Below are 64,363 nucleotides of genomic sequence, written 5' to 3' on the forward strand. Positions count from 1 at the left end.
CTATTGGGGGGGGGGGAGATCATAGACAAAAATTATTATGCGGCTTGGTACTCGACACCCTGTGGGGATGAACAGGAGACAGGATGTTATTTTGCACTATTAGATGCATGTATATATATATATATATATATATAGATATATATATATCTCGTAGAATGATCTAGTTTCCAGCTCTCCCCTACATGTATCCCCTTTTTGGTATATACATACGACTAAATAACTGCGCTACAGTGGAAAGCGAGAACTATCAGTAATTTTTCATTTTTAATAATTGGAAATATTTAATAACATATAATAATTTGAGGAATAGTTTCTGTTGTGTTGTAGCAAGATTTTCCCCTTCTGTATACATCTGTGCCGCTGTATATGTTAGTAAGCTACATATATGTTTATCAATTGCTTCTACTTATGCCGCAAAACATTTGTTTCCAGTTATTTTCCTTTAACATGGTTGCTTTATGGTACATGTCAGAAACAATATTTTTATAGCGTTATGATGGTTTTTTGAATTAATTGGTTTCAACATATCTGGATGTACCATTGTTGCAACATATGTGTAATGCATCTGTTGATAGACATTTGTTTTTATTTTTAAAACTATTTCATATGTATGGTTTTATACTAGCATTGTTGTTTATTTGTTAGTCTTGGACTCTGTGGATGGAGATTCAATCTATCTGGGACAGGTGCTTTCACCTGCCGTGGGTGGAGTTTCTCCCCTATATAGTTCGGATGGATCATTTGTAAATATAGTATGACTAAGGCGGACACGTCCGCTTAAATGCGTCACTCCATTGTCTGTTCCGGTTGTTACTGATGTCCATATGAAGCCTGAATAAAAAAATATGTTTTTATGTGCATACCGCTGTGCTGGACTTTACCTTCTTTCTTCAGTTTTCAAAATGTTTGGTCCACACGTGTCCCTGACACAGCTGACGAGGTGGTGAGCTGGACTTATTTGCATTATTGTTTTAGCTCTCAGGATGATACAGACCTAGAACCGTCCACTCATGATAATCAAGAAGATTTCACAGAAGCATAAATGTATATGTCTCTTCATATTAAGGAAGAATCTGTTTCATAGGAGGAAGAGAATCACATTGACAATGACTTGCATACACCTATTGAACCTGTAGATTATACAGGGTGGGCCATTTATATGGATACACCTTAATAAAATGGGAATGGTTGGTGATATTAATTTTTCCTGTTTGTAGCACATTAGTATATGTGAGGGGGGAAACTTTTCAAGATGGGTGGTGACCATGGCGGCCATTTTGAAGTCAGCCATTTTGAATCCAATTTTTGTTTTTTCAATAGGAAGAGGGTCATGTGACACATCAAACTTATTGGGAATTTCACAAGACAAACACTGGTGTGCTTGGTTTGCACGTAACTTTATTCTTTCATGAGTTATTTACAAGTTTCTCTTTGTTTACAGCCATTGACATGTTGTCGAGGTTAACACGTGAGGAGCGGATAGAAATTGTGTTGATGTCTGGTGAACGCAGTAACCGGGTCATTGCAGCAGATTTCAATGCAAGACACCCTACGGGACCACCCATCTCCCATGCTACAGTTAGCAAACTGCTTGCTAAGTTTCGTGAAACTGGTTCAGTGTTGGATTTGCCAAAATGTGGACACATGAAATCTGTCACTAATGAAGAAACATCAGTGGCTGTCCTAGCTTCATTCAGCAAGAGCCCACAGCGTAGCACTCGCCGCATATCGCTGGAGAGTGGCATTAGGCGAACATCCCTTCGGCGGATATGAGCTACTCACAAATGGCACCCTTACAAATTCCAGCTACTGCAGCATCTCAACGAGGATGACCCAGATCGGAGCACTGAATTTGCAGAATGGGCAAAACAAAAATTGGAACAGGACCCTCAGTTTACGCAGAAGATTTTGTTCAGTGATGAGGCAAACTTTTATGTGAATGGTGAAGTTAACAAACAAAACCAGCGCTATTGGTCAGATACTAACCCACATTGGATAGATCCCTCCAAGACTGTTGAAACACAAAAATTGATGGTATGGTGTGGTATATGGGGTACAAAGATAGTGGGGCCATTCTTCATCAATGGAAACCTCAAGGCCACTGGATATGCGAAATTGCTACATGATGATGTGTTTCCCTCTTTATGCACTGAAGCTGGCATGTTCCCTGAGTTTTTCCAGCAAGATGGTGACCACCTCATTATGGGTGTCAGGTCCGAGCATTCCTAGATGAACAGTTTACTGGAAAGTGGATTGGTCATCGTGGGCCAGTTGAATGGCCCCTAAGGTCTCCCAATCTGACCCCCTTAGACTTTTACCTTTGGGTCATCTGAAGGCAATTGTCTATGCTGTGAAGATACGAGATGTGCAGCACCTGAAACTACAGATACTGGAAGCCTGTGCTAGCATTTCTCCTGCGGTGTTGCTATCAGTGTGTGAAGAGTGGGAGAAGAGGGTTGCATTGACAATCCAACACAATGGGCAGCACATTGAACACATTTTATAAGTGGTCAGAAACTTGTAAATAACTCATGAAAGAATAAAGTTACGTTAAAACCAAGCACATCATTGTTTTTCTTGTGAATTTCCCAATAAGTTTGATGTGTCACATGACCCTCTTCCTATTGAAAAAACAAAAGTTCGATTCAAAATGTCTGACTTCAAAATGGCCGCCATGGTCACCACGCATCTTGAAAAGTTTCCCCCCTCACATATACTAATGTGCCACAACAGGAAGTTAATATCACCAACCATTCCCATTTTATTAAGGTGTATCCATATAAATGGCCCACCCTGTATGTCTCTTCATATTAAGGAGGAATCCATTTCTGGTGAAGAGGATAATCTCACAGAATATTCACAAGATCCATGTCTTCTTATCAAGGAGGAGTAAATCTTTGGTGATAAAGGTAATGAGATTGATGATTTTTCATCCACAAGTCATTCTGAACAAGACCCACCTGATCAAAAGAAAAAGGAATCCGCTCCTTCTGAAAAAGGAGTTCCTACTAAACAGCAAAAATGTGACCTGACTAAAGAAAAAGCTTTTACATGTTCAGGGTGTGGTAAATGTTTTCTGAGAAACTTTTTTCTTTCTGTACACCTGTGAATTCACACAGGAGAGAAACGATTTCAGTGTTCCGAGTGTGGAAAGCTTTTTTTGGATAGTTCTCATCTTGTGGTCCATTGAAGAATTTGCACGGGAGAAAAACCTTATCCTTGTTCTCAGTGTGGCAAACATTTTCATAGTAAGGGAAATCTTATATCCCATAAAAGAGCTCATGCAGGTGACAATCCATATGCATGTTCTGAATGTGAGGTGGCCCAGTACGGGAGATGTTACGCCGTACCCTTGCTGCCCTGTCAGGCAGCCTCCTTCAGTGTCCCCAGGGCCCCTTGCACCTGTTTCACCCTGTTCATATGTTCTGCAGTGTACAGTGGTCCCTCAACATACGATCGTAATTCATTCCAAACGAGCCATCGTTTGTCGAATTCATCGTATGTTTAGGGATTCGTGCAATGTAAAGTATAGGAAGCTGTACTCACCTGTCCCCGCCACTCGTGATGGTGTCCCTGCCGCTCCCGATGGTGACCCCGACCTCCGCTGGGCTCTCCGCTGTCTTCTCCAGTCCTCCGCTGTCTTCTCCGGTCCTCTGCTGTCTTCTCCGGTCCTCTTCTGTCTTCCGCAAGGCCTTACTGGGCCTGCGTAGCGACGTCATTATGCCGCTGCGTACGCCATTCCTATTGGATGACGTGCGCAGCAGCGTATTGACGTAATCGGAGAGGGCCGAGAAGACACCGGAAGACCAGCGCTGGACCCGGAGGGCACCCCGGAGCATCGTGGAGGGGTAAGTAATACTTACTGCACCACACGGGGAACATTAAGCTGCTATCCGGCAGCCGCTTAAGCATTTGGCGCTGCCAGATAGCCCTTAATGCGATCGCCCCGCTATAAAAAAGCATCGTATGTCGATGCTGACATTGACATGCGTTGGCCTCTGAGAGGCCATCGTATGTCGATTTGATCATATGTCGGGGCCATCGTAGGTTGGGGGGTCACTGTATTGTATTATAAAATGTGTTGTAAGAGTTACGTCATGTGATTCTTACCCAGGAGGTACCAGTGACCAGGTGATCCCAAGAGTGACCTATGGGCTCCCTGCTAGTCTCCCCCATATAAGCCCTGGGTGGAGCTTCTCTCTCTTAGGCTGGATTCACATCACGATTTGAGTGTCCGCTGCACAGATACAATTTCAGAAGCTCAAATAGCCTGAAATTGTATCTGTGCAGGGACAGGTACTGACAGATACGGAGCCATTAACTATTATGGGGCTGCGGACTCTGCTAGTGACTACGATCTGGTCCTTTTCTTAGCATGTCAGATTTTTGACATAGACTGAAAATCGTGGTCTGCATTCAATTGTCCAGTCCTACTACAAGTCCCAGCAAGCCCTTCAGGTCTCTGTGTCACCTCCTTGGGCCCTGGCTGAACTGTATAGACTTTTTACCAACTGTCTTCCCTCAGTAAAGCTATTGCTATCCGTAACTTGGCGTCGGAGTCTTTATTGCCCCCGTGCCTAGCCCAGGATCCAGCAGTATACCTTTGGGTGGTTTTAGGCTAAACGAATACAAGGGGTTAATGCTATCTGTCCCGAGGGTAACAACATCTGCCCTCATCACACCAGGGTTTTCCAAACTAGTGTGCCTCCAGCTGTTGCAAAACTACAACTCCCAGCATGCCTGGACAGCCAAAGGCTGTTGATATATAGAGAGAACTCTGTTATTACAGCATCATCCACATTACTCCTGCAGGGGGTTAAACACACCCAGCGTTTATAATGCAGAGTTCTCTGTACAGTCCCCATTCTGCTGCATGACAGCACACACAGCACACATGATAACTGCTCCGGTGACGCCCCCCCCCCTGATCACATGACCGTGACATCATCGCAGGTCCTTTAGCCTCAAGAGTCCAGTATCTTCTGTTCTTGTTTCTTCCTGTAACAGGAGACCTGAGTGTCAATGTAATGTCTCCTGTATAAAGGGAACTATAGTCCCAGCTGCAGTGTGGGCTTTGGTGCAGTATTAGGTATGTATCTCATGTATTATCCATAGCTTTGTCTGGGTTTATGTTCAGCTGTATCTCTATTACAGCACCTAAAGGAAAACGGTCCAGGGTGCTGAATCTTATTTGGGCCATATAAGGGTGGTCACTCTGCTCGTCCTGGTTTAGGAACGGAATGCAAGCATCACAGTTAATAAGTACCTGTCACCATAGTGCATAAGTACATCTCCCATAGTGCAATTTCCCAACAGGAGAAAGTGGGCCGTTTCCCAGCAGGCATGACATCACTGAAGCCTTCTGGGGTACAACTTCCGCCCCCCTCACATTGCTGCAGCGTTGTGATGAGTAGAAGACCTCAGGCTCTGTGCATGTTTCTGTTTTGCTATCAGTGAGGCTTTCCCGCAGCTTTCAGTCTGCGCAGCTTTCTGTGAGAATCTGTGGAGCTTTCACTTTCTGTGCAGCTGTCAATCAAGCGCCATGCAGAGAAGCACTTCCTGAGTTCGAACTTCTGCCAGGTCGGGAGAAGACCAAACTCACCGTATTAATTTTGGCAGGGAACAGAACAGAGCCACCTAGTGGTCGTTTTTTCTATTACATTTTCACCCCTTAAGGACTCAGCCCATTTGGACCTTAACCCCTTAAGGACCAGGCCCATTTTTGCCTTAAAGGAGTAGTCCAGTGGTGATTCAGTGGTGAGCAACTTATCCCCTATCCTAAGGATAGGGGATAAGTTGCAGATCGCGGGGGGTCCGACCGTTGGGGCCCCCCGAGATCTCCTGTATGGAGCCCCGACAGCCGGCGGGAAGGGGGCGTGTCGACCTCCGCACGAGGCGGCGGCCGACACGCCCCCCTCAATACAACTCTATGGCAGAGCCGAAGCGCTGCCTTCGGCAATCTCCGGCTCTGCCATAGAGATGTATTGAGGGGGCGTGTCGGCCGCCGCTTCGTGCGGGGGTCGACACCCGCTATCTCGGCGGAGAGCCGGGGCCCCGTACAGAGAGATCGCAGGGGGCCCCAGCGGTCGGACCCCCCGCGATCTCAAACTTATCTCCTATCCTTAGGATAGTGGATAAGTTTTTCACCACTGGACTACCCCTTTAAGGACCAGACCAATTTTATTTTTGCATTTTCGTTTTTTCCTCCTCGCCTTCTAAAAATCATAAGTCTCTTATATTTCCATCCACAGACCCATATGAGGGCTTGTATTTTGCGTCACCAATTGTACTTTATAATGACATCACTTATTTTACCATAAAATGTACGGCGCAACCAAACAAATATTATTTATGTGGGAAAATTGAAAAGAAATCCGCAATTTAGCAAATTTTGGAAGGTTTTGTTTTCACGCTGTACACTTTCCGGTAAAAATGACATGTTTTCTTTATTCTGTGAGTCAATACGATTAAAATGATACCCATGATTATATTCTTTTCTATAATTGTACCGCTTAAAAAAAATCTCAAACCATTTTAACAAAATTAGTATGTTTGAAATTTCCCTATTTTGACCACCTATAACTCTCATTTTTCCGTATATGGGGCGATATGAGGGCTCATTTTTTGTGCCATGATCTGTAGTTTTTATCAGTATCACTTTTGCTTAGGTTTTACTTTTAATTGAAAAAAATTTTGAATAAAATGTGACAAAAAAGCAGCAATGTTGGACTTTTATTATTTTTTTACCAGGGGTGTGGAAATTTTATAAAAAACTACTTGTCCACGGGACTAAAATGGAGCAAAATCTACTTGTCCCTCATGACGATCCACTTGTCCGGCCAATTTTCGCTTTTACGCTCTCGTTTTTTCCTCCTCGCCCTATAATAGCCACAACTACCTACTATAATGATACCTTTTAATTTTTTAATAACATTCTCTGAACCAAAAAAATATATAAATATATATTAAGGGAAGTGAAATTGAAATAGTAAAAGATAATTTTGCAGATTTGGTGGTTTTTCTTTCCTGCGCCATTTACCTTGTGGTCAGATAACATGTTAGTTTTATACTTTAGGCGCCTGATTACAGCAAAATACCAGATTTGTATCGTTTACGTCATGTTTTACTAATTCTGGACTTTTTCTAATTTTTTTTAATTGCCATTTTTTAACCCCTGTAGCTTTATTTTTTTTCCGCATACCAGGCTGTATGAGGGCTAATTTTTTGCGCCATAATCTGTTTTTTGTATCGGTACCATTTTGGCATTGATCTGACTTTTTAATCGATTTTTAACTTTTTTTTCTGGGATATTATAAAAATTTCAAATCTGTGGTTTGGTATTTTTTTTTACATTTACCGTACGGGATACATAATTTTATATTTTAATAGGTTGTACAATTACGCACGAAGCGATACCAAATATGTTTATTTTTATGTTTACATGTTTTTATATAGGAAAAAGGGGTGATTTGAACTTTTAACATGGAAGGGGTTAATGCAGTGGTCTTCAAACTGTGGCCCTCCAGATGTTGCAAAACTACAACTCCCAGCATGCCCGGACAGCCAACGGCTGTCCTGGCATGCTGGGAATTGTAGTTTTGTAACATCTGGAGGGGCACAGTTTGAAGACCACTGGGTTAATGTGTCTTTCAAACTTTTATTAAAACTTTTATTTATTATTATTTTTTTTTTTTTGACACTTTATTAGACTTATGAGGAATCATTCGATTCCTCAGACAGATGAATAGATTCTATTGAACTCTATTAATCTGTCTGCTCTGTGATCCATTGATAGAGCCTAGTCCAGCCAGGATCTATCAATGACAGAGTGGGACTGGAGGAAGCAGAGGTAAGTCCTCCGGCTACCTTCATAATGGATCTCCCCCCTGCGATCACGCTGCAGGGGGGCGATCCACCCCACTAGCCCACCAGGGAGCATTCACATCTCCCTTTAGACGCCACTGTCAGCTTTGACAGCGGCGATCTAAAGGGTTAATAGCCAGCCGCGGTGATCGCCGCATGCTGGCTATTAGCGGCGGCCCCCGGCTACTGAGAACAGCCGGGGGCTGCAGAGTATGGAGCGGGCAGGAATCCCGAGTCCGCGCCATACTCCCCTGTGAGCGCCGCAAGCATCTCCCCGTGCAGACGTGCGGGGAGTGGAGGCAGAGGACGCAGGTCTGCACAGGGAGAAAGAAGCCACGGCCCCTCATCTCCCCCCGCACATCTGCAGAGCAGATGGAGTATGGAACGGGCAGGAGTCGGGAGCCCGCTCCATACAGACTGCAGATCCCCGCACTTGTCAGGTCCGGCCCTGCTTGCCCGAAGCCGGGCTAAGGGCCGGACAAATTCACCTGCCCGGCGCCCAAAACTGCTAGTCCCGGGCATCGGGCGATAGAAATTCCACATCCCTGTTTTACGTTTACGCCGTTTTCCGTACGGGATGATTAACAATATATTTTAATAGTTCAGACTTTTATGCACGCGGCGATACCAAATATGTGTATTAATTATTTTTTTTTGCTTTTTGGGGGTAAAATGGGAAAAACGGACGTTTAACTTTTTTATTGGGGGGAGGGGATTTTTCAAATTTTTTCACTTCTTTTTTTTAATACCTTTTATGTCCCCATAGGGGACTATTCATTGCAATCAGTTGATTGCTAATACTGTGCAGTGCTATGTATAGGACACAGCACTGCTCAGTATTATCGGTCATCTTCTGCTTGATCTCAGACCAGAGCAGAAGACCCCGGGAGACGGCCGGAGCCAGGTGAGGAGACCTCCGGCCGCCATGCTGGATGATCGGATCCCCGCGGCAGGGCCGCGGGCGATCCGATCATCCATTGAAAGTACCGCAATGCCGCAGATGCCGTGATCTGTATTGATCACGGCATCAGAGGGGTTAATGGCGGACATCCGCGCGATCGCGGATGACCGCCATTACCGGCGGGTCCCTGGCTGCTGATAGCAGCCGGGACCTGCCGGGCATGACGCGAGCACCGCTCTGGTGCTCGCGATCATGTCAGCGCCTAAATGTACGTCATGGTGCGTTAAGTACCACGTCACCATGACGTACATTTACGTCCATTGTCGTTAAGGACTCAGCAAATTTTATTTTTGCAGTTTCGTTTTTTTCCTCCTCGCCTTCTAAAAATGATAACTTTTTAATATTTTTATCCACAGAGGGCTTGAGGGCTTGTTTTTTGCGTGACCAGTTGTCCTTTGTAATGACATCACTCATTTTACCATAAAATGTATGGCACAACCAAAAAATACTATTTGTGTGGGGTAATTTATAAGAAAACCGCAATTGTGCACATTTTGGAAGGTTTCGTTTTCACACTGTACAATTTATGGTAAAAATGACATGTTCTTTATTCTGTGGGTCAATACGATTAAAATGATACCCATGATCACATACTTTCCTATTATTGTACTACTTTGAAAAAATCTCAAACTTTTTAACCAAATTAGTACATTTAAAATCCCCCTATTTTGGCAACCTATAACTTTTTCATTTTACTGTATAAGCGGCGGTATGAGGGCTCATTTTGTGCGCCGTGATCTGTACTTTTAATTGGTACCACATTTTGCCTTTTTAAAACTTTTAGTACATTTTTTATAATTTTTTGGGGGAATATGATGTGACATAAAAGCAGCCATTTTTAAACTTTTTTTTTTTTTAACGTTTACGCCGTTCTTCGTACGGGATCATTAACCCCTTAAGGACGCAGGACGTAAATGTACGTCCTGGTGAGGTGGTACTTAACGCACCAGGACGTACATTTACGTCCTAAGCATAACCGCGGGCATCGGAGCGATGCCCGTGTCATGCGCGGCTGATCCCGGCTGCTGATCGCAGCCAGGGACCCGCCGGCAATGGCCGACGCCCGCGATCTCGCGGGCGTCCGCCATTAACCCCTCAGGTGCCGGGATCAATACAGATCCCGGCATCTGCGGGAGTTCGCGATTAAAATGAACGATCGGATCGCCCGCAGCGCTGCTGCGGGGATCCGATCATTCATAACGCCGCACGGAGGTCCCCTCACCTTCCTCCATGCGGCTCCCGGCGTCTCCTGCTCTGGTCTGTGATCGAGCAGACCAGAGCAGGAGATGACCGATGATACTGATCTGTTCTATGTCCTATACATAGAACAGATCAGTATTAGCAATCATGGTATTGCTATGAATAGTCCCCTATGGGGACTATTCAAGTGTAAAAAAAAATGTAAAAAAATGTAAAAGTAAAAGTAAAAAAAAAGTGAAAAATCCCCTCCCCCAATAAAAAAGTAAAACGTCCGTTTTTTCCTATTTTACCCCCAAAAAGCGTAAAAAACATTTTTTATAGACATATTTGGTATCGCCGCGTGCGTAAATGTCCGAACTATTAAAATAAAATGTTAATGATCCCGTACGGTGAACGGCGTGAACGAAAAAAAATTTTAAAAGTCCAAAATTCCTACTTTTTTAATACATTTTATTTAAAAAAAAATTATAAAAAATGTATTAAAAGTTTTTTATATGCAAATGTGGTATCAAAAAAAAGTACAGATCATGGCGCAAAAAATGAGCCCCCATACCGCCGCTTATACGGAAAAATAAAAAAGTTATAGGTCATCAAAATAAAGGGATTATAAACGTACTAATTTGGTTAAAAAGTTTGTGATTTTTTTTAAGCGCAACAATAATATAAAAGTATATAATAATGGGTATCATTTTAATCGTATTGACCCTCAGAATAAAGAACACACGTCATTTTTACCATAAATTGTACGGCGTGAAAACGAAACCTTCCAAAATTAGCAAAATTGCGTTTTTCGTTTTAATTTCCCCACAAAAATAGTGTTTTTTGGTTGCGCCATACATTTTATGATATAATGAGTGATGTCATTACAAAGGACAACTGGTCGCGCAAAAAACAAGCCCTCATACTAGTCTGTGGATGAAAATATAAAAGAGTTATGATTTTTAGAAGGCGAGGAGGAAAAAATGAAAACGTAAAAATTAAATTGTCTGAGTCCTTAAGGCCAAAATGGGCTGAGTCCTTAAGGGGTTAACATTATAATTTGATAGTACAGACATTTATGCATGCGGCAATGCCAAATAAGTTTATTAATTATTTTGTTTTACACTTTTGGGGGGTAAAATGGGAAAAAGGGACAATTTAAATTTTTATTGAGGGAGGGGATTTTTCAGATTTTTTTCCTTTTATTTTTTACATTCTTTTTTATACCTTTTATGTCCCCATAGTCCCCTATTTATTGCAATCACTTGATTGCAGATACTGAACAGTGCTATGCATAGGGCATAGCACTGATCAGTATTATCGGCTATTTACTGCTCTGTTGTGGTCGATCACAGACCAGAGTACAAGACCCGAGGAAGGGGACCTCCGTCTGCTGTTCTAGATGATCGGATCCCCGCGGCAGTGCTGCAGGCGATCCAATCATCCATTTTAGTGACCGCACTGCTGCAGATGCCATGATCTGTATTGATCACGGCATCTGAAGGGTTAATGGCACACATCAGCGCAATCGCTGATGTGCTTCATTACCAGCGTATCCCTGGCTGCTGATTTCAGGTCATGTGCAGGATGTAAGTGTACGTCCTGGTGTGTTAAGTACCACCGCACCAGGACGTACATTTACATCCTGCATCGTTAAGGGGTTAAACATATTTATGTTATGTACCGAGCTTCTATGTACCTGACCCTTCCTCCCCCCCCCCCTAACTTTCCCTTCCTGGCCCCTCCCCCCTCCCCCCTTTGGATTTTGGTTTAAGTTGACCTTTATATGGCATTAATCCTTTGTTATTGCACTAGTTCTGTTACTTTGCAAATGATGTACTATATGATGGGCAACATTCTTAAGCTTCACTAAATTTACTCCGTTTGATACTAAACATATTTATGTTGATAATTTTAAAAGCAAGTGAATGGGGAAGTGTCTGCTAATTACACAAGGAACACTATATTAAAAGTTTTATTTGGTGACAGGTAAAATTTAAAGTAGAACTTTGGGAATTTATTTTATTTTGCTATTATGCCCAGGCTGCAGCCACTAAAGTAATAAACCTTTAAGGGGTATTCTGGTTTAGGAAAATCTATCCCCCTATTGGTCTGATCACGAGGGGGCTGACTGCAGGGCCCCCCCCCCCCATGATCTCCTGCATGACACTGGCTCTTTTTGTGCACAGACCAAGGGTACTTGTTGTAACGCCTAGCGCTCCGGGTCCCTGTCCCTCCCCGGAGTGCTCGCGGCGTTCTTCTGCCTGCAGCACCCCAGGCAGTCCCGCTATCCGGGGGCGCTGCTCTGGTGTCCCCGGCGGTGATGTGATCCGCGTGGCGGGACGTGCCCGCCCGCGGGGTCGCATCCCGATCCTCTCACCTGCCCCGTCCTCCTTCAACTCCATCCCGACGCGCGCGGCCCCGCTCTCTAGGGCGCACGCCGGCTCTATGAAATTTAAAGGGCCAGTGCACCACTAATTGGTGCCTGGCCCAATCAGTGTAATTACCTCCAAACACTACATAAACCCACTTCCCCTTCCTGTCCTCGCCGGATCTTGTTGCCCTAGTGCCCTGAGAAAGCGTTTTGTGTGCATCTCTAGCCTGTGTATCCAGACCCTTGCTGTTGCCCCTGACTACGAACCTTGCCGCCTGCCTTGACCTTCTGCTACGTCTGACCTCGCCTTGCCTTGTCCTTGTGTACCGCGCCTGTCTCAGCCGTCAGTGAGGTTGAGTCGCTATCTGGTGGACCGACCTGGGGGTTACCTGCTGCAGCAAGTCCATCCCGCTTTGCGGAGGGCTCTGGTGAAAACCAGTAACCTCTTAGATTCTATTCTCCTGGTACGGCCCACGCCATCACCTCACTGACACAGAGGATCCACTCACGTGTCCAGCCCGCATACCAGTCCGGACCCTGACACTTGTGTGTTTCTGGCTCTTCCATAGAAATGCATGGAGGTTGCATGTCAACCCTGTTCCATGCATGAGGAGAACTAGAACTGTGCAGTCAGACCCCCTCAATCAGACACTAATCCCTTATCCTTTGGACAGGGGTAGATTTTCCTCATTCAGACTATCCCTATAGCTTACCTTTGGCGTCAATGAGATCACTCTCCCGTCCCCCGGTTTGGTCTTCTTCTGGTGTTTGATGCCTGACACATTACACTGCGGCTCAGCTAATCGCTGGCCACAGCTATATTCTGTCACGCCTGGTGATAGGCTGAGAGGTAGTGTGATATAATGGGCCAAGCACCAAGAAGAAGGCCGGGCCCATTACAAAACACTCTAGCTCAGCTTATCACTGACTATGAAATTGGTGGGGCCGGCGATTAGCTGAACCTGTAGGGGAGCCTGTGGATAGGGTATAATTTAGTCCCCAGATTATCTCTTTAAGTATACTATTATCTTTCATTATTATTGTTTGAGTATTGTCTTAATACTAAAGATTCTTTGCAATGCTGTTGTCAGGATTGACTGGGAGAGACAGGGAGAGTGAGCCCTAAACTGAGCCTAAAACCACTCTCCCTGCCTACTTGCCCATCCATCCTAAACGATGGATCAACAACTGGGTGCCGGTCCCTTCCTGCCCTAAAGTGGAGTGGAGTAAAAACACAAATACATAGTCAGTCACAGGCCAGAAACGAAAAACTACTAGACAACCAGATATACCAGACAGGATATAAATACTAACAGGACACTGTTCACAAACAGGTACAAGTAAAAAGGAAAAAGATCAGATCAACCACACAGAATATATATATATATATATATATATATATATATATATATATATATATATATATATATATTTGCTAAAGCAAAAATAGTAGATATAAAGCTCAAACAAAGAGTTTTTCACCAAGAGCTCCATAGCAGCATGTCAAGCAAGTAGCAGCAAGACATGATGTTAATCACCAGCTCAGAAGCTAGACTGAGCTGGCCTTATCTAGACACACCCAAAGAGCTATTGGATGAAAAGCCAAAGGCTTTAACTATTCCCTGGCCAGGGAACATAAAACTGTTCAGACCACCAAAATCAAATGGCAGTCTGAACATAACCCAAAACAGACATTACAGCTGCTTCATGTTTTCACATGCTATTAATATGAATCTTGACCAATAACTTCTGTTCATACAAAATAGGTTCCTTTTCCTGCAACAATGGACATAAATGATGACAAGATTGCTGGGAGAATATTAAATCTAACCCTTGAGGTCATCTATCTGCTAACCGGAGAGGTGAGGAATTCAGCTAGAAATACAACTGGGAGGTGAGGTATTCTGTGACATTTTACAGCAAAACCTCTCCAAAAGACCACCTCTTCTAGAAGACCACACTTTATCCAGTCACGATTTTTATTGACAGATTTTCAGTTTCATATTTATTATGCATACCACCCCCTAGAAGATGACAATTGTGCTTTTTTGGGTTGTTGTCTCAAAGGTTTCACTGTTATATCTGTATTAGTAAAGCAGAAGTAGGCTCTGAGGCTGGAATTCCACTTGTTTTTTTTGGGGGGGGGGAGGGGGGGGGGAATGGCAATTCTGCCGCATGGTGTTTTTTCAGCCAAAAAACGCTGAGGCCAGATGTTAGCTGTAAGTCAATGAAAAAACGCAAAATTATTTTTCCACTTTGCTTTTTTTAGTTTTATCCTTTTGGTGTTTTTTTTTTTACTCTTTTTCAGCTCCTTGGCGGTTTTGCTAAATGTTGAGGCTATGGCGTTTTTTCCCCCAAAATCGTGCCGTTTTTCTCCAATAGAAGTCTATGGGAGTTTAAAAAAACGCCACGAAAAACGCCATGTGGGTTTTAACTTTGGTGTTTTTGCAGGCGGTTTTTATCCTTTTTTTTTTTAATTTAGCGATCCAAAAAAGTGATGGAGATACCTTTTTTAATACAATTTCGTAGGGTACCATTAAAAAGTTATAATAAAAAAGATACAGTAGTAATGGAAAAAAATTGTATTGTAAAGAAATTTATCTTTTTTATAACGAAATTTTTAAACAGGGATCAATTTATGTGTGCGGGCAGGATAATAAAAATGTAGTGTGTGTGTTTCACTTTTTATTGTTTGTTTAAAAAATTTTTTAGGTAGTACTACTACTCCCAGCATGGAACTCACTGTTCTCCAGGTCCGTTGCGATCCTTTTGTGTAATGTATAGATGCGGCTGGCCGCTCTTCTATGGTCCCCTGCACTGCCTTATAAAAACACCTATTCATATTTCCCGCAGAGAGCTGTGATTGGCCAGATGGTTCCAGCCAATCACAGCTCTCTGTGAGATATATGAATAGGTGTATATATACGCCAGTGCAGGGGTCCATAGAAAAGCGGCCGCCCGCATCTATACATTATACAGGAGGATCACAGCGGGTGTCAGAAGTGACAACCGCAGTGATATGCCCTTAACTGCAGGTACTACTGCTCCCAACATGGAACACACTCTGCTCCATGCTTGGAGCTGTAGTATCTGCATTAATAGATCGCAACAGGTGCCAGAAGTTACACTCGCTGCGATCTGTCTATTTATGCAGGTACTACAGCTCCCAGCATGGAGCAGAGTGTGCTCCATGTGGGGAGTAGTAGTGCCTGCAGAAAAGGACAGATCACAGCGGGTGTCACTCCTGAAACCCGATGCGATTGTCCTATCTATTGCAGAGATGCGAAGCTGCTTTCTCTTGCTCTCGCATCTCTGCACTATACTCTGGCTGGCCACTCACTCATTCATATTTCCCTCTGAGAGCTGTGATTGGCTGCAACCATCCGGCCAATCCCCACTCTGGGTGGAAAATATGAATGAGTGATGTTTTATTCACATCACTGGCCGGAGTACAGAGCAGAGATGCGAGCGCTGTACATAGCCGCTCCGCATCTCCGCTATTTATCGATGATCGCATCGAGTGTCAGGAGTAACACCCAGGGCGATATGTCTATTAGTACAGGTACTTCTACTCCCATCATAGAACAGTCTGTTCCATGCTGGGAGTAGTAGTACTTCCTAAAAAATGTAAAAAATAGAGAAAAAAATTGTGAAACACACACACTTTATTAAATAAATTTTTTCCCATCCCTACTGCATCCTTTTTTTTTGGTACCCAACAAATTTTGAAAAAAAACGCCAAAGGGGCCAAAAATGCAAGTCCCACTCAAATGCAAAAACGCCAGAAAAAAGTCAGATGCAGGAAATTGCACTGGCGTTTTTTCTGTGAAAAAAGCGCAGGAGAAACAAAACAAGTGGAATCCTAGCTTAAAGAAGCACTCTGGATTTTTATTTCTAATAAAGCATATGTATTATTATATAATAAAGTGAAGATTCCTGGGTATTCCTGTAAGACCTGCAAAGGACCAGATGTTTTTTTATCATGTCCTGTTGCCTACAACCATATAATGCAGCTGAGCTGGATTGAAATAAATGACATTGCAGGAACACTTAAGGTGAGTTAGCATTATATGGCCGAGTGCTTCTTTAATTAGAGCATTGGAAAATAAGGTTATGTTGTACAATGTAGTGTAAGATATGACTCTTCCAAGAAATGTATTAGTGTTCTTAATGTGTAGGGTTATGTTTTAACAAAGAAGATATTTAATGAACATGAGAGTTGTGATGATAGCCCAGGAAGATTGAACAGGACTCAAAGTCCCATCATGGTGCCCCCTTCGAACTTGCTAACACAGGAGAAAAACAATGAACAGAAGATCTTACAGCTCAGCAACAAGATTGTTCATCTTTTAACTGGAGAGGTGAGCGCAGCTGGGACATTATATAGTAACACCAGGGACGGTGTATGGTTGATGACCTGATCATGTGGCTTGCCAGGTTCCTAGAAGGATGTAATTGTTCATTCACACAGGTTTGGGAATATTTAGAAGGTCACAAGGATGTGCACAAGGAAGTCAGAGAACATGACCAGCCTCTCACATCACAATGTAGGAAAAAACTTTTTACTGACTTTTATCACCCCATTTAGATAATATATTATGGTACTCATTGTTTTTTTCAAACAGATGAATCCACTAGGAGAAATACACCAGTAAGATATCCCAGCCCTCCTTATTCCAAGGATTGTCCAAAGGAAGAGCACGATAATTTACAAGATTGGCAGGTAGAATTAAGTTAAGTTCTTACCACTGGAGATATCAATGTGGAGTGTGCAAATAAAAATTCTCCTTTTATATTAATAAGCACTTAAGATAGTATGCTTTATGGTTATCACTAAGGATGAAGACTTGCTTGATGTTAAATTTGAAGAAGAGGAAGCATATGGCAGGAGTGATGATCAATACAAGGAGGAAACTTCTGCCATCAGCCCTGGTGAGTAATAATACCTTAAATGGGCACTGTCATTAAAATTATTATTATATATATTTTTTGGGGGTATAATAAAGCAGGTAAAATTAATAAGATTTGTAATTTAATCCCTGTAAAAAAAATATATTTTTATGTCACTTTCATGGCCTTATAAATCTGGCCACTTGGGATCTCCCTTCTGGTCCAGACCGCATTCCATCTGCTCAAAAATACAGACTTTGGACTCCTGCTGGATTGGCAGGAGACCAAACTCAGGAAGTGTGGTCTGGGCATAGGCAGTGAATAGCACTCTCTCTCTGCCTGTGTATGAAACAGGGAGAGTGAGTGCTATTCACTGCCTATGGCCAGACTGCACTTCCTGTGTTTCGTCTCCTGCCAGGAGACCAAAGTCTGTGTTTTTGAGCAGACGGAATTCTGTCTGGACCAGAAAGGAGACCCTCTAGTGGTGAAATTTATAAGGCCATGAAAGTGACATAAATCTTATTTATTTTACCTGCTGTATCATATGCAAAAAAAAAAAAAAAAATTTAATGACAGTGCCCATTTATTTTCCCTGTCCTTATTCTCTGTCCTTTGGGCTCTTCTGAAAAACCTGAATAAAAAGGCCCCACTAACTACCTGCTTTTTATCCCATAAAAAAACAGGCTCAAAAATAGGACTTGCCAAAAGCTTCCCTTGGAAGAGATATGCACTTCCTGGAACCTGGTGTCCACAGGAAACTTAGGGAAATATGGTATTTCCTCTGTCTCACAATACATATAGTCTTATTTTGGACATTGTAACTAGTAGTGCTGCTTTACATGACATTGTAACTAGTAGTGCTGCTTTACATGACATTGTAACTAGTAATTGTCACAATGCCGGCTGGCAGGTAGTGGATCCTCTGTGCCAGAGAGGGATTGGCGTGGACCGTGCTAGTGGATCGGTTCTAAGTCACTACTGGTTTTCACCAGAGCCCGCCGCAAAGCGGGATGGTCTTGCTGCGGCGGTAGTGACCAGGTCGTATCCACTAGCAACGGCTCAACCTCTCTGGCTGCTGAAGATAGGCGCGGTACAAGGGAGTAGACAGAAGCAAGGTCGGACGTAGCAGAAGGTCGGGGCAGGCAGCAAGGATCGTAGTCAGGGGCAACGGCAGGAGGTCTGGAACACAGGCTAGGAACATACAAGGAAACGCTTTCACTGGCACGATGGCAACAAGATCCGGCAAGGAAGTGCAGGGGAAGTGAGGTGATATAGGGAAGTGCACAGGTGATAACACTAATTGGAACCACTGCGCCAATCAGCGGCGCAGTGGCCCTTTAAATCGCAAAGACCCGGCGCGCGCGCGCCCTAGGGAGCGGGGCCGCGCGCCGGGACAGGACTGACGGAGAGCGAGTCAGGTACGGGAGCCGGGGTGCGCATCGCGAGCGGGCGCTACCCGCATCGCGAATCGCATCCCGGCTGGAGGCGGTATCGCAGCGCCCCGGGTCAGTGGATCTGACCGGAGCGCTGCAGTGAGGAGAGTGTAGCGAGCGCTCCGGGGAGGAGCGGGGACCCGGAGCGCTAGGCGTAACAGTACCCCCCCCCCTTTGGTCTCCCCCTCTTCTTAGAGCCTGAGAACCTGAGGAGCAGACTTTTGTCTAGGATGTTGTCCTCAGGTTCCCAGGATCTCTCTTCTGGACCACAACCCTCCCAATCCACTAAAAAAAAGGTTTTCCCTCTGACCTTTTTAGATGCCAGAATCTCTTTGACGGAGAAGATGTCCGAGGAGCCGGAAACAGGAGTGGGAGGAACAGATTTGGGAGAGAAACGGTTAATGATAAGTGGTTTAAGAAGAGAAACGTGAAAGGCATTAGGAATACGAAGAGAAGGAGGAAGAAGAAGTTTGTAAGAGACAGGATTAATCTGGCACAAAATTTTGAAAGGACCAAGATAGCGTGGTCCCAACTTATAGCTAGGGACACGGAAGCGGACATATTTAGCGGAGAGCCATACCTTGTCTCCAGGGGAAAAAATGGGAGGAGCTCTTCTTTTCTTATCCGCGAACTTCTTCATGCGTGATGAAGCCTGTAAGAGAGAATTTTGGGTCTCTCTCCATATGATGGAAAGATCACGAGAAATTTCATCCACAACGGGCAGACCAGAGGGCAAGGGGGTAGGGAGGGGGGGAAGAGGGTGACGGCCGTACACCACGAAAAATGGGGATTTGGAGGAAGATTCAGAGACTCTGAAGTTATACGAGAATTCGGCCCATGGTAGAAGATCTGCCCAGTCATCCTGGCGGGAGGAAACAAAATGTCGTAAATAATCACCCAAGACCTGGTTAATTCTTTCTACTTGTCCATTGGATTGAGGATGATATGCAGAAGAAAAATTTAATTTAATCTTGAGTTGTTTACAGAGAGCCCTCCAGAATTTAGACACGAATTGGACGCCTCTATCCGAGACGATCTGCGTGGGCAACCCGTGAAGACGAAAAATGTGTACAAAAAATTGTTTAGCCAACTGAGGCGCTGAAGGAAGACCAGGAAGAGGGATGAAATGTGCCATTTTGGAGAATCGATCAACGACCACCCAAATAACAGTGTTGCCATGGGATGGGGGTAAGTCAGTAATAAAATCCATACCAATCAGAGACCAAGGCTGTTCGGGGACAGGCAGAGGATGAAGAAAACCAGCGGGCTTCTGGCGAGGAGTCTTATCCCGGGCACAGATAGTGCAGGCTCGCACAAAGTCCACAACATCCGTCTCCAGAGTCGGCCACCAATAGTAGCGAGAGATGAGTTGCACAGATTTCTTGATGCCCGCATGACCTGCGAGATGGGAAGAGTGGCCCCATTTGAGGATTCCGAGGCGTTGGCGTGGAGAAACAAAGGTCTTTCCTGGAGGAGTTTGCCTGATGGAGGCTGGAGAAGTGGAAATCAGGCAGTCAGGAGGAATGATGTGTTGCGGAGAGAGTTCAACTTCAGAAGCATCCGAGGAACGAGAGAGAGCATCGGCCCTAATGTTCTTATCGGCAGGCCGAAAGTGAATTTCAAAATTAAATCGGGCAAAGAACAGAGACCACCTGGCCTGGCGAGGATTCAGCCGTTGGGCAGACTGGAGGTAGGAGAGGTTCTTGTGATCGGTGTAAATAATAACTGGAAATCTTGATCCCTCCAGCAGATGCCTCCATTCCTCAAGTGCTAATTTAATGGCTAGAAGCTCTCGATCCCCGATGGAGTAGTTTCTCTCCGCCGGAGAGAAGGTCCTAGAAAAAAAACCACAAGTAACAGCATGCCCGGAAGAATTTTTTTGTAGAAGGACAGCTCCAGCTCCCACAGAGGAGGCATCAACCTCCAATAGGAAGGGTTTAGATGGGTCAGGTCTGGAGAGCACGGGAGCCGAAGAAAAGGCAGACTTGAGCCGTTTAAAGGCGTCTTCCGCTTGAGGAGGCCAAGACTTGGGATCGGCATTTTTTTTGGTTAAAGCCACGATAGGAGCCACAACGGTAGAAAAATGTGGAATAAATTGTCTGTAATAATTGGCGAACCCCAAAAAACTTTGGATAGCACGGAGTCCGGAGGGGCGTGGCCAATCTAAGACGGCAGAGAGTTTGTCTGGATCCATTTGTAGTCCCTGGCCAGAGACCAAGTATCCTAGGAAAGGAAGAGATTGGCATTCAAACAGACATTTCTCTATTTTGGCATAGAGTTGATTGTCACGAAGTCTCTGAAGAACCATACGGACATGCTGGCGGTGTTCTTCTAGATTGGCAGAAAAAATCAGGATATCGTCCAGATATACAACAACACAGGAGTATAAAAGATCACGAAAAATTTCATTAACAAAGTCTTGGAAGACGGCAGGGGCGTTGCACAGGCCAAAGGGCATGACCAGATACTCAAAGTGTCCATCTCTGGTGTTAAATGCCGTTTTCCATTCATCCCCCTCTCTGATGCGGATGAGATTATAAGCACCTCTTAAGTCCAGTTTGGTAAAGATGTGGGCACCTTGGAGGCGATCAAAGAGTTCAGAGATGAGAGGTAGGGGGTAGCGGTTCTTAACCGTGATTTTATTAAGACCGCGGTAGTCAATGCAAGGGCGTAGAGAGCCATCTTTTTTGGACACAAAGAAAAATCCGGCTCCGGCAGGAGAGGAGGATTTACGGATAAAGCCCTTTTTTAAATTTTCCTGGACGTATTCAGACATGGCAAGAGTCTCTGGGGCGGACAGAGGATAAATTCTGCCCCGGGGTGGAGTAGTGCCCGGGAGGAGGTCGATAGGACAATCATAAGGCCTGTGAGGAGGTAGAGTCTCAGCTTGTTTTTTGCAAAAAACATCCGCAAAGTCCATATAGGCCTTAGGGAGACCGGTTACGGGAGGAACCACAGAGTCACGGCAAGGGTTACTGGGAACCGGTTTTAGGCAGTCCTTGGAACAAGAGGGCCCCCAACTCTTGATCTCCCCAGTGGACCAATCCAGGGTTGGGGAGTGAAGTTGAAGCCAGGGAAGTCCAAGGAGAATTTCAGAAGTGCAATTGGGAAGGACCAAAAGTTCAATCCTCTCGTGATGAGGTCCGATGTGCATTAGAAGGGGCTCCGTGCGGAAACGTATGGTACAGTCCAATCTTTCATTGTTTACACAATTGATGTAGAGGGGTCTGGCGAGACTGGTCACCGGGATGTTGAACCTGTTGACGAGAGAGGCCAAAATAAAATTTCCTGCAGATCCGGAGTCCAAGAAGGCCACAGCAGAGAAGGAGAAGGCAGATGCAGACATCCGCACAGGCACAGTAAGACGTGGAGAAGCAGAGTAGACATCAAGGACTGTCTCACCCTTGTGCGGAGTCAGCGTACGTCTTTCCAGGCGGGGAGGACGGATAGGACAATCCTTCAGGAAGTGTTCGGTACTAGCACAGTACAGGCAGAGATTCTCCATGCGGCGTCGTGTCCTCTCTTGAGGTGTCAGGCGAGACCGGTCGACCTGCATAGCCTCCACGGCGGGAGGCACAGGAACAGATTGCAGGGGACCAGAGGATAGAGGAGCCGGGGAGAAGAAACGCCTCGTGCGAACAGAGTCCATATCCTGGCGGAGCTCCTGACGCCTTTCGGAAAAACGCATGTCAATGCGAGTGGCTAGGTGAATGAGTTCATGTAGATTAGCAGGGATTTCTCGTGTGGCCAGAACATCTTTAATGTTGCTGGATAGGCCTTTTTTAAAGGTCGCGCAGAGGGCCTCATTATTCCAGGATAATTCTGAAGCAAGAGTACGGAATTGTACGGCATACTCGCCAACGGAAGAATTACCCTGGACCAGGTTCAACAGGGCAGTCTCAGCAGAAGAGGCTCGGGCAGGTTCCTCAAAGACACTTCGAATTTCCGAGAAGAAGGAGTGTACAGAGGCAGTGACGGGGTCATTGCGGTCCCAGAGCGGTGTGGCCCAAGACAGGGCTTTTCCAGACAGAAGGCTGACTACGAAAGCCACCTTAGATCTTTCAGTGGGAAACTGGTCCGACATCATCTCCAGGTGCAGGGAACATTGGGAAAGAAAGCCACGGCAAAACTTAGAGTCCCCATCAAATTTATCCGGCAAGGATAGTCGTAGACCAGAAGCGGCCACTCGCTGCGGAGGAGATGCAGGAGCTGGCGGAGGAGATGATTGCTGAAGCTGTGGTAGTAACTGCTGAAGCATAACGGTCAGTTGAGACAGCTGTTGGCCTTGTTGCGCTATCTGTTGCGACTGCTGGGCGACCACCGTGGTGAGGTCAGCGACAACTGGCAGAGGAACTTCAGCGGGATCCATGGCCGGATCTACTGTCACGATGCCGGCTGGCAGGTAGTGGATCCTCTGTGCCAGAGAGGGATTGGCGTGGACCGTGCTAGTGGATCGGTTCTAAGTCACTACTGGTTTTCACCAGAGCCCGCCGCAAAGCGGGATGGTCTTGCTGCGGCGGTAGTGACCAGGTCGTATCCACTAGCAACGGCTCAACCTCTCTGGCTGCTGAAGATAGGCGCGGTACAAGGGAGTAGACAGAAGCAAGGTCGGACGTAGCAGAAGGTCGGGGCAGGCAGCAAGGATCGTAGTCAGGGGCAACGGCAGGAGGTCTGGAACACAGGCTAGGAACATACAAGGAAACGCTTTCACTGGCACGATGGCAACAAGATCCGGCAAGGAAGTGCAGGGGAAGTGAGGTGATATAGGGAAGTGCACAGGTGATAACACTAATTGGAACCACTGCGCCAATCAGCGGCGCAGTGGCCCTTTAAATCGCAAAGACCCGGCGCGCGCGCGCCCTAGGGAGCGGGGCCGCGCGCGCCGGGACAGGACTGACGGAGAGCGAGTCAGGTACGGGAGCCGGGGTGCGCATCGCGAGCGGGCGCTACCCGCATCGCGAATCGCATCCCGGCTGGAGGCGGTATCGCAGCGCCCCGGGTCAGTGGATCTGACCGGAGCGCTGCAGTGAGGAGAGTGTAGCGAGCGCTCCGGGGAGGAGCGGGGACCCGGAGCGCTAGGCGTAACAGTAATGCTGCTTTACATATACATCGTGTCTCAAAAACATGGAAATAACCATTTGGCCAACTAATCCAACATGATGGCATTCAAGATGGCCTCCATGTTGAAGACATGGCCTAACAGGTTTCCCTTTCCCCTACAACTTTTACCTAAAATCGGACTATTATCTGCCATTTTTATATGGATAATTCCTTATTTTACTCTTTTCTTACTTGAGACACTCTGCTCCTTTGAACATCAGGTAAGGACCCGAAAGAACCTTCTGTCCTCAACACAAAACCTGATTTACAACTTCTAGCAGTTCTTACTGATTTTTATATAAAGATTAGGGATATGTAAATAAGGACTTTATTTATCTGTATTAGTTATTGGCTTATATTTTTATTTTCTTATTTTTAGTTGACATTACAAGTTACTATATTTTCTATTTTTTCTTTTTTATAAGCCATAACTCTTTAATGATTCCATCAACAAAGCTATATGAGGACTTTTACTTTGTAAAGTGTGCTCTTTAGGATAAAACTGACATGTTATTTGTGGTCTGTACAATTACAACAATACCCCATTTATACAACTTTTGATTTATTTTACTACTTTTAGAAAAATAAAAAATTGCCCTATTCTGACCCCTATAACTTTTGTATTTTTCTCTCTATGGAGCTATGTGAGGGCTCAGTTTTGTTCCATGATCTGGTTTTCTAGGAACCATTTTGGGGTAGATAGGACTTTTCAATCACTTTTCAATCACTTTCCTTTTTTTCTAGGATGTAACCAAAAATCAGCAAATCCGGCCATCAGTATTTTTTTTGCTTCTGAAGTTCACTGTGTTGGTTTCAATAACAATATTAGTTTAGTAGTTCAGATTTCTGCACATGCCAATACCAAATGTTTTTTTTTTTTTGTATTTTTATTTAATGAAGATTTTTTTTTTTTTCCAAAATGAGTAAAAGGTGTGATTTAAAACATTGTAGTCGAGTATTTTTTCCCCCTAATAAACACTTAAATTCTCCTAGGGGTCTTTTTATAAGTAATCATTTGATTGCTTATGCAGCTCAACAGCTCAATGCAGTGCTTTTGCATTGCATTAAAGGGGTTATCCACCATAAGATGATTTTAGTACGTACCTGGCAGACAGTAATGGACATGCTTAGAAAGGATCTGGAGCTAAATGGCTATGTTGAGAGATTACCATAGCATTGGACGCCGACCACCGTCTCAGAGACATCATGCCCACAGGGGGAACGGCCCAGTAGCCAGGCAGCCCTACTGCTGCCCGATTAAGCCCCTGGCTCCGGGCCACACCACCCTTCAGCCAAAGCATCACAGTAACAATGACTGCCACAGAGAACCACACCAGTATGAACACTTACCATGTGCTCCCTGCCAGAGGGCTGGAGGAATGTTAGGAGGAAACCCTTATGCAGTCTCCTGCTAATAAATAATAGTAATAATATGTACATATGGCGATCGTAAAGGGGTTCATATTTAATTGTGCGACAGCTTGTACTGTCCTGTCATCATAGGACCACTGTAGTGTAAACACAGCGACAGTCAGTCAGACCACAGTCTACTGTAAATGCTTTATTTAACCTGTAATAAAGTGGATTTTCCAACTAAAATAAATGTTCTTTGATTTCTAAAATGTTCTTTGATTTCTATACTTTGGAGCCAAGGGGGCCAAAGTAATTTAGGTTTTTAGCCTTCACTCCTCCTCTGTGATAATCTAAGTACCAAGCTCAGGTCTGTTTGTTGGAGTTTTCTATATTACTTATGATGTGGGTATACATTTAGCTGAATTACTGGGGGGTTTTGGACTGTAATGTAATACAACTGTCTTGGCTCCATTTGGTTGGTCTTTTTGCTGTGTAACATTCATATACATCTTTATTATTTTAAGGCATTCTGCTTCATGCTGCTGTCTGCATTTATTGCAGAGACACCTAAACCCCAGAAAATAACCTTTTTACACCTAGTCCGCCCATTACCTATAGATGATATATTATGTTACTCTGTTTTCTTTTTCCAAACAGTTGAATCCACTAGGAGAAGTAGGCCAATAAGATATCCCAGCCCTCTTTATTCCAAGGATTGTCCGAAGCAAAAGCAGGATAATTCACAAGACTGTGAGGTAGATTGGAATGAAATTCTTACCACAGGAGATATCGAAGTGGAGTGTAAGCTACTTCAGTATGTTTTATTACTTAGGATGAAGATTTGATCGATATTAAAGTTGAAGTATTAGAGGATGAAGAAGAGGATGCATATGGCAGGAGTGATGAGCAGTACAAGTTGGAGTCTCCTAGTGCCGTCAGCTCTGGTGAGTAATAATACTTAGGTGTCTCACATATATATATATAGTCACAGATGGTCCAGATCTGCAGAATGTTCGATCGGAGAAAAGATTCAGTCAATGAGCTCGGGGCTTGGTACTGCCCTATATTACTTAAATGCATGTGCTGATTTACTGTCTAGTAAATGTACATGATGACCCTTATTTACTAAGAGTGTTGTGTAGGTTTCTTTGTGGGTTTTAATTCCCTACAATTTATTTTCCACGGTATTTACTAAGCTTTCCCTACAGTTTTCACTTTCCCTACACTTTCCTTTTTTTTTTTTACACATGCTCTGATCTGCAGGGTTTTCCTCAGCTGAAATCCACCACATTTTCTGTGGAAACTTTAGTAAATATGTTGGGATTTTGGGAAAATGTCGGGAACACGCCCATTTTCTGTGACCACGCCCCCTTTTCTGGCGGTCACGCCCCCTTTTGGGGTTTTCTTAGCAAAATGGAGAGTTAGTTGGGGTTTTTTCAATTCAGGCGCAATTTGAAGGGTGCATTCACACCATGTTTTGGGGATACAGCGGGGGAATTTCGAAAAACAGTTGCTGCTGTATGCCCCCCCCCCCCGACCCATGCAGCACCCCATTAATTTGAGTGAGCTGGACGTAACCAGATCAGTTTTATTGCCTAAAAATTTTGCAGACCACGGTTTTAAGTCCGCCAACAAAAGTGGATATGGGCTAAAAAATTTGGACTCTGTCTGGCTCATTCGAATGAAAGTGTTGTGGCACGGGTCTGAAGGGGATGTGGCACGAGTCTGGCGGGGATAGGGCACGACTGGTTTTTAAATTTTCCCGATGGATCCAGCTGCCATATCCCCAAAATGTTGTGTGAATGTGCACTTACAATGGCCTCAGGTTACAATATTTTCAACATACAATGATCTCTTCTGGACAGTCCAGATGCTATGGACAGTCCAGATCTGCGAAACAATGGCTGAAAGATCTGACCAATCAGAATGGGCATTTCACTGGTAAAACACCTGTATGGCTGAAGTGCATGCACTGACTGGCTTTCTTGTGGCGCCTGCAACAGTACAGGGAGGTACTACATATTCTGTACTACTCTTCACCTGTGCCAGGGTTTGCTGCTCCTTTAGACACTAGGGGGGAGATTTATCAAAACCTGTCCAGAGGAAAAGTTGCCCAGTTGCCCATAGCAACCCATCAGCTCGCTTCTTTCATTTTTGAAAAGGCCTCTGAAAAATGAAAGAAGGAATCTGATTGGTTGCTGTGGGCCACTGCACCACTCTTTCTTTACACAAGTTTTTATACATTTTCCCCTAGGTGAGGTCGGCTGTATTTAACTTTTTTAGGACCTTGCATGTACTATACAGGACCCTGAAGAAGCTCCTGTCTTCTACATAGACATTGATTACAGCTTCCAGAAACAATTTCTTTGTTTTATTTTTATATGTAAGGATTTGCTTTAACTGTATTAATTATTTACTTACTTTTCTTTAATCCTCGCTTATTCTTCTATTTTTGGATGACATTTTGGGGCTTCAGAACCAATTATCAGGTTTCCATAAAGTTATGGACTCAACATACAATGGTCATCCTGGAACCAAATAATATTGTAACTTGAGGGACCACTGTACTACTGCTATTATTATTATTATAAGGAATTCTGATTCTTAATACAATGTTGGAAGAATATCTTTTCAATAGATCATCACACAACTGTATGTATTTCTTGCAAAGACACTTAAACTCCAGTAATCCATTAAGTAGTCAACAAAATCTGCAGTCAGGCATCATGTTGGTCCAAGAAATTAAAGGGGTACTCCGCTGCTCAGCGTTTGGAACAAACTGTTCCGAACGCTGGAGCCGGTGCCAGGAGCTCTGTCCCCTCATGATGTCACACCCCGCCCCCTCAATGCAAGTCTATGGGAGGGGGCGGGACGTGATGTCATGATGGGGGCAGGGCTATGACGTCACGAGCTGCCGGCTCCAGCGTTCGGAACAGTTTGTTCCAAACGCTGAGCAGCGGAGTACCCCTTTAATGGACCTTTGTATATATATTAATATACTGCATAAAGAATGTGAAACCTCTGCTTCTATTTGTATTTTGTAGGAGATGGGAAGTATAACAGGGCTGTCGAAGAAGGTCCAATTTTATCTACTATTTGTGACGTGAACAGACAAGATGTTGCAGAGTTTGAGGAAACTCAGGTCCCTTGTGGAGCTGATATAGCAGGGACACTTCTATCACATAGTACAACAAATATTAATGCAAAATCTCCTACATGTAATGATCTGTTTCCATATTTTGTCTGCTTTAAAAAAAAATCAAGTCTTATTCCACAAGAGACAACTGCCATGGGTAAAAAGTCATTATCATGCGCTGCCTGTGGAAAATGCTTTACCAAGAAATCAAGTCTGGTACGTCATCAGATTATTCATACTGGCGAAAAGCCATTTCCTTGTTCTGAATGTGGGAAGAGCTTCAAAACAAAGAGTGATCTTGTCAAGCATCAGAAAACACACACGGGAGAGAGACCTTTTTCATGCACTGAATGTGGGAAATGTTTTTCTGGTAAATCTAACCTTTTGCATCATCAGCTCATCCACACAGGGGAGAAGCCATTTCCATGCTCTGAGTGCGGCAAATGCTTTACACGTAAGCAGCAACTTCTTGTTCATCAGAGGACACATACAGGAGAGAAACCATTCTGCTGCTTGGAATGTGGGAGACGTTTCGGTAGGAAGTGTGACCTTGGTTTTCATGAGAAAACTCACACTGGGGAGAGGCCATTTTCATGCTCCAAATGTGGGAAAAGTTTTATTCGTAAGTTTCGTCTTGTTTATCACCAAAAGTTTTGTACACGTGAAGAGGCATAAATATAAGTTTGGGGAACACCCACTTTTGAAAGGATTCTCCAGTTTCATTGAAATAAATGAACTGCTGCCTGATAGGGCAAAAAGATGATAAAATACACTGTATTTACCTCGTCTGCTCCATCGCCAATGCTTCTGTCCACCCTGGTCCCTCTGCTTACTTACCCAGATGATGAGCTGTCTGGCCTTTACTTAACTTGCTGCAGCCAATACCCAAGGCTACAGTGTGTTCTAAACATCAGCAGGAAAGGGGAAACAGCTCATCATCAGGGTTAGTAAACCAGAAGGGCTGGAGCAGGTGAGGTTAATACACTTTTTTTGTTGCTCTGTGCAAGGAGACTGGTGACCCCCATACAAAGTGGTGGTCAACACGCCCCCTCCATGTATTTTTATGGAAGCGATGGAGATACACAAACACTGTATCTCCAGTTCTCCCTTAGAGAAGCAATGGGGGGCTTGTTCGATCACAGCTTTGTGCGAAGGTCGACACAGCTCTGCTTATGCGGAGAGTGGGGCACCATGCGGGAGATCGCGGAGGTCAGACTGCGTTGGATGGGGGATAAGTTGTTTAGCACCCCAGTACTCCTATAACTAAAATGTTTATGTAATTTTTTTTAATTTTATATATCACTATTCCCGAAATAAATCCTGAAAGCATTTTTGTCATTTTTACAAAAATGCGCCTATAAGATTTGCAATTAAAATAAAGAGAAACTATAATTTCTTTGTTGTGGCAGGATCCACTTTGAAACTCTCGGTAACACCATAGCCTGCTGCTAAAATGAGTGATCTACGGATTTGCCAGAAGTCCTTGCTTGCAGTCTACATTTTCCATATGGCTCTGTTGATGTAACATTTAACATGTAACATTTGGCGTATACACCAGGAAAAACTTGAGACCAAATGTGCCTATAGCAGGGGCGTATGCAGTATTTTCACCATACTGTTACTACATAAAAAGTGACTATACACAGACAAAAATCCTCCTGTACGGTAATAAATACCAGTTCTACATATTATGTGAAGACCATATAAGTGATAACTATTTAGCTACATCCAATTACTCACAGGTGATGTCATTTCACAAGTTTATAGGTGCCCCAGTTGGTAGGTTGCCCAAGTAGGTAGGTTTCTCCATCCAGCACGGTGTAGAAGGTAAAATTGCAGTTTATTCTACCAGACAAATCCATTCTATATTTGTCCATTTTAATAAACTGCAGTTTTACCTTTTACACCTCGCTGGAGTGGAGTCTATCTTATGTATCTACTACGACCTTAGTAGTTGCCATAATTCTGTGCTGGAAGTGAAAGTATGTATACCTCGGCTCCTGGCTCCCCCACAGTCACCAGCTTTCTTCTATCTTTATCCTGCAGCCACTAGAGATTTTAGAACTCCTCCACCCTCAGGACGCAAGTAGGATGAGCAATGTCATCCTATTCATGTGCGTCCCGAAACGCTCCGGACCTTCAGTAGCTGAAGGCATAAAGCTCCTTAGGCCAAGCTTACAGTTTAGAGCAGCTCTCATTCAAGTAATCCACCATAGTGTTTAAGAAGGTGGTTAAAACCATGAAACCACCCCTGACCCATAGGGCCCATAGCCAAGAGAGTGTTTTTATTTTATTTTTTTTAATCCATCAACAAATCGCCATTTTCCTGTCTCCTCCTAGAAAACCAATGATGTCCTATAGGGGCAAAACACAGGATGAGCCTCCAGCACATATAGTTTAACAACCTCCTCTGTGGAGGAAAGCCGAGCATCACACAACCACTCGGGAGAAGATGTGCATGTCACATGCTTTCCACTCATTCCCTGGCTGCTAATACAATGATTTGTGATTAGTCAGCTGCATTTCAAAGGTGGCCATTTTGCCGTAGATAAGTGCAAATGGGATGAAACACGAAATTTCACTTGTCAGACAGCATCATCTTTTCTATTGTTAGTGAATGCATCTTTATAGATGGCCTTAAAACGTAACTTTTAATAATTTCAGGTAAAAGATTATAATTCACAAGAGCAGGAGTTTAGAAAAAGCTAAATGTTGCACAATAGACCAGGCCAAAGGATAAAACGTGTTATCAACTGTATAAGTAGACATCAATTCACACTAACTGTGGTGAATGGCGTCAATGTCTCCATTCACCAGGGCATAATGATTTTACCATCACAGCTGTAGAGGCTATGGATGTTTAGGTATCCACCTTATGTTGAAAATGGGGTCAAGTGGAACCACGTCCAGCCTTCCTTGTTGGGGTAACCTAACATACCCGACATATGATTGACATCTGAAATACAGAGTTTTGCAGGACATTCATCTGACACAACTGTTTCTCAATGTGGGGCTGCTGCTGAATGCCTGCAAGTGAACCAGCCGTATTCCCCGGCCTGTGAAAGATTTTGATTACAGGTCTAAGGAGTCCCGCTCCTACTGCACATGTGCAGCCTGTGGTGCCGAGCGTTTCGTACTGCCCATACAACAGGGAATCGGGATGCTGTGCGGACTGTGAACCAAAAGGTGGTAAGTGTGACCCCTTTGGGAGCGCACCACAGGGAAAGGTATGATATATACTGTTTACACAGCTACAAATGCTTAAACCACTGAGCACTTTATATTTACTTTCACTGTAACCGGCATGAACAGTGATTACAGGGGTACTCCGGTGTAAAAAAATTTTTACCCTTCCAGTACTTTTTAGCAGCTGTATGCTACAGAGGAAATTCTTTGCTTTTTAAATTAATTTTTTTGTCTTGTCCACAGTGCTCTCTGCTGACACCTCTGTCCGTGTCAGGAACTGTCCAGAGCAGAATAGGTTTGCAATGGGGATTTTCTCCTGCTCTGGACAATTCCTTATACGGACATCAGGTATCAGCAGAGAGCACTGTGGACAAGACAAAAAAGAAATTCAAAAAGAAAAGAATTTTCTCTCTGTAGTTTACAGCTGCTAAAAGGGTAAAGATTTTTTAATAGAAGTCATTTACAAATCTGTTTACCATTCTGGCACCAGTTGATTTAAAAGAAATATGTTTTCCACCGGAGTACCCCTTTAATGAAACCAGCCTGTTCAGGAAAATAAACAAAGGAGGAAGCGTTTGACTTCATATCCCGTCCTCATATTTTTGTCATATCCCATCCCCATATCCCGACCTCCTATCCCGACCTCCTATCCCGACCTCCTACCCCGTCCTCCGATCCCGTCCTCCGATCCCGTCCTCCTATCCCATCCTCATATCTCGACCTCCTATCCCGACCTCCTTTCCTGACCTCCCATCCCGTCCTCCTATCTCGACCTCCCATCCCGTCCTCCTATCTCGACCTCCTATCCCAACCTCCTATCCTGTCCTCCTATCCCAACCACCTACCCCGACCTCCTATCCCGTCCTATCCCATCCTCCTATCTCGACCTCCTATCCCGACCTCCTATCCCTTCCTCCTATTTCGACCGCCTATCTTGACCACCTATCTCGACCTCCTATCCCGACCTCCTATCCCATCCTCATATCTCGACCTCCTATCTCGACCTCCTATCCAGACCTGTAATATGTGTACCAGGTATTGAAATATCTCCAGCCGTACTGAAGTTATGTGGGAACATACATTTCCCATTGATTTGCATGGGACTTTAAACAAAAACCCTGACCCTCACAAATGGGGGTAGTTAAGGGTTAAATTAACTATCCTATATTTTAAGTGTATATATAAGTAACATGTGACCAAATATGCTGACCTCCTATCTCAACCTCTATCCCGTCATCCTATCTCGACCTCCTATCCCGACCTCCTATCTCGACTTCCTATCCCGACCTCCTATCCCATCCTCCTATCTCGACCTCATATCCCGTCCTCCTATCTCGACCTCCTATCCCATCCTCCTATCCCGACCCTCCTATCCTGACCCGTAATATGTGTACCAGTTATTGAAATATCTCCAGCCGTACAGAAGTTATGTGGGAACATACATTTCCCATTGATTTGCATGGGACTTTAAACAAAAACCCCGACCCTCACAAATGGGGGTAGTTAAGGGTTAAATTAACTATCCTATATTTTAAGTGGATATATAAGTAACATGTGACCAAGTATTATCGAAATATCTCCAGTCGTTTGGAAGTTATGCAGTAACATATATTTCCCATTGACTTGTATGGGACTTTAAACATAAGCCCTGCCCCTGGAAAATGGGGGTGAGTAAGGGTTAAATCATCTATCCTTTGTTTATTGTTGACATATAAGTAACATGTGTGCCAAGTTTCATGTTAATATCTTTAGCCGTTTGGACGTGATGCTGGAACATACTCACATACATACATACACACACACGTTGAGTTTTATATATATAGATATACTAGCTGAATACCCGGCGTTGCCCGGTTTTTTCCTTGTTGGGGAGGAAAATAAACAAAGGAGGAAGCTTTTGACTCATATCCTGTCCTCATATATTGTTGTCATATCCCAACCCCATATCCCGACCTCCTATCCCGTCCTCCTATCTCGACCTCCTATCCTGACCTCCTATCCAGTCCATCTAACCCAACCTCCTATCCCGACCTCCTATCCCATCCTCATATCCCGTCCTCCTATCTTGACCTCCTATCTCTACCTCCTATCCCGACCTCCTATCCAGTCCATCTATCCCGACCTCCTATACCGTCCTCCTATCCCGACCTGTAATATGTTTACCAGGTATTGAAATATCTCCAGTCGTACGGAAGTTATGTGGGAACATACATTTCCCAGTGATTTGCATGGGACTTTAAACAAAAACCCAGACCCTCACAAATGGGGGTAGTTAAGGGTTAAATTAACTATCGTATATTTTAAGTGGACATATAAGTAACATGTGACCAAGTATTATCGAAATATCTCCAGTCGTTTGGAAGTTATACATATATTTCCCATTGACTTGTATGGGACTTTAAACATAAACCCTGCCCCTGGCAAATGGGGGTGAGTAAGGGTTAAATCACCTATCCTATGTTTGTTGTAGACATATAAGTAACATGTGGCCAAGTTTCATGTTAATATCTTTAGCGGTGTGGACGTGATGCTGGAACATACACACACACATACACACACGTTGAGTTTTATAGATATATACATGTGTGTGTGTGTGTGTGTGTATTTATTACATTTCTTTTACCACAGAATTTTCTACCTAAATGTACTTACTCATTTTTTGTTTTGTTTTTTTGTTACTTCTTATTTCAGATCCGTGTATCCTGTGGACTCCTTCAGATTCGGTGGACTACTTCAATGACCAGCGTTTTTCTTTGCTTGATATTAATAAAATGGTTAACGAGGGCTTGTGGGGAGTGTTTTTTTTTTTGTAATAAATTTTTTTTAAAACCTGTTGTGTTTTTTTCTAACTTTACTTTACAGGATTAGTAGTGGAAGCTGTCTTATAGACCGAGTCCATTACTAAATCGGGCTTAGCGTTAGCCACAAAAACAGCTAGCGATAACCCCCAATTATTACCCCGGTACCCATGGCCACAGTGGTGCCGGGAAGAGCCGGTACCAACATGCCGGGAGCGTCAAAAATGGCGCTCCTGGGCCTAGGCGGTAACAGGCTGGTGTTATTTAGGCTGGGGAGGGCCAGTAACAATGGTCCTCGCCCACCCCGGTAACGTCAGGCTGTTACTGTTTGGTTGGTATTTGGCTGAGAATAAAAATAGGGGGGACCCTGCGTTTTTTTTATATATATTTAATTATTTATTTAAAAAAAAAAAAAAAACGCATAGGGTCCCAAATACCAACCAAACAGCAACAGCCTGACGTTACCAGGGTGGGCGAGGACCATTGTTACTGGCCCTCCCCAGCCTAAATAACGCCAGCCTGTTGGTACCGGCTCTTCCCGGCACCCCTGTGGCGTTGGGTAATAATTGGGGGTTAGCGCTAGCTGTTTTTGTGGCTAACACTAAGCCCAGCATAGTAATGGACTCTGTCTATAAGACAGCTTCCACTACTAAGCCTGTCAAGTAAAGTAAGTAAAAAACACAACAGGTTTAAAAAAAAAATTATTACAAAAAACACTCCCCCACAAACCCTCGTTAACCATTTTATTAAAAGAAAAACTCTGGTCATCGAAGTAGTCCACCGAACCCGAAGGAGTCCACAGGATACACGGATCTGAAAAGAGAAGAGAAAAAAATAAAAAATGGGTTAGTACATTTATTATGACCTGCTCGCACATCTCCCGCCCCGCACGACTACAACTCCCAGCATGCCCTTACAGTAAGGACATGCTGGGAGTTGTAGGAGATGTGTGGGCAAGTGACAAGCTTGTCCCCTGCCCCCAGCTGCAGGACTACAACTCCCAGCATGCCCTTACAGTAAGGACATGCTGGGAGTTGTAGTCCTGCAGCAGGGGGCAAGGGACAAGCTTGTCATTCGCCTGCACTGCATAACTACAACTCCGAGCATGTCCTTACAGTAAGGGCATGCTGGGAGTTGTAGTCCTGCAAAGAGAGACACACAGAGAGACACAAACACACACAGTCAGAGAGACACACAACAGACGCACAGACAGAGTCACACAGTCACACACACACAGTCACGCACACACACAAAGTCACACACAGACAGAGGCACACAGACAGAGAGACAGACACACACACTCACCCATCCAGCGCAGCGCTCCTTCTCTCCGGGCGCCCTGCGAGTGACGTCACTGACGGAGGGACGTCAGGCCGGCACAACCGAAGACGTGGGAGCGGAGGCCGGGCACAGTGCAGGTGAAGGCCGGGGGGGGTATGTGTTACGGACAGGCACAGCCTGACACCCCCCCCCCCCCCCCCCCCGACAGACTCCTATATCCCCTAATGTTATGTCGATGTTCCGGTCGGGCCCTGTGATTGGCTGCTGGTCCTGGCAAACCACAGGACCAAGCGGGAAATGTGAAATGACAGCAGGGGATTTTGGAGTCTGCGGCGCCGGTGTTATAAGGAGCCCGGGCTGACATTACAGTGCAGCCGCCCGGGCTTCCCATACTGCCTACCCGCTACCCTCACTTAATAATGATGGGGACACTGATATACATCCCCCCCTTGTCTCCCGCCCAGGGCGCTCAGCTCCCTCTGCTACAAGACTACAACTCCCAGCGTGTCCTCACTGTAAGGGCATGCTGGGACTTGTAGTCTTGCAACAGTTGGCAGACAGATGGGAGTTGTGTGGTGCTGGCAGGTGAGAGGGGTGGGATGTAAATCACTGTAGTGTCCCTGTAGCGAAGTGAGGGTAGCAGGGAGAAAGTATGTCGGAGCCCGGGCGGCAGTAGCTTTTCCTGCTCCATGTTGGAGCTGGAGTAAATATAGTAAATTTTTATGGCCGTTGCAACATTTTATTGCGCAGCTGCGACTGTCGCAGTTAATAAATACCTGACTAAAGCAAATCCATTTTGAAAAACTTACTACATAAGCAAGTTTGAATTTTCTTGCTTTTCTTGTTCTTCACGCAAATTGTCACACGAAAACACACGTAGTCGCAGTTGCGACAATTTTGTGACAATTATAGTAAAGAAAACCTGACTAAACCCTTTGATAAATGTCCCCCATTGAGTTTTATATATATAGATTATATATTTTTGTTTGAGCACATTTATTTTTCATATTAATTTATTTTTTCTTATAGTTATTATGAGGGCACTTTGAATTGTGTTTGTGTATTGTCTTTTACAATAAACATCGTTTGATAGAAGCCATTATTGCAGCATATATTTTTTATACTCATTTAGATATATTTTTTTATATTTGTTAATATATATATATATATATATATATATATATATATATATATACCGTATTTATCGGCATATAACACACACTTTTTAGGCTAAAATTTTTAGCCTAAAGTCTACCTGCGTGTTATACGCCGATAAGCTGCTGCAGTTCAATGATTTAAAGCGGGCGCTTTAAATCAATGAACTGCAGCGGCTTTGCAGGTGCAGAGACCGCCACTGCTGCCGGCTTCTCTGCCCCTGCCTGTCCTGGGGTCTAGAGCCCTGCTGCCGGCCCTTTTCTCCCCCCTGGCTATCGGTGCCGCTGCCCGTTCTCTCCCCCTGACTATCGGTGCCGGCGCCCCATTGCTGCCGCCGATAGCCAGGGGGAGAGAAGCGGCACCGGCAATGGGGCAGCGGCGCCGACAGACAGGGGGAGAGAAGGGGCAGCGGCACCCATTGCCGTCGCCGCTGCCCCGTTGCCTCCCCCATCCCCGGTTGTATAATTGCCTGTTGCCGGGGTCGGGTCCGCGCTGCTTCAGGCCTCCGGTGTGCGTCCCCTGCTTCGTTGTTATGCGCTGCAGTCACTCGTCATTGCGCCGCGCCGTGCAGTGCATAGCAACGACGCAGGGGACGTACACCGGAGGCCTGAAGCAGCGCGGACCCGACCCCGGCAACAGGTAATTATACAACCGGGGATGGGGGAGGCAACGGGGCAGCGGACCCGGCAATGGGTGCCGCTGCCCCTTCTCTCCCCCTGGCTATCAGCGCCGCTGCCCCATTGCCGGCGCCGTTTCTCTCCCCCTGGCTAGCGGCGCTGGCAATGGGGCGCCGGCACCAATAGTCAGGGGGAGAGAACGGGCAGCGGCGCAGATAGCCAGCGGGAGAGAAGCGGCAGCAGGGCTCTAGACCCCAGGAAAGGCAGGAGGAGAGAAGCGGGCAGCGACGGCCCCTCTCCCCCTGCCTTTCCTGGGGGTGTATCGGGGTATACGCATGCACACACACGCACCCTCATTTTACCAAGGATATTTGGGTAAAAAACTTTCTTTACCCAAATATCCTTGGTAAAATGAGGGTGCGTGTTATAGCCCGGTGCGTGGTATACCCCGATAAATACGGTATATATATATATATATTCGGCCAAATGGTGAGTGAAGCACCTCAATTTTTGCATTTTTTGCATTGTAGCAATATAGCATTTCATGTTTTATCTGTATCTTTGTGCTAGTAGTGTGCTGCTGTATTCTCCTGTGTGTGTGTGTGTGTGTGTGTGTGTGTGTGTATATATATATATATATATATATATATATATATATATAATTAGTAATCCAAAAGAAACAGCACCCCAAAAAAAGAGAAAAAAAAGCGGTGCACGCAGAGCCGGACCCTGGTTAATGGTCCTATATGTAATACAAATTAGTAGAATTCCGCAGCACACAATCCAAGTAGATGAAAAAAGTGAAGTTTTATTCCATAAACAGGTGAAAGTTACAGCGACGTTTCAACCAGCTCTCCTGGTCTTTCTCAAGCATAACACAAGTGAACAAAAGGACCCATTTTATGGGCTATACAATTACAAATCCAATTTAGTGAAAAAAAGTACAAAATCAATATAAAGTGTACAAAATTCAAACAGTACATCACATGAACAAGTGTAAAAATATGTGTCAAATATATCTATATTTAATACATTATACGAATATAAACGTGTATCCCAAAATCATGTAAAATCCCTAATAAGGTTCTGATCACCTATTCAGAACAGATGTGTGAAAATTAAAAATCATTAAAAAGCAATATTTGCAGTAACGGATATGGGGGTCACTCACCGCCATGATGGAGAATGTAAGCGTGGGTGAAAAGTGACTGCGCATGTGCGCCCAGATACTATAGCGGAAGTCAGGGGATGTATCTAACATGTAGTCATGGTGACCATGTATGTACTGAGAGCGTCGGCCCTACTGCGCATTCTCATGGTGTTCCAAGCCTCGCTCTCATATCAGGAGCTCCGTCTCCCACTGCGCACGCGCGCAGTGTTCCAGGCCTCGTTCTCATACCTATCAGCTCATCTGACGTCCCGGTCACCATGGCAATGTGTCATGTGATAGAATGGTAAGTAAACAAATGAAAAAAATAAAATAAATAAATAAAGATAAGAAAAAATGAACCAAAACAAAAAAATATATAATCAAAATAAAATAAAAATGGGACGGTCTAGTTATTTAAAGTATTCATACAGATCCCACATATATATTGAGACGTGTGGCTGCAGACCCGAGTAGCGGGCACAATGAAGTGTCCACACTCTGATCCGCTGGAGCACGGCATCCAGTGGTAGCCATAGTCTGAGGTCACCACTGCAACCAGCTCTCTATTCCACCACATATGCCCTAATCCTAGGTTAAAAAGGGGGACTGTAATTAGATTACTGGAACTGCGTCCAGATATAACTCATCCCATAGCTGTTGGCAACAGCAAAATTAAAGAATCAAAAGGAATATAAAAAAATTGAAGATGATAAAAACAATGATAATAAAAATAAAAGATAAAAAATAAAAATAAAAATATAATGAAAAAGAATAAAAAATAAACAATAAAAAATAAAAAAATGAAAAAAATGAAAAAAATTAAATGAACAAAATACTAAATAAAATAAAATTGTGTATAATGATATGGTGTACTAAATATATTATATGTATATCAAAATTAATGAATATCACACATGTAATATACATCCCCGACTTCCGACAGAAAATATCAAACAATAACTAGATTGAGTGTTATTTATTGTGAATGAAAAAACGGAACATTTTTATATATAAACGTGAGTGACAATAATCCCCTCCGGTTACTGCAAAAGAGAAAGAGAAAGAACAAAGTTAATAATATTCTCTAAAAGGAAATATTCCAAAAATCTAAATAGTCATATCACTTGTGTTGTATACACCGGTTTACATGTAACCTAACTCAGAGAATGTCCAGGACTCATTACCTGCCTAGCACCCTATGTGAAATTTTGAAATCAACATTTAAACCATGAGGTCTCAAAGAATTAAGAATGTATATCCACTTAAGTTCAAGTCTTTTCAGACGTCCCTGCCTGTCACCCCCTCTTTTCAAAGGGGGTACATGGTCTAAGACCATGAATCTCAGGTCCCTTTCACTATGTGCAAGATCTGTAAAGTGCTTAGACACCGGGAGGTCAAGTTTATTCTTACGAATTGAGTATCTGTGTTGATTCAGTCTAGTCTTGAGGTCCCATGTGGTCTCCCCCACATACAGGAGACCACACGGGCACCACAAGACATAGACGACAAAAGATGTACTACATGTAAGATATTGTCTGATGGGAAAAACTTGTCCTGTGGACGGATGACAAAAGGACTCACCCTTTGCCATAAGTCCACAGTTGGTACAGGATCGGCAGGGGAAGCTTCCCCTTCTAAAAGTGGTAAGGTACTGTTGGCCACTCCTTTTGGTAGACATATCTGCTTTTACCAACTTATCTTTCAAGTTTGTAGGTCTCCTATAGGCCATAATGGGAGGTGACCTATAGGCCATTCCTGGGGGTGTATCGGGGTATACGCATGCACATACACGCACCCTCATTTTACCAAGGATATTTGGGTAAAAAACTTTCTTTACCCAAATATCCTTGGTAAAATGAGGGTGCGTGTTATAGCCCGGTGCGTGGTATACCCCGATAAATACGGTATATATATATATATATATATTCGGCCAAATGGTGAGTGAAGCACCTCAATTTTTGCATTTTTTGCATTGTAGCAATATAGCATTTCATGTTTTATCTGTATCTTTGTGCTAGTAGTGTGCTGCTGTATTCTCCTGTGTGTGTGTGTGTGTGTGTGTGTGTGTGTGTGTGTGTGTGTGTGTATATATATATATATATATATATATATATATATATATATATATGTAGAAAAGCAGCACATCAACAAAAAAAAAAGAGAAAAAGCCAAATCATTAATATGGGAAATCATGATGCGACAATCAATGCCTGAGAGTGAAAGGGAACATATTTTTTCTAAACAAGGGGAATTTTTTATTCAACATAGAAAGGAGTTGGAGGAAACGAAAAAAAGAAAATTGCATAGGGATGCACATGATTAGACTTCTGGAAAGATTTATTTGTGTTCGGGGCTCCCTACATGTACTCGTGACAGGAAAGATTGCCTACATACCTATGCAAGATCTTACCCTAGCATAGCGGTCTGAGCTGTGCCATAACCGCACAATGAGGGCACGCCTATAGAGGGCAAAAAGCAACCATGCTAGGATAAATACAATTCCTGAAATAACACATCCTACACCCAGCATCAATCTTCACATACCCGAAGTAGACTATACCTAGTGTGCTGAGAGAGTAGCCCTGACCAACTAGTGACTACTAGAGGTGGTAACCATACCTTGGAAACTGTGGCAGTAATGTCCATCTTTAAAGAAACGACCTGAGAATGATAACATTCCCTGCCAAATACTAACTGAACTATACCTAGTACCATCCCTACTTGTGACATTACTTCAAATGGACATTGAAAGGCTAACTTCATGGCAGGTCTGACAAGCACCAATCCCCTGCTATTTATGAGGCAAAACTAAACTGACAGGTAAATGACAAGAAATACCTATCTACCTGATAGACCGTGTGGATCATGTCGCCTGACAAGGTTCACGAAGGCACCTTACCTGATTGAGACTGTAGCAACAGACATACCTAACTAGCCAATGTACTGACCCAACTGGACTTGGGAGTGATGACCCATTGCAGATGACAGCTCCCTGCGTGAGCAACGTACCTGCAGACGTGACAGGTCTTTATGACACAGTCGTGCCTGAACTCGTCACAGGTCCCCGCGAAACCATTGAGCCTGTAGACATGACAGGTCTGTGTGAAATCATCGTGCCTGTAAACGTAACAGGTCTTTTTTTTTCATAATATGTAAGTGTGAAATGCCATAGTTAGACAGTATGCGATCTGAAACGTGTCAGATTACCTACACAAACATGTCAAAATCAATTGCTCTGAAATGAGACAGCAGTAACCAAGATTCAATCCCCGATCCTAAAGAAATGAGTCATGTAACTGTATTAAATACACAATATATCTGCAACTAAATGCCGACCCTCCTTAAAAGAGAACGTGCAACTATGCCGGATAGTTGAATCTGTGTACTACAACGAAATGATAACATAATCGAGAAATACAACAGACGAGGTTGTATCTGACCTGAAAACGTGTCAGGTCATAATATAACAAACGACAAAATTGCTCTGAAAACAAGTCAGTAACAACTGACATTACCCCTTTAACCTGATTTTTTTCCCTTCTTCCGGCCCCTGAGACTGCTGTTGACAAGTGAGGGACAACCAACCATATGGTCTGCTCTGAGGACGCGTCAGCAACAGGCGTGTAATGTTGCTACCCCTACCTAAAGACTATTCTGAGAAATGGGTCAGGAACAGTGGTTTGCGTGGGCTGCTCCGGGAACGTATGAAATAACAAGTACGTGATGCTGTAGTATAAGTACTGAGACTGTTCTGCAGAAGAGTCAGGAACAGCAGAATTACGTGGCCTGCTCTGAAGACGTGTCAGTAACAAGCATGTGATACAGTACTAAAGAACAGAGTGTTCTGAAGACAAGTCAGGAACAGTAGACTACGTGGCATGCTCTGAATACGTGCCAGTAACAAGTATGTGGATGACGTACTTAACAACCGAGACTGTTCTGAAGAGGAGTCAGGAACAGTGGAATTACGTGGCCTGCTCTGAAGACGTGTCAGTAACAAACGTGTGATGCAACACTAAATGAACTGAGACTGTTCTGAAGAGGAATCAGGAACAGTAGACTACATAGCCTGCTCTGAAGACGTGTCAGCAACAAGCATGTGATACAGTACTAAAAGAACTGAGACTGTTCTGAAGACGAGTCAGGAGCAGTAGACTATGTGGCCTGCTCTGAAGACGTGTCCGCAACAAGCATGTGATACAGTACTAAAAGAACTGAGACTGTTCTGAAGATGAGTCAGGAACAGTAGACTACGTGGCCTGCTCTGAAGACGAGTCAGCAACAAGCATGTTGATGACGTACTTAACACCGAGACTGTTCTGAAGACGAGTCAAGAACAGTGGAAATACGTGGCCTGCTCTAAAGACGTGTCAGTAACAAGCATGTGATACAGTACTAAAAAACTGAGACTGTTCTGAAGACAAGTCAGGAACAGAAGACTATGTGGCATGCTCTGAATACGTGTCAGTACCAAGTACGTGGATGACGTATGTGGATGACATACTTAACCACCGAGACTGTTCTAAAGATGAGTCAGGAACAGTGGAATTACGTGGCCTGCTCTGAAGACGTGTCAGTAACAAACGTGTGATGCAATACTAAATGAACTGAGACTGTTCTGAAAAGTAGTCAGGAACAGTAGACTAGATGGCCTGCTCTGTAGACGTGTCAGCAACAAGCATGTGATACAGTACTAAAAGAACTGAGACTGTTCTGAAGACGAGTCAGGAACAGTAGACTATGTGGCGTGCTCTGAATATGTGTCAGCAACAAGCATGTGCACTGATACCCCTACCCAGACTATTTGAGAAAGGAATCAAATTAGTTGTTTGCGTGGTCTGGTCTGTGGACATGGGCGTGATCCGTGGTACTGTGCACCACCCAGACCCTGAGACTGATCTGAAGAAGAGTCAGAAAAGCAGGTAGCGTGCTGGCTTTGAAATACTTGAGGGAACGTGTGACTTAAGGCAGCCTGCTCTGAGGACGTGTCAGTACCAAGCCACCAAAACAAAACAAAAACAGACCCTATGAGTTTACTGTGGACATGTCAGGAACGGTCAGTTTACATATGCCGGAAACCAGCGTTTTTTTTTTTTTTTGCACCTGGCCAATCAAATACACATGCATAAAAAATAAACCAAACTTTTTTTTTATTTTATTTTTTTTACCAATTCCCTGATAGTAACTACACACACACCTTAGCAGCACTTAGGAACTTTGATGTTGACACGAAGAAAACTGCATAAACGAAAACATAATGAAGGCACCTGGCCACTGAATGACAGTGGCTACACCGACCCTCTACTGAGACCGTGGGCCACCGGAATGCCCTGAGAGCCTGAAGGGTAAGAAGAAACAAAAGGGGGGGGGGGGGGGTCAGGCAACAGGGTAACATTATGAGTATTCCTGAAATTGGTTGCTCTGAATGTGAGTCAGTAACAACCACGATTCAACCCCTAATCCTGAAGGAACGAGTCAGGTGACCGGTTATTGAACAGCCGATTAGTGCCACTAAAATGAATGACCACCCTTTGAACGAGTACCTGTGCCGGATAGTTGAATATGTTTACTATGACTAACTGATAACGTAGTCGTGAAATACAACAGAGGAGGTTGTATCTGACCTGAGAACGTGTCAGGTCATGACAATAAACAACAATGCGATTGCTCTGAATGAGTCAGTAGCAACCGACATTGACCTGTAGAGGCTACGGATGAACATGCAGAATAAATACCATTACCCATGTGCAGTAAACGCTATGGATGTTAGTGCAGAGAACATAAAAGAATGAATGCTACATGTACGCAGAATAAGTATTACAACGTGTCAGCATAATAATTACTACCATCGTATGTACAGACTGAATGCTACGAATGTCCGTGTATTGCTAGAATTATATGTGCAATATACATGACGTGAGCATGTCTGTGGTATGAATACAACAAGCGTATGTGGTATAAATGCTATGAGCGTATAGTGGTATGATACTCTGAGCAGTATAATGCTATCAGTATACTTGCGGTATCAATGCTAAAAGCGTATGTGCCTGATGTAGGCCATGTGTACGTGCAGTATAAACACTACAAGTACATGTGCAGTATAACCGTCGAGTGCTATGAATTAATATGTGGTATGACGCTATGAGGTATGAGTACTATGAGCAGTATAATGCTGTGAACATGCTATGAGCGCGTGGCCACAACCGCACGAAACAGCATGACACTACTTGTGAGAACCGTATGAACCTGCGTGTATGAATGCGGTGAACATGTGAACAACTTAAGAACCGTGAGCGTGTGACCACTATAACTGCCATGAGTGTATGAACCGTATAATTGCCATAGGCAGTATACTGCCCTAACCAGTATGAAATACCATTAACATATGAACCGAATGACACTTTGAGCGTATGAACCAGTGATAAGTACGAGGTGTTTGACTGCCATGAACGTGACATTCTGCAATCTGCAATTGAGAAAGGGTACGCAGGGACCCGAAATGCGTCTTGCTTTGTTTTGGGCTTGCTAAACTGATTTTATCAATAAATATGTTTTTTTAAGCAAAATACCAGAAGTTCATGTATTTGCTGGAACAGCGCCACCTTGGAGTTTTTTTTTTTTCTTTTATTTTGTTGGATTACTGGACCCAAAGCCACAGTATTCAGTCAAGCTCCTACGGCCTGCAGTTCCACTGATACCCCAATAGCCGGGGTGATATGCTAAATACCAAGAGGTTCAGCAGGTGAGAGTCCATATGCTAGACCCTCGCCTTTTTACTGAAGCTCACATGATTACACGAGGCGCTGCCCTCTCTCTTTTCTTTTCTCTTTATCTTTATGAACGTAACATGGTAGAAAGAACGTAAGACCATGAACATGCCAAGAATATGTGAAACAGCATAAATGCCAAGTTTGTGGAGCGTGTATAACACCAGCGAGTGAGAGAATAACCATGAGGTGAACAGCATAAACGAGTTTGCACAGTATAAATGCTGTGAATATATAATCAGTGAGTATATGTACCGTATAATGATATAAGCACATGAAGCTGTATACATACTAAGCGCGTGCGAGCAGTGTGGCCATAAGCGTATGAATTAACCATGAGAGTACGGACGATAAGAAACTCATGGAGTTATCAAACCGTGAAGATGCTCTACTCGTGTGCCCCTTGTACCAGTAATGCGTGTATGCCCATTATAAACCAAGCGTATGAACCGTATGGATACCATGAGCGTGCAAACAACGAGTATTACACTGTGTATACTATGATTTCATTAGATGTAGCCTATGTTATATCTCTACAGAGCACTGCACCCAACTGTATACTATATTGAAACAAGACACTCTGCAGAGCATTGCACCACCACACACAGCATATGCTACCCTGCAACGAGATCCTCTGCAGAGTATTGCACCACATCAAGCACAGTACATGCCACCCTGTGTTGCAACGAGACCCTTCGCAGAGCATTGCACCACACTGCACATGCTAACTGTAACGACCCTCTGCAGAGCATTGCACTATATCCTATATAGTATATTATATTGAAACCATCCCATCTGAAGAGCATTACACTAACTGTATAAAGTTTGTTTATAATGAGACTGTCACGATTCGGCTAGCTGGATGTGGATCCTCTGTGTCAGCGAGGGATTGGCGTGGACCGTGTCGGTGGACCGGTTCTAAGATGCTACTGGTATTCACCAGAGCCCGCCGCAAAGCGGGATGGTCTTGCTGCGGCGGTAGCAACCAGGTCGTATCCACCGGCAACGGCTCAACCTCGCTGACTGCTGAGAAGGCGTGGGACAGAAGGACTAGGCAGAGGCAAGGTCAGACGTAGCAGAAGGTCGGGGCAGGCGGCAAGGTTCGTAGTCAATGTGGATAGCAGAAGATCTGGAAACACAGGCTTTGGACAACACTAAACGCTTTCACTGGCACAAGGCAACAAGATTCGGCAAGGGAGTGCAGGGGAAGTGAGGTATTATAGCCAGGGAGCAGGTGGAAGCTAATTAGGCTAATTGGGCCAGGCACCAATCATTGGTGCACTGGCCCTTTAAATCTTAGAGAGCTGGCGCGCGCGCCCTAAGGAGCGGAGCCGCGCGCCAGGACATGACAGCCGGGGGCCGGGACAGGTAAGTGACTTGAGATGCGATTCGCAAGCGGGCGCGTCCCGCTATGCGAATCGCATCCCCGCCGGCAATGTCAGTGCTGCGCTCCCGGTCAGCGGGTCTGACCGGGGCGCTGCAGAGAGAGGAACGCCGCGAGCGCTCCGGGGAGGAGCAGGGACCCGGAGCGCTCGGCGTAACAGAGACCATCTGCACTATATTATGGAGGGGCTGCACTATACTATATATAGTATATTATATTGTAACAAGACCATCTGCAGAGCATTGCACCATACCTATATATCATGTATACTGTATTGTAACGAGACCATCTGCAGAGCATTGTACCACAACTGTATATCATGTATACTATATTGTAACAAGACCATCTGCAGAGCATAGCACCATAACTGTATATCATGTGTACTATATTGTAACGAGACCATCTGCAGAGCACTGCACCATACAGTACATGTTATATTGTAACGAGACCCTTTGCAGAACATTACACTGTACCGTATACTGCAAGGGCACCGTATACCCTGCAGAGCACCGCAGCAAAAGTTATATTGAAAGGACTCTTTGCAGATCATTGCACCGCACTGTATACAGCAACCGTTATATGGAAACAACCCTCCGCAGAGCATAGCACTATACTTTAGATTAACGATAGCAGACAAGCTGACAGGACCACCTGACGAGCGGCCATGCAGAGAACTGGGCAGCTGCCGCAACCTGTCCCAAGGGCATAGACAATTGTAGCTGTTCGGGTGGCGGGCGGTCCACATGCCACCATGAGGGAGCTAGCGGGCTGCGCGAAATGCTGAGGCCGCGCCACCCCCACCACCGATTCAACTCACCTGCTTGCCGCTCCTGGACCCCACTACCGCTGCGGGCAGAGCCAGCCAGAACCATACCTGCCCTATATTACCTTATAGTCAGAGTGAGACACAGCATCCACAGATAAGACAGCCAGCCAAGCTGCCAGGGACATCGCGCCTGCACCCCCCAAGCCAGACTCATGATCAGCGAGGCCTCCGCACCGTGAGCAGCAGCTCTGAAGATTTTTGTGGGAGATTCAAACACCAGACACAGGAAGCAGAGATTCCACAAACGACACGTGCTCCGCCCCTGTAGGAGAGGGGAGAGTTATATACACACGCCCCCACCTGTTCCCAATAAGCCCCACCTGGAAGTGCAGGGAGCGATAATTACTTCCCCCCCCCCTCTCACAAATGCAGCCCTGCGGGCTTTAAAACAACTGGGGAGTGCCCTTTGAAAATTTTAAACGTATAAAGATATCATGGACTGTCTCTGTTAGGAATGAAATTAAAGATGATGTTGTACAGCATAATCCAACTGTTGATCAAGTTTTTTTACACCCACGAAATCCTCCCACCAATGCCAAAGGAGAGGAGGCAGGAAACACAGACGTGGCCGCAAGAGGAAGGATCTGCAGAACTCCGCAGACAAGGAACAACAACAGGAGGCAATAAATGCGGTGGTAAATATATCATCACATAAGTTATCTGAGACTGAACTCAAGGTGCTCAACAAGGGATTTAATTTTTGTCCAAGTGTTACAATGGATTGGTTCTCATTGGAATTGGATTTTTCTAAATTTTTCTAAATTTTTAAGAAAATTAAGATTGAAAGTTTGGTTTTCGTTTAGAGAGGATCTGAGATCCACAGTTTCATCTGATTCAACTACATCTGATTGTTTACATCTGAGAAGATTTGGATTGAAGAACCAATCGGATTTTCAACCAGTGGTGAGCGCACATGCTATTGACACATTTGCCGAATGTGTGAGAAGGGATTTTTCTAGTTTGAGAAGGAAGGGGAATAGATTGAGACATCCTAATATCACCAGTGAAGAAATGCATACAATTGAGGCCCTATTCTTGCTCTATGGACATCAAAACATAGATTTTTTTCCCCTATGTTTATTTTCGTCTCCTGGCGGTGCTATGAAAGTTCTTTTGGCCCCGTTTTCCTCCTTTTTTAATTCTTAGATTACAGAAGTTCCTGTTTCCTCCCATTGGGGACTGGGCCTACGTTTTTTTGGCCCAGGAGACCGTTTAAACCAGCTGTTGCAGTCTTTAGGTCCTGGAGCGGTTGCACAAGTTCTTCTTGCTGCTACTTAACTTTGAGTTCTTAATTGCTATAGTTTTTGCTATTAGTACTTAAGCTTTTCCTCTTTCTTCCGTGCTGTTGCTCGCTAGAATTTTTTTCTTAGGGACATTTTATTATTTTCCTTTCCCCCCTCCCTCTTTTAACACTTTTTGCTCCTTTTTCAGAGCATGTCTTCACCGGACGGGTCCAGGGATGCTTCCTCTAGGAAATATCTCCAGTGCCATGATTGCCTGGAATTACTAGAGGATGATTACCAGTATTCCCGTTGCACGTCCTGTCGTGCTAGAAGTCAAGCCCAGCAAGAGCCGACCATTCAGGATATGGTCGTCTGGGTGAAAGACTTTGTCTCTTTCTACATGAATACTATGGGGGCCTCCATTGAGGAACTGAAACACCTCGTGACCTCCAAGCGTGCCACCTAGGTCCATGGAGGTGTCGGAGGAAGCTGCTCGGGAAGATTCCCAATCTTCATCATCTGAGGAAGAAGATAAATTCCAGTACATGTTTCTTTCTGAAAAAACTCAGTGGTTACTTAGATTCATCAGGTTGGGGGACCGTGATGTTGACGGGGTGAAGCCTCTACATCTGCCTCCAAAGGGCCTTGAGCTTTTAAAGCAGATGATTCCCTCTTGTCTTTGATGAAGACAAAGTGTAAAAAAACGGAGAAAGGTCCCATTCTAACCAAACGGTTTAAAAGCAAGTTTCCCATTCAGGAGGACGTGGTGTCTTTGGCCATCTCAAAACTGTCCAAACAAACCCTGGTACCATTTGATGATGGTTCTAGTCTCCAGGATCCAATGGACCGCAAGGCCGACTGCACCTTTAGGCGTGCTTACTCTACTGCCTCATCAGCTGCTTCGGTGGCTATTTCATCTTCTGAGGTAGCTAACTTCCTGAGAACCAGATTTTCTCAGATTCAGTCTCACTTGGACCAGGGGGTCTCTAGAGATAACATCCTAGCCTCTTGTAAGACCTCTAGTTTAGTGATCGATTTTCTTTGTGATGCTGCCCCCCCCCCCCCCCAGCAATTGAAGCTCTCTGCTAAATCTATGGCTCTCTGCTTTGCGGGCTGTCGCCCTTTGTGGTTAAAACCTTGGAGGTCTGATACGTCCTCCAAACATACCCTTTGTGCTATGTCCTATGAGCCTGGCATTTTGTTTCGGACCGAACTCGGCTGCATTATGGAGGGGCTGTCTAATAGGTAGTAGAAATCTCTTCCTCAGTAGTCCTTTCGCGGTCGAGGCAGAAGGTATGGAGCCAGGTCAGGCTCTCAAACCCAGACCCAGAAAGATTGGGGGTCCCAAAGGCATAGGGCGCTAGATGCTCCAGGAGTTCCAAGGGTGGAAAGTCCTCTGCACCCTGACTATGGGCCTCTCCGAGGCTCTTAGACAGTTGCCAGTGCTCCCATTCTGTCTCAACTCCCTTCTCCTTCCATTCCTGTGGGCGGTCGCCTTCAGCATTTCCTGTCTTCCTGGGAAGCTCATATTCAGGACCCTTGGGTCCTTCGAGTAGTCTCGGAAGGTTACAGAGTAGAGTTGGACAGCACTCCTCCAGACAAATTCGTCAGGACCAGACTTCTACCTTCCAACAAACAAACAGTTTTGGAAGCTTACATCTTAGAATATTTTCAAAAGGGAGCCTTGTAAGAGGGTCCTCTTCAGGAGCAGGGGGCAGGCATCTACTCTCCTGTGTTCCTCAACCCTAAAGTAACTCGGGACTGGAGAATGACAATAGACCTATGGTTCTTCAACCGGTCTATCAGACGCAAACGTTTCCGCATGGAAACAATACAGTCTGTCATCAATCTTCTCATGCCAGGGGACTTCCTGGCAACCTTGGACCTCAAGGATACCACCTTCATATTCCCCCATTCCTTTCATGTAGAAAGGAAACAGCTGTCTGAATGTGTTGGGACAGGATCGCATAGGATATGCATAGTCCCTTACCTAGATGACTGGCTTTTCAAAGCCTCCTCTCAAGTGATCCTGTCCCAACATATTCAGACAGCTGTTTCCTTCCTCCATCAACTAGGATGGATAATCAATTAGAACAAGTTCAATGTTCAACTAGTCACCTCAGAGAGATTCCTGGGGTTCCTAGTAGACTCAGTAGCCATGACTATTCATCTAACTCCTGAAAGGAAGCTACGAGTTCAGGAAACAGCCCAATCTCTCTTAGTTCCCAGGAGGGTATCCCTCCGTTATCTAATTAGAATGTTGGGACTAATGTCAGCAACCGCGGAGGCTGTTCCTTGGACATTATGGCATGTACGTCCGCTTCAGTGGGAAGTATTAGCCAAGTGGAATCACAGTCCAAAGGGACTAAATTCCATGCACTCCCTGCCTCCTTAAGTCTGATCCTCTCTGAGATGGTGGAGTTATCTCTAGGATGGCAAGTCTTTGATCCAACCCAATTGGATCATACTTACCACAGATGCGTCCCTTGTAGGCTGGGGAGCGCACTTGTTGGACAAAACAGTCCAGGGGTCCTGGTCACCCAAGGAGAAGATATTATCTTCAAATCTCCTAGAAATCAGGGCCATCAGATTAGCCCTGTTCCACATTGCGCCTTACATTCAAGGCAAGGCGGTGAAGCTTCAATCAGACAGCATGACGGCTGTTCTATATATCAACAAGCAGGGAGGCAGAGAGATAGGTGTGATTCTGAATTGGATAGAAGTGATCCTCACCCATTTGTCGGCCATCCACATCCGGGGCACTCACAATGTGATTGCGGATCGCCTGAGCAGAGGTCTTCCTACCAGAGAGTGGTCTCTTCATGCAGACATCTTCAAGGAGATTTCGCTAAGGTGGGGTATGCCAGAGATCGATCTGATGGCAACGAGGTACAATGCCAAGGTGCAAAGGTTTTGCTCCCTGTACAGGGAGGACAATCCTGTGGAGATAGATGCTCTGTCAATCCCTTGGAGGTTCAGGCTGGCCTACATCTTCCCTCCAATTTCCTTGATTACGAATGTATTGATAAAAATCAGGCAAGACTAATCTCTGTTATAGCCATCATTCCATACTGCCCCAAAAAAGCTTAGTTCACCCAGCTCATTCAGATGAGTTGGGGTCAATTTTGGAGGCTTCCCCCACAGCAAGCACTAGTGTTGGGGGACTCTCACAGCTGCTCTAATCTCCAAATGTTCAACCTGACAGCCTGGAGGTTGTTCAGTCCCTTCCAAATGTAGAAGGGCTTTCAGGGGTCATCTAGAGAACCTTATTGCACTCTAGAAAGCCACGTCAAGATCCTATAAAAGAATATGGGATATATTCTCATCCTGGTGTCGGCTACGCCAATTGTCTGCCAAGAATCCTGCCACTTCTGCAGTTCTTCAGTTTCTACAAGACGGACTAGACAAAGGTTTATCTCCTTCGACCTTAAGAGTGCAAGTGTCTGCCATGTGAACTGGAGTGATTTGTGTGAGTACTTAAATTTGCACATAGAGGGATCACTGCTATTTTAAACAGCCTTTTCACCTTTTTTTCTCCACTCTGCCTCTGGGGGGAGGGGGAGATTGGACACAGGTGTATACATTGGAGTTTGGGACTCATTCTGAGCTTGCTCTGACTGAGAGTTGTTTTGAAAGAGAGGAACCTCAAGAGAGTTGTAAATCTGAGAGTTTGAAAGCAGGAGTTTGAGATCGCTGTGAGTGTTACTTTGCTTACACTGTAGAGACTTTAACTCAGAAGGTCTACTGAGAAATGTATTATAATATTTACTGTCTGTTTTTTTGCTGTAAATCCCCATAACTAGATGGCCTCCATGTTGGAAAATGCAGTCCGGTGTACATCCTGTTCAATGTATGCAATCCTTGAACAACAGTTTGAGGGTGCATATTGTTGTGCGAGATGTGTGCTAGTTGTTTGTTTGGAAGCCCAGATCCTGGATCTAGAGGAGTGACTGGCAACATTGAGAAGCATTGACAACTTGGAGAAGAGTCTCCTGCTCACTGAGCAAGTACTCTCTAAGGTAGAAGTGGGGTAGGATAGTGGGACGAAGGTGCAGGACAGTCAGGCAGCTAGCTGTGTTACAGTTAGAAAACGGGGTAGAGGGAAAAGTGTCAGGGAGCCTAGTCCTGAACTGGCACACCCCAACAAGTTTGCCCGGTTGGCAGATGAGGGGGATACCATTTTAGAGCTAGCAGTACTGCAGCAAGATACTGCCTCTGACCGCCAGGGGGGTGTCTGCTCCAGTAAGGAGGGAAGGAGGAGTGCAGGGCAGGCCAGACAGGTACTGGTAGTGGAGGACTCTATTATGAGCGGGACAGACAGGGCGATCTGTCACAAAGACCAGGATAGCCGAACAGTGTGTTGTCTTCCTGGGGCTCGAGTTCGGCACATCGCGGATCGGATTGACAGGTTGATGGGTGGGGCTGGAGAGGATCCAGCAGTCATGGTACATATTGGCACCAATGACAAAGTAGGCGGTAGGTGGAATGTCCTAAAAAATGATTTCAGGCACTTAGGCCGCAAGTTTAAGGCAAGGACCTCCAAGGTAATATTTTCTGAAATATTACCTGTACCACGAGCCACACCAGAGAGGCAGTGGGAGATTAGGGAGGTAAACAAGTGGCTCAGAAGTTGGTGTAGGAAGGAGGGGTTTGGGTTCATGGAGAACTGGGCCGACTTCGCTGTCGGTTACCGGCTCTACCGTAGGGATGGGCTGCACCTCAATGTGGAGGGTGCACCTGTGCTTGGGGAGAATATGCCTAGAAGGGTGGAGGAGTGTTTAAACTAGGGACTGGGGGAGGGGACCTACAACATAGAGGGGGAAGATAGTGTAGATAGAGAGGGGGGACTTATTAATGTACCTGGGGGTGGAGCGGAGGGAGGGGTTAGAATAGTTAATAGGGATAGGCTTCATGGGAAGAAAAAATCATACACCAGTAAATTGCATGTTGACTAATGCCAGAAGTCTGTCCAATAAAACTGACAAACTGGAGTGGTTGATGTCTGAGGAGGATTATGACATAGTTGGTGTAACAGAGACTTGGTTGGATGATAGCTGTGACTGGGCGGTCAACATACAGGGTTATAGGCTATTGTTACGCCTAGCGCTCCGGGTCCCCGCTCCTCCCCAGAGCGCTCACGGCGTCTTTCTCCCTGCAGCTCCCCGGTCAGTCCCGCTGACCGGGAGCGCTGCACTGTCATGGCCGTCGGGGATGCGATTCGCACAGCGGGACGCGCCCGCTCGCGAATCGCATCCCAGGTCACTTACCCGTCCCGGTCCCCTGCTGTCATGTGCTGGCGCGCGCGGCTCCGCTCTCTAGGGCGCGCGCGCGCCAGCTCTCTGAGACTTAAAGGGCCAGTGCACCAATGATTGGTGCCTGGCCCAATTAGCTTAATTGGCTTCCACCTGCTCCCTGGCTATATCTGATCTCCTCCCATGCACTCCCTTGCCGGATCTTGTTGCCTTGTGCCAGTGAAAGCGTTTAGTGTGTCCAAAGCCTGTGTACCTGAACTTCTGCTATCCATCCTGACTACGAACCTTGCCGCCTGCCCCCGACCTTCTGCTACGTCTGACCTTGCCTCTGCCTAGTCCTTCTGTCCCACGCCTTCTCAGCAGTCAGCGAGGTTGAGCCGTTGCTAGTGGATACGACCTGGTTGCTACTGCCGCAGCAAGACCATCCCGCTTTGCGGCGGGCTCTGGTGAAAACCAGTAGCCTCTTAGAACCGGTCCACTAGCACGGTCCACGCCAATCCCTCGCTGACACAGCGGATCCACAACCCGTAAGCCGAATCGTGACAGTTATTCAGGAAGGATCGGACAAAATGGAAAGGGGGAGGAGTTTGTCTTTATGTGAAATCGAGTCTGAAGGCTGCACTTCGGGAGGTTATAGGGGAGGGAAACGATAATGTGGAGTCATTATGGGTAGAAATATATGGAGATAAAAAAAAATCCTGATAGGGGTTTGCTATAAGCCTCCAAACAAAATGGAAGAGTCAGAAGATCAATTACTGAGGAAAATAAACAAGGCAGCAAATCAAAATGACGTGATAATAATGGGGGACTTTAACTATCCTGATATAAATTGGGAGACTGAGTCCTGTGAATCTCATAAAGGAAACAGGTTTCTGACTATAGCTAAATACAATTATCTGTCCCAAATGGGGCAGGGCCCTACCAGAGGGGGCGCCCTACTAGACTTAATATTAACCAACAGACCTGACAGAGTAACTAATGTGCAGGTAAAAGGACACCTAGGAAATAGTGATCATGATATAATACATTATAACTTGTTCTTCAATAAGGGAATCTCTCAAGAGGCCACAAAAACAATGAACTTTAGGAAGGCAAAGTTCGATCAACTCAGAGAATCCCTTAACAATATAAATTAGGATAATGTCCTCCAAAAAAAGAATACTGACACTAAATGGGAGACTTATAAAAATATCTTAAATTCTCACTGTAAGATGTATATACCTTATGGGAATAAAAGGGTCAGAAATGAAAGAAAACCAATATGGATGAACAAAAATGTTAAGGGGGCAATAAATGACAAAAATAAAGTATTTAAACTACTAAAACAGGACAGCAGTGAAGAAGCATTAAAAGGCTAGAGAAAAATGTAAAATATGTAAAAAAAAAACAAAAACTGATAAAAAACGCAAAAATAGAGACAGAAAGACTCATTGCCAAAGAGAGTAAAACTAACCCCAAAATGTTCTTTAACTATATAAATATATAAATAGCAAAAAGATCAAAGGGCCCTTTAAAACATTATGAGGAAGAAATTATAAACATGCTAGGTGAAATACAGTGTGATAAGGTAAACTCCCCTGTACAGGTCACCTGTCTAACCCAGGAAGAAGTACAGTGCCACCTACAAAAAATCAAAATAGACAAATCACCAGGTCCAGATGGCATTCACCCTCGTGCTCCAAAGGAATTAAGTAATGTGATAGACCCCTATTTTTAATATTCAGGGACTCTATAGTAACAGGGACTGTTCCCCAGGACTGGTGCATGGCAAATGTGGTACCAATATTTAAAAAGGGATCAAAAGGTGACCCCGGGAATTATAGACCTGTTAGTTTAACCTCTGTTGTATGTACATTATTTGAGGGTTTTCTAAGGGATGCAATTCTGGAGTATCTTAATAAAAATAAATGTATGACCCCATATCAGCATGGCTTTATGAGGGATCGGTCCTGTCAAACTAAGCTGATCAGTTTTTATGATGAGGTGAGCTCCAGACTGGACCAGGGGCAATCGCTAGTTGTCGTGTATCTGGATTTTTCCAAAGCATATAATACGGTTCCACATAAAAGGTTGGTGCATAGGATTGGGCTGGGGGAGAATGTGTGCAAGTGGGTAAGTAACTGGCTCAATGTTAGGAAACAGAGGGTGGTTATTAATGGTACTTATTCTGATTGGGTGACTGTTACTAGTTTTCAGCAAAACATGGCAAAAAATGTGTGCGGTACCGCAACAGTAACATAAATTACACAGGTTTTTGAATATGTCCCCCAATGTGTGTTTTGCAGACACGGTTCAGAAGATGAAGTGGATACTTTCCAGACATGGAAGTGTCATGGTCATATTATACAAAGGACAAATGACTTTTCATGTAAACACGCATGAACAAATATGGTATAAATATAGTAGGTATATTTTTGCTGATCTTGTCTACTAAAACAGGCATTGTACTTCAGTGAGTGACCTTTAGGGTAGGGTCACATATATATATGCCATATGTTGCTGTGTATTTTGCTACCCATTGACTTCATTGGGTAGGAAAATACATAGAAGCAAATACACAGCTAAATGCACCTTTTGACTTGATCCTAAAAGAGTATTTGCAGCTTCCAAGAGAATAAACATTACTACATATTTGTAGAAAAGGTCTAAACTATGTACTGTTTGTTATGCTGATATTATACACTGCTCAAAAAAATAAAGGGAACACTAAGATAACACATCCTAGATCTGAATGAATTAACTAATCGTATGAAATACTTTTGTAATCTCCCAGTACAGGACACGGTCCTGTACTACCCTTAGGCCCTGTCAGGTTGAGACCCTCAGTGACCTGGGGGCTCCCCTGCAGGGTCTCCCCCTGTTGTTTCCAGAATGTTGTGTATACTGCTTTAATGTATAGACAGGATCCTAATTTATAGATAGAGCAGAGGACCTGTGAGAGGTTGTCTCAAGGACCTGTAAGTCTTTCACATGTTATGTTATGTTATGCAGTCACATGATTTGTTGTGACATGTTCTCCCAGAGAGCACAAGCTTAACCTATGACCCGCAGCTTGACCAATGGGCCTTAGTCCAGCCCCCCCCCCCCACACTATTTCTCTTCTCTTACCACCTGCTACTGAGCACAGCAAACACCAGAGATCTCAGTGCTAGTGACCAGCATCTGTCTGGAAGGCCACAAAGCTACAGTCATTACAGTAAGTCAAAAGTCTACGTCTTCTGTCACTACAGGTAGTCAAGTCCTTCACATAGTCAAGGCTCAAGATAATTGTTTCAGGTCTATTACAAGTATAATTGGTCCCAGCAAGCTGCAACATCTTCTGAGTTCATGGCCACATCTCTGGGAATCTGGCCTAGCTGTGAAGATAATACCATCTGTCTTAAACTCTGTAAAGCCTCTGTTAAACCATAACTGGTTGTGGACTCTCCTTTCTTTAACTAGTCACTGGAATAGCAGAGATACCGTTCGTGTGGTTCTGGTACCAAAAGCCACTCTGGCGTCACGAACACTAGGGTGAATAACATCTTGCCCCCGGGGTTAATAGCATCTGACGCCACCACCTACACAGCTACACCTGTGGTCCTGCCATACACCGGTGGTCCACCACACTTTTGTCTTTACATAGTTGAATGTGCTGACAACAAAATTATCAATGGAAATCAAATTCATCAACCTATGGAGGTCGGGATATGGAGTCACACTCAAAATCAAAGTGGAAAACCACACTACAGGCACATCCAACTTTGAAGTAATGTCCTTAAAACAAGTCAAAATGAGGCTCAGTAGTGTGTGTGGCCTCCATGTGCCCATATGACCTCCCTACAATGCCTGGGCATGCTCCTGATGAGGTGGCCTAAAGCATCCGCCAACTCCTGGACAGTCTGTGGTGCAATGTGGCATTGGTGGATGAAGCGAGACATGATGTCCCAGATGTGCCCAATTGGATTCAGGTCGGGGGAACGGGAGGGCCAGTCCATAGCATCAATGTCTTCCTCCTGACACACTCCAGCCACATGAGGTCTAGCATTGTCTTGCATTAGGAGGAACCCAGGGCCAACCGCACCAGCATATGGTCTCACAAAGGGTCTGAGGGTCTCATCTCGGTACCTAACGGCAGTCAGGCTACCTCTGGCAAGCACATGGCGGGCTGTGCGGCCCCCCCAAAGAAATGCCACACCACACCATTACTGACCCACCGCCAAACCGGTCATGCTGAAGGATGTTGCAGGCAGCAGAACGTTCTCCATGGTGTCTGCAGACTCTGTTACATGTGCTCAGTGTGAACCTGCTTTCATCTGTGAAGAGCACAGGGCGCCAGTGGAAAATTTGCCAATCTTGGTGTTCTCTGGCAAATGCCAAACGTCCTGCACTGTGTTCGGCTGTAAGCACAACCCCCACCTGTGGACGTCGGGCCCTCATACCACCCTCATGTTTCTGACCGTTTGAGTGGACACATGCACATTTGTGGCCTGCTGGAGGTCATTTTGCAGGGCTCTGGCAGTGCTCCTCCTTGCACAAAGGCGGAGGTAGCGGTCCTGCTGCTGGGTTGTTGCCCTCCTACGGCCTCCTCCATGTCTCCTGATGTACTGGCCTGTCTCCTGGTAGCGCCTCCATGCTCTGGACACTATGCTGACAGACACAGCAAACCTTCTTGCCACAGCTTGCATTGATGTGCCATCCTGGATGAGCTGCAGTACCTGAGCCACTTGTGTGGGTTGTAGACTCAGTCTCATGCTACCAATAGAGTGAAAGCACAGCCAGCATTCAAAAGTGACCAAAACATCTGCCAGGAAGCATAGGAACTGAGAAGTGGTCTATGGTCACCACCTGCAGAACCACTCCTTTATTGGGGGTGTCTTGCTAATTGCCTATAATTTCCACCTGTTGTCTGTTCCATTTGCACAACAGCATGTGAAATTGATTGTAAATCAGTGTTGCTTCCTGAGTGGACAGTGTGATTTCACAGAAGTGTCATTGACTTGGAGTTACATTGTGTTCCCTTTATTTTTTTTTGAGCAGTGTATAATTAAGGAGGTATCAGCTGTGTGCTTTTTCCAGAACAATGGTTCCTTAAGACACCACAGATATTTATTAGAAAATATCCATTATTCAAAGGATTGGGGATAAGTGTCTGCTCACTGGTGGTCAACTGCGGGGACCACTGCAACCTTAGAAACAAGGACTTAAAGGGGTCCTCCGCCCCTAGACATCTTAACCCCTATCCAAAGGATAGCGGATAAGATGTCTGATCGTGCGGGTTCCACCTAACTCTGCTGAGACACCCCAGTCATCCAGTGCATGGAGCAAACTTCGCTCCATGCCTGATGACTAGCGATGCGGCGCCGGAGGCACATGATGTCACGCCCTTCCCATAGACTTGCATTGAGGGGGTGTGGCGTCACAAGCCACTGGTGCTGCAGCCAGCGTTCTAAACGAACACTGGATGCTGCAAGGAGATCGCCACTCCATTCATTCTCTCTGGGAGCTGTCGGAGATATCCAAGTCCTTTGATCAGACACTTATCCTCTTGATAGGCTATGACCCTTTTAAACAACACTTATGTGTGGAGTGTGACTAATGTGTAAAAGCTTGAATTAACTTGATGGTTGATTTAGTAGAATTTATGTTTAGAATTCTCATGACTTTAACATATGTATTGGAGAAATTGTGTTTTTTACAATAATTTGTTATACTATAATATAATAATTTGTTATATTGTTTTACTGGGTTTGATAACATTGTAAGTATTAACAAAAAATCTAAGGTTACTGTCATCATCATCATTTCTTAGATAAACTCTTTTAGTAATGATATGAATATCAGTATGCACATCTGAATGCTAAAGGGGTTTCCATTAGGGATCGACCGATTATCGGTTTGGCCGATATTATCGGCCGATATTCACTTTTTTTTACGTTATCGGTATCGGCAATTACCTTGCCGATAATCCGATAATCCCCCGCCCACCGCACCGCCCCCCTCACCGCACCGCATCCCCCAACCGCACCGCCCCGGCCAGAGACCGCCGCCGCCTCCCCCATCCCCAGTTTTAGAATTACCTGTTCCCGGGGTCTGCGCTACTTCTGGATCATGCTTACGCTGTGCGCTGCGCAGACGAGTGATGTCCTCAACGCGACATCACCGTCAGTGCGCACAGTGACAGCTCAGGACACCGCCAAGCCAGAAGTAGCGTGGACCCCGGGAACAGGTAATTATAGATTCCACAACCTAGTGGTCCCTCAAGTTACAATGAACAAATAATGATCTTTTTTTAACCACTGCTACTTAAACCACACTACAGATAGTCAGGACAGATAGTTGTAGAGAAATATCAAAAGATTTTATTGGTCGAGGTCAGAGTGTTCATACCCTGAATGATCACAACAACAAGCCGGGAGAAGTGTGCAGTTAGCGCGTCCTCTCCTGGCTCTGTGTCATGTGATCAGCATTGACTAATAAGGTAAATCAGGAAACAGGAAAGACAGGAAATAAGAGAACTTGCTTATAATACATGGTCTAGGCACTGAGGAGAAACGGGCTCCTCCTGAGGCCTCTCATTTTTAGCATCACCTCAGTCCCAGCAATTCTTCATACAGAAGCTCATGTGGTCACCTGACTCATAGAATTGAGGATTAAGGGCTAGATTACACAGCCCAACCCCCGCCTGATACAAGTGTCTATGTAATGCCTGGAATAGCATGGTCAGCTTTTGAAACCATGAAGAGCAATGGCCCCCTGCTATATGTGTCAGCTTTTCTTGGTCAGATTTCCAGGGCAAAGTGCCCCATTGTAGATCTGTCCTTTCGATGTGAAGTTCAATGTGTGATGTGAATGGGTTTTTAAGGCCATTGGGTCTTTTCTTGCCAAGTTAGAGCAAACTGAGAATAAAGGGGGACCTGTGCTGAGGAAAAGTTCCTGAGTTGCCCATAGCAACCAATCAGATCACTTCTTTCATTTTTCAGAGGCCTTTTCAAAAATGAAAGAAGCGATCTGATTGTTTGCTATGGGAAACTAGGCAACTTTTCCTCTAGACAGGTTTTGATAAATCTCCCCCATAGTGTATGGCAAAACAAGTGAATTTAAAATGTTCTCCGATATGTGAAGAGGTGCGTGCGGCACTGTGATTATACTGGATCAGTGACACAGGGTGCTGCTGGAATTAGCTGTGGTGAAGTAGATGATGGTGCTCTGATTGCAAAGTATTTCAGGTAATACAGTTGATGGAGAATCAAAGGAAAATCGTCACTCACCGGTACTTCAAATCTTCATGCTTTATTGCATATGCAAAATATACTCACATACATAGGAAGGGAGACAAACAGTGGGGGGAATCTGGGCGACAAAGCTCCGTTTCGTACAAGTAATGTACTTCCTCTGGCCATCTTACCCTAGCGTTAACTGCTTCTTATATACAGGTGAGTCTACCTATCCACCAATCTCTATTGTGCACACCCACATGGTGACGTATGAATGTTAAAAACAGAGGGAGGTAGGAGTGTCGATGAAAGTTAGAGGCAGGCTGACAGTTCTGTCCTGTCATTAAGCTCCAGTACGCCTGTTGCGTTAGTTCGTAAAATCCATTGCGTTTCTGTTTAACATTTTTTTATCCAGTCGCTCTCCTCTGTTTAAGTTTATTACCTCAAGTCCTGCGAACTTTAATACATTAGGATTATTACAGTGTTTTTCCTTTATGTGGGACATTAACCTGGCTGACCCTTGCTTACCTGTGCGAATCGAATAAAAATGTTCACGTATTCGCACGCGTAGCTGTCTGCTGGTTTGACCCACATAATAGTAACCGCAGGGCCTTTTCAAAAATGAAAGAAGCGATCTGATTGGTTGCTATGGGAAACTAGGCAATTTTCCCTCTACACAGGTTTTGATAAATCTCCCCCATAGTGTATGGCAAAACAAGTGAATTTAAAATGTTCTCCTCCCATTGCAACAAGAATGACAGAACAGTGGCAGAAAACAATATATAAGGGACTTTGAGTCAGGTAACAATTGGTTGTCAAGCTGGGCTCTCCTTGGCACTGTTTCTCTCCATTGCTGCTTCTCTTCAGTGTTCTGCTCATCAGCATCTTCATCCTCCTTCTACGCTATAGGGTTAGTGCTTGCTAATTCCTGGCTAGATAGAGTACAGCCACACATTGGCCCTCATTTACTATTGTAAACCCTACTTGTTTTGTCGTTTTTTTTTGGCGCATCTTTGTCTGCGCCATGTCGCAGACATCGTGCGCCAGTCTGCGACACGATGCAACATTTTTTCCTGACGGACCCGATGTGGATTCTACCAAACCCGAAAAAGGGGCGTAACCCGACATTTCTGAGCTTTCCCACATATTTATAAAGGTTTCCAACCCGAATTTGTTGAATTGTTGTGGATTTTTTTCCCCGACAACTCAGAGGAGTTGGAAACCAAAACCTACAAAACCCACGTGCGACAAACAGGATAATAAATACCAGGGGAAAAAAGCAGTCGGGTAAGAAAGCAACATAGACTTACAACCCGATTTTCTAAGTAAATGAGGGCCATTGTGGATTCACTGAGGAAATAAATTTATAGTAGCAGCAAATTGAAGAGATTTTAAAATCGTCCACACATATACACTACAGTGAGCCAAGCCGTAAAGATCTCTCTTAGGGGTTCACTCATTTAAGACTTTTTTTTTTAAATCCTCCTCAGGTTGCCTGCATAAAAAAAAAATCAACCTCTACTAACCTCCCACTACTCCCTCAGTATTGCTAATCATCTTCAAGTGCGGTCTTCTACCTGGTTGCCAGTGGTCATCAGACTGCCACTCAGCTATTTGCTGCCAGCAGTGGTGTCCTGCTTCGTCACTGATGCATCACACTGGCTAAATGGCAGTGTGATGCATTGAGTCCCAGCCCTGGTCTAATGTGGAATATCCCATTTAACCTATTTGGACTGTTTATATTGTTAAGTGCTTTAAATGAAACCTGTCATTATAAATGATTTTTAGTATGTTATAGATTTTCCTTATTAACTTTGTAACATACTTCTTTACAAAAAAAATATATTTATATGTTTAAATCAACCCTAAACTTTCACCCACCAGGCGTCCCCCTTTCAGGTCCTGCCTGCAATCCTGTCTCCAGCCACTGCAGGATTGGATCCAATCTGATCTCTCTCCTTTCTATGTTAAAACGTACAGAGAGCAGGGGATTGAGAAGCAGCCTGCCTCTTTTATGCTGCAATCCAGAGTGTGAGCACAGCATAGAAGAGAGAGGGCAAAAGTTCTTCCCAGCAGGCTTCAGATGATGTTGTGCCTGTTGAGGACTGCCCTCTCCAGAACACTGGAGCTCACAGACCGTGAAAGTTATTATACATTTACAAATAACAGGTACTCCTTAAAAGGGATACTCCGCTGCTCAGCGTTTGGAACAAACTGTTCTGAATGCTGGAGCCGGGAGCTCGTGAAGTCATAGCCCCGCCGGGGTGTGAGGTAATGAGGGGCGGGGCTATGACATCAAGAACTCCGGGCGCCGGCTCCAGCATTCAGAACAGTTTGTTCTAAACGCTGTGCAGCAGAGTACCCCTTTCAGTGTTACTAAAGACTTACAACATTACTCCTATTAAGAAAGTGGATTGTTTCCACATCTTACATACTGAAGCCAAAGGCTGTATAAACTTGTCATCACCCTGTGCTGTAAAGAGACTGTATCCTGTATTGATGTGCACAGAGGATTCTTCAAGTAGTTTTTTTTTCTTGTTCCAAGTTTACACCTGTGTCTTTTTCAAGTAATTTGCACTTACCATCATGGGCAAACCAACTCAACACCACCCTCCCACCAAAGCAATCCAGTAATTGTCAGAATTGCAATGACATACTAACTACCAACTACAGTTTGCCAGGACATATTCTTGTGTTGGCTCTGTGTTGGGAATTTGCCAGGGTGCATGCATGAAACTGCCAGACACCAGGGGATCCACAAACTAAAGCTGACTGCGGAGAAGCAGAAGGTAACCAATGGCAACATCTATTCCCATTAGCTATGCCCATCTATTCCCATTGGCTATTCCCATCTATTCCCATTTAACTACCTACTTTTATTACATATTTTTCAGCATTGCTCTGTTTTTATAAGAACTAAAGGCAGGTACTATGCATTTGTTTCTATTTTTCTTTACACCAACGTGTGTTCTACTTACCGTATATACTCGAGTATAAGCCGACCCGAATATAAGCCAAGGCCCCTAATTTCACCCCCTTCATCATCACCGCCTGTCAATCCCTTTCAGTGGTCTTCAACCTGCGGACCTCCAGATGTTGCAAAACTACAACTCCCAGCATGCCCGGACAGCCATTCGTCATCATCCAGACCCCCCTTTAGTTTTCTACTCACCTCCCCTCGGTGGGAAGGAAGGCTGAGCTGGTCCTGGCCATTTATGCTGCAGGGACCGTCCGGTGGG

At 44.7% G+C, this 64,363-nt stretch overlaps 1 protein-coding gene across 2 annotated transcripts; it reads left to right on the forward strand.

The window, feature by feature from the left end:
- The first annotated feature begins 4,933 nt into the window (after positions 1–4,933).
- LOC130282823 (oocyte zinc finger protein XlCOF7.1-like) lies at positions 4,934–29,652 on the forward strand. 2 transcript variants are annotated; one of them, XM_056531630.1, is made up of 9 exons: positions 4,934–5,089; positions 14,144–14,239; positions 16,556–16,738; positions 16,849–16,924; positions 17,003–17,100; positions 17,216–17,309; positions 25,811–25,908; positions 25,986–26,097; positions 28,198–29,652. In XM_056531630.1, exons 2-9 carry the CDS (start codon positions 14,162–14,164, stop codon positions 28,962–28,964), a joined length of 1,506 nt encoding a protein of 501 aa, XP_056387605.1. In that variant the 5' UTR covers positions 4,934–5,089; positions 14,144–14,161; the 3' UTR covers positions 28,965–29,652. The 2 variants fall into 2 exon arrangements, with proteins under 2 accessions (XP_056387605.1, XP_056387606.1); XM_056531631.1 differs by lacking the exon at positions 4,934–5,089 and having other exon boundaries at positions 14,141–14,271.
- The last annotated feature ends 34,711 nt before the right edge of the window (positions 29,653–64,363 follow it).

The sequence above is a fragment of the Hyla sarda genome, chromosome 7 (assembly GCF_029499605.1).
Source record: "Hyla sarda isolate aHylSar1 chromosome 7, aHylSar1.hap1, whole genome shotgun sequence".
NCBI classification, from domain to species: domain Eukaryota; kingdom Metazoa; phylum Chordata; class Amphibia; order Anura; family Hylidae; genus Hyla; species Hyla sarda.

Excerpts from the sequence above, each read along its gene's own strand:
- LOC130282823 (XM_056531630.1), top strand. The coding sequence starts at position 14,162 with ATGGACATAAATGATGACAAGATTGCTGGGAGAATATTAAATCTAACC. Across the intron at positions 14,240-16,555 it reads TCTATCTGCTAACCGGAGAG|GGTTATGTTTTAACAAAGAA; the intron begins GTGAGGAATTCA and ends CTTAATGTGTAG. Across the intron at positions 17,101-17,215 it reads ATAATTTACAAGATTGGCAG|GATGAAGACTTGCTTGATGT; the intron begins GTAGAATTAAGT and ends GTTATCACTAAG.